At 34.0% G+C, this 60,948-nt stretch overlaps 2 protein-coding genes and 1 long non-coding RNA gene across 3 annotated transcripts; 1 reads left to right on the forward strand and 2 right to left on the reverse strand.

The window, feature by feature from the left end:
- The first annotated feature begins 2,127 nt into the window (after positions 1-2,127).
- On the forward strand, positions 2,128-3,162 carry LOC120199045. Its single transcript, XR_005523416.1, has 3 exons — positions 2,128-2,343; positions 2,430-2,479; positions 3,041-3,162. It is a non-coding gene; the product is annotated as an uncharacterized LOC120199045 (long non-coding RNA).
- A 27,569-nt stretch (positions 3,163-30,731) lies between these two features.
- LOC120199091 lies at positions 30,732-44,758 on the reverse strand. Its single transcript, XM_039200298.1, has 6 exons — positions 44,744-44,758; positions 32,590-32,912; positions 32,384-32,511; positions 32,162-32,274; positions 31,432-31,617; positions 30,732-30,904 (listed from the first exon to the last, which is right to left on the reverse strand). The coding sequence occupies exons 2-6, from the start codon at positions 32,901-32,903 to the stop codon at positions 30,875-30,877; spliced, it is 771 nt and encodes a 256-aa protein (XP_039056229.1). The 5' UTR covers positions 32,904-32,912; positions 44,744-44,758; the 3' UTR covers positions 30,732-30,874.
- Positions 42,407-42,874, reverse strand: LOC120199033. The gene is made up of 2 exons (XM_039200246.1): positions 42,610-42,874; positions 42,407-42,489 (listed from the first exon to the last, which is right to left on the reverse strand). The coding sequence occupies exons 1-2, from the start codon at positions 42,872-42,874 to the stop codon at positions 42,407-42,409; spliced, it is 348 nt and encodes a 115-aa protein (XP_039056177.1).
- Positions 44,759-60,948: the final 16,190 nt, after the last annotated feature.

Raw genomic sequence — 60,948 nt, forward strand, 5'->3', positions numbered from 1 at the left:
TGAGGGGAAACTCATAATCCTTTGCCTCGATCCAAGAAACACAACAAACTAAAGTGAAGGTCAGAAAACTGAAACATATAGATCACACGTTAGTACAACTATTTATTTGCTAACCAAATCACAAATTAAAATGTAAAAAATTTAAAACAAATTAGGGATCAAAACTCAAATTAAAACGAACTTATAACTTTCATTTGCAAAGACAACTAATTAATCGACTATCGGCCTGACTCTCTAAAAAAAGGTCCCCAGCAGAGTCGCCAAGCTGTCGAAACGATTTTTTTTCTTTAAAGGAGCGAGATTTCGAAAACCGCATCATTTTTAATTTCCTCTTAATTGATTGATTTTTTAAAAACAATGTGATTTTAGAAAACCTCTTTTTTCAAAAATTTAGAAATTCCTTTATGATAAAAAAACATACGGTTCGAGGAGTCGCCACCAATCTTTGATTAGGGTGTGATTGGGCACCCAAAAATGTTTTGTCAATTTAAATAAAAAATTAATTTTAATTAAAACGACTACATTACCAAAATCCGGGTTCGGGAGTCGATTACGTGTGGGAAAGGATTAGCACCCCCACAGCGCCCTAAATCGATACCTAATCGATTAATTAATGTCTTTGCAACGAATTTCATAAATTCGAGTTTAATTTAATTTTTGATCCCTTAAAACAACAAAAATGCAAGTTTTATAATATTCAGAAGCTCCAAAATAAATTAAATTAAAATTATCAAACCATTAGAAAGATAAAAAATATTCGATTATTTAAAAATATCGAGACTAGATCTTTAGGTGAGTTTTAACGACCTTTTCTCAACAAATTTAATTAATCGAACATTTCTTTTTCTTTCGTTCCCAAATTTTAAGGTGAAGAATTAATTTTTAGATGTCATTAATGGGATACACTTTTAATTTAAAACCGTCAAAAGCATATCTCTAATCAGTTAAGACAACCCACTTAAAACAATTTTAAATTAAAAAGCTATTACCCTTAATCCAATTATGTAATAATATTGAGTTTGCTCATGAAGTTAACAAGCAAATTAATTCAACTTTAATCCTAAACCTATATGCACCGACTAGACACTTGTATAATACCAAATAATCCAATTTCATAAACAAATAATAATGTAACAAAAGTCAAATGCTAATAACTAACATTCAATTAATATATATATATATATATAGGCTTGCATTATTATATAAAAAATATTATAAAACATAAAGTCCAACGTAGGTTGCCAAATGAGTTATATATAATTATAAATGTAAAAGCACTAATACCTAACACAACTAAAATTACATTTCTTACTAATCTTTATCCCTATAGCATTAATTAACATACATCATGTGTAAATAAATGGAATAAAGAAAAGGTTATGTGTAAATAAATGAAATAAAGAAAATGTTAAGGTAAACAAACGCTCAACATGCTATTCCAATGCATAATCGTCTTAAAATTAAGACAAAACCAGAGACTGCCTATAAAACTAAAATATAAATCTGGAAATGAACATACCAAATGTAAAAACAAAAGAAAATTCACCACAACTGGATTTCGGGACTAAAATACCAATTAACAAAATTACATGCCAACTGTAAAAATAACATACAACTTAGAATCATCATGACACATGACCAGATTAAAAGTCACGCAAAATATACAGGCATAAGTAAAAAAAATCGAAAAGGCTCAACCTGAGGACTAAAACATAACGTGCGTAAAAGTCCAAATCAAATATATAAATAAACAGAAGCTAAATACATTATCATTTAGGACTGAAATTGAATTCACATAAAATAAAGGAACAAAATTCTAAATATGCGAACATTGATTTGATGACCTAAACGAATTGAAAAGAGAACTAAAGCGACCCTGATATCAAATAACCCTAAACATTATAACTAAGACTGGAATTTGAAAAATAACAAAAATCATGACAAATGCAAAAGGGTTAAATTCGAAAACAGTCCTTATTAATGACTAAAATGAAAATATGCTACTAAGGTGGAAAGACCAAAACCTAAATATGCCTCTGAGTTTCGCTGGCTAAGTGGTAATTACCCCTACATATATAATATATAACCTAAACTAAATTGATTTTAACCTAAACCTAAACACAAACATATCTGCTATTCTTTTCAACTCGTCTCCCTCTATGCGGCGCCACCCTCTCATCCATTCATCCTCCGATCATGAACCTCCATCGAAGCCACCGTGAAACAAAGCCCTCTCCCCGTCACTAGCAACGCCACCGTGAAGACTCAGAACCAAGAACTCCAACTATATATTCTAACGCTGCCATAAAACGGCCACTAAAACTCCAATGACTCAACGTAAAGGTAAATATTTTTTACTTCCTCACACTGTTATTCTTAAAATTTAAACAAATGACAAAGGAAATAAAAGAACCTACTTTTACTTACAGAGATGCTAGGAACTCCCCAAATTCTAGTGAAGACCCGAAACATAACCCAGGTAAACCCACTTCTTCCTTTGGTCTGGTTTTGCTTTCGAAATGAGTTTCTCTTGATGGATTTTCTGTTCTGATTATAAAAATGCTTGCTTCCTACCTTTTTTTTAATGAAGTAAAAATAATATAACAGGAAATGGAATTGCTTTGCACTGCTGGGATTCCTTGAAAAAAAGAGAGCTTCGTGTTTATATTAATCTTCGAATAACAGAAGATATACTCTTTTTACATGCGTACACAAAGCGTTTTTCTTGCTTGGTATTTCGTTTCTTTTGCCTGCTCGAATAATTGCCTCCTGTTGCGTTTGTGATCTTTTGCTTGTGACCCCTCTGCTCAAAATGGTTCCCTCTCTATTTTTTTCTTCTTCGAATGGCCTCCCATTTATCTCGTGTTCCTCCTTTTTTTATCAATATTTTCTTCACCGAATATTTTGTCTGCATGTTGATTTTCTTTGCGTTTGGTGATATTTTGTTGAGCAAGTATTGACTTTGATGTAATTTTCGGTGGCTAATTAATTTTTCCTTGATTCGGTGCATTGTTGACTTTGTGCAAATTAACTCGAACAGTGGTGATGGCTTGAGATATTGGCGTGATTGGTTGCTGCTCATACACATGGATGGGAACACCTCTTGTGCTTAAACTGTTTTATTTTTGGGCTGTTGGATTTTTATTGGACTTGCATTGGGCTCCGAGAATTCTTTTGTTATAGTGGGCTTGAACTTTAGGCCTACATAAATAATGTAATTTGTATTAATAATAATAATATAATTAATATTTATAATATTTTTTAAGCCCGGTCAAAAACGGGTGTCTACAGGTCCATTTCAACCAGAAATATAATGTTGGGGCATTTTGAAGGCCCATTTCAGACAAAAAATGATTCTTGTGGGGGCATTTTGAAGGCTCATATCAGCAAGAAACAATTTTGAATACATTTTGAACGTTTATATCAGCAAATGTTGGGGCATGTTGAAGGCCCATATCATCATGTATCAAGATCATTGATTTTAGCAAATATTTCCATTGAGATAAAAAGATATGAAGAATGAAAATGATAAATCAGTGACAGTGGAGCTAACTATACATAATTGCTTTGTTCATCAAGAAGTTGTATTATTCTGGTGATTTGATGCTGGCAGTTAAAGTATCTCACTTGCGGTCTCACTAAGCTTTGTTCTTAAGTGACATCCTACAAAAGCTCCAAACACTATGCAAAGAGCATCACTGATTGAGAAATCTGAGTAGAAGCTACAGGAAATGATGAATGTGTGTCAAATGCTTTACGAACCAGTGATTATGGTGCTGAACGAATGTTGCGATCATATTGTGTTTCTATTTATGAAGTTTGTCTTCTTCAACCCCAAGGTTAGAAGTGAGATATGATGAAGATTTCTTTCCACGAAAGAGGTGATAAAATCTTAACAGCAAGATACTAGTGGTATCAACTAAGGCTGAAAGATGGGTTGTTAAAAACGAGCCTCATTTGATGTGTGACTAGATGTGGTGACATGAAATTTGGATAAGTCTTCCCGATGTCGAGTTTCAAGAGTCAAATCAGAATTGACGTAACTCTCCCTTTGATCTTTACGGAGTTTGGCATAGTCATACGTATAGTCTCTGAAAATAGGGCAACACAGTCATATTTCTGATCGTAGCAAGAAGTTGAGAAAGAAAATTTTTCTTTGAAATGAAGAGTGAAAATGAAGACGACAAGAAGAGAGAAGAAGATTAGATGGATCTTCAAAAATGCAAGTTGGAAATTATGAGTTGCTTCATGAATATTTGAGTAGACTTTGGGAAGAAATGATCAAGTAGAAGAAGACTGAGATAGCCACTTTAAAGTTAAATGAAGATTCCATCAACATTTTTGCATTCATAAGAACATCATTTGCATATAAAAAAGTCATGAATTACACCTACATGAATTTGCATCTTTGCATCAAACATTCATTCATAATAGTTGCATTCAGCTACATTTTTGCAGATTTTCAGGAAAAAATGAGCGTAAAAGACAACAAGACATCCTCAGCAAGAGGGAGAAATCATCTTCAGATTCAACATTTTCAGACAATTTTGTTTCGCTTGAGACAGTATCATTTAATACAGAGGATTCATCTCACTGGAGATTGTTTTTCATAAAACAGACTTTGTCTCACTTGAGACTGCTTTACTTGAAAGAAGACATTTCATTTGACTCAAGTTTGTTTTTCCTTGAAACAAAAGATTTTATCTCACTTAAGATTGTTTTTCCTTGAAACATAAGATTTTATCTCACTCAAGATTGTTTTTCCTTGAAACAAAAGATTTTATCTCACTCAAGATTGTTTTTCCTTGAAACAGAAGATTTTATTTCATTCAAGATTGTTTTTCCTTGAAACAAAAGATTTTATCTCACTCAATATTGTTTTTCCTTGAAACATAAGATTTTATCTCATTCAAGATTGTTTTTCCTTGAAACAAAAGATTTTATCACGCTCAAGATTGTTTTTCCTTGAAACAGAAGATTTTATCTCATTCAAGATTGTTTTCCTTGAAACATAAGATTTTATCTCGCTCAAGATTGGTTTTCCTCGAAACATGAGATTTTATCTCGCTTGAGATAGTTTCCCTTGAAACAAATTTTGTCTCCCTTGAAACAAAATTTTGTCTCCCTTGAGACAGTTTCTCTTGAAACATAAACTTTGAAAATGTTTCCCTTGAAACAAATTTTGTCTCTCTTGAGACATTTTCCCTTGAAACAAATTTTGTCTCCCTTGAGATCGTTTCTCTTGAAACACAAAATTTTGAGAACGTTTCCCTTGAAACGAATTTTGTCTCACTTGAGACAGTTTCTCATGAAACAAGTTTTTGAGACAATTTCTCTTGAAACAAATTTTTGTCTCCCTTAAAATGGTTTTTCTTAAAATCAACTTCGTATCGCTTGAGATAGTTTTCTCTTGAAACAAAGTTTTGTCTCCCTTGAGATGGTTTTTCTTAAAACCTACTTCTTCTTGCTTGAGACAGTCTCCCTTGAGACAGTCTCGCTTGAGACAGTTTTCATTTAAAACAAAATTTATCTCACTTGAGATAGTTTTTCTTAAAACCCTTGAGACAATTTTCCTTCAAAATAAAATTTATCTCACTCGAGAGAGCTTCTCTTAAAACAAGTTTCTTATTAATTTTCATCAAGTGTTAAATTTCTGACAGGAATTCAAAAAGCCAACAAAGATTTTATTTCACGACATCAACAAAGAATCAATCCATATTTTTCACCATCGAAAGAAATGGATCTCAATAAAGATTCGAGAACCTTTAGGTAAATACCTTCATGTATATCAAACACAATTATTACTAACACATGATAATCTTTTACAGGTCTGAAAATTTTCAAAGAGAAGATAAACATATCAACATTTCCTGTACAGAGTTCATAATGAGAAGAACTCATCCGACAGAGGGAGAAAAAGTTCATAATAAGAAGAGCTTGTTCGACCTATCACTCGAATCACGGTATTTTGAATCAGTGATGCCTCGCTTGAGGGGTTGACATTTCCATAAGAGTTCATAATGAGAAGAACTCATCCTAAAGGAGAAAGTTCATAATGAGAAGAACTTGTTCCTTTCGATTCCATCACAGAAAGAGGTGGATCAACATTTTCATTGGAGAGTTCATAATGAGAAGAACTCATCCGACAGAGGGAGAAGAAGTTCATAATGAGAAGAGCTTGTTCGACCTATCACTCGATTCATGACATTTCGAATCAGTGACACCTCGCTTGAGGGATTGACATTTCCAATGGAGAGTTCATAATGAGAAGAACTCATCCGACAGAGGGAGAAGAAGTTCATAATGAGAAAAGTTTGTTCGACCTATCACTCGATTCACAACATTTTGAATCAGTGACACCTCGCTTAAGGGATTGACATTTCCAATGGAGAGTTCATAATGAGAAGAACTCATCCGACAGAGTGAGAAGAAGTTCATAATGAGAAGATCTTGTTCAACCTATCACTCGATTCATGACACTTCGAATCAGCAACGTATCACTTGAGGGATCAACATTCTTGGAAGAAAGGTCACGATAAGAAAATAACCCGCGACTTTAAGAACGGAAGATGAAGACTCAATCAAGAGAACGAAGCAAAGATGACATCATTTGCAGCAATGATTCAACGATTTCATAGAAAGGAAAGAATTGACATTTCCTAGTGAAGAGTTCGCAGGGTGATAAGAAGAGACCAAGATAAAAATGATGCTTTATTATCTTTGCTTCATTCCCGTTTCACAGCAATAAGCAAAGAGGGGCAGCTGTAAGCATCATTTTTTTACTATACCCTACCACTACAATGCCTCCATCAAGCTCCCAAGATCCCAATTCTCTTACCCCACCATACCTACCATGCCATTATCCATTGTTTCATTCCACTAAAAATATAAGTGCATATCTGATGCACACAACTAGTGGTATTTTTATATATGTAAAAATCAATGTAAAATGGCTATAAAAAAGGTCGAATCATAATGTAAAAGGTAAGATCAGGGTACATAGGGGATTTTCCAGATTCAAACAAAATACCAAGCAAATAGAAGGTTTTTTTTTTCATCTTTGTCTTTCATTTTCCAGTAACTAACTTGCTTATTTATTTACTATTTTGGAATCATAAGAGAAGAGAGGAAAATAGTTTACCCTTCATAGGAGATCGAGCGCCAGGCAGGGAGGTCGTCGACGGTCTTCCTTTGACCGGTATGGGTTGTGAACCGAAGCACCGGACTTTAGGCCCGATGGTCGGAGCGTTGTCGGTTTAGGGTCTTGTAGGTTGTCGCCGTTTTAGTTGAGAGGAGGGTGAGTGTAGATGAAAATTTTTAGGTTTTGGTTTTAGTTTTCTCAGGCAAAAACGAAACAAAAGGAGGTTAAACTGTTATAATTTTTGGGGTAATCACGCTAAGGTCCTTATACCTTGAGCGTGATTTCATGTTTGCTCACTAGTTTATGGGTAAATTCATGTTCGGGTCCTTGTTTTTTAGTATAAGTAATATATATATTAAATGATTTGGGTGATTTTAGAGAGATAAGACAAAATAAAAAAAACGTTATGTATCTTTGTGAATCTGTTGTGTAAGTGATGTCCACGTGCTCTTCACAATTAATGGGTAAATCACGGTTTAAATCCCCATAACTTTGCCTTGTTTTTTATTTAGGTCATTGGATTATTTCTGATTTTATAGATTTAATTTTACATTTAATTGAATTTGGTCATTATGTTAAAGTTAATATTTTTGGTTTAAATTAGTCCTTATATTAGGTTGATAATTATAAATAAGTTCATTTATTATTTTATTTATTTTGAAACATTCGTTACCATTTTAGTTTTTTTAGGTTTTATTTTTAAATCATTATTTTATATTCTTTTTAATTTCATTTTAGAGCCTTTAGTTTAAATTAAATACTTAGGTTAAACTACTCTTGACTTAATCCTTATTTAGTATTTTACCTGTAAGTTTAATCTTTAATTGTTAGATTTTTTTTAGATTTAAATTTCAAATATCTTTGTTCTAATTGAAATTATTTTATCTTTTCGATTAAGTCCTTAAATCTAAATTTATTTTAATTTAGTTCATGGTTAGGATTGTTTTCTTTAAATTAGTTAGTATATATTTATTTGCGTATTGATATATATAATGAGTTATGACTATCTTTGTTTAATTTATAGTTTTAGCCTTAGATTTATTTGTTCTTTTATTTCGGTCCTTTAAATTTCCTCCTTGTAAATTATTAATTTGAGGCAAATTAATCAATGTTTCATAAATGGATCATATTTTAACTTTATATTCGACTCATAAATTCCACCATTTACGACAACGTATAAGCGCACAATACCAGTTTTGGGCACTGTGGGGTGCTAATCATTCCCCACGCGTAACCGACTCCCGAACCCATTTTAATCGAATCTTTGGTAAACGCAGACTAACTTTTGTCTTAAAAAATGATTTTTCTTAAAATGATTTTTTTTTAAAAAAAAAGACGTTTTTAGGTATTCGACCTACCTAACCCAAAGGTTGATGGCGACTCTATCCTATTTATACAAATTAATTCAAAATCATCAAATTTTTCAAAATTAAAAGTCATAACTGTTTTTAAAACAATTAAACGATTGTCCAGCCGAAAAACGGTAACGACATAGACTTTAAGATAGATATCTTTTTGGGTATAATGCCTATTTCGATGGCTCCGTACAGGATGGCTCCAACTGAGGTCAGAGAGTTAAATGCGTAACTATAGGAGCTACTTGATCGAGGCTTTATTAGACCGAGTGTATCTCCGTGGGGTGTGCCAATATTTTTTGTTAAAAATAAAGACGAATCAATGCGACTATGTATAGATTACCGTAAGTTGAATAAAGTGAAGGTAAAGAACAAATACCCTCTTCCGAGGATTGATGATCTGTTTGACCAGTTCAAGGGTGCTTCAGTATTTTTGAAGATTGATCTTCGGTCTAGATATCATCAGTTAAATATTAAAGAAGAATATATTCCGAAGACGACTTTTAGAACCCGATATGGTCATTATGAGTTTGTGGTTATACCGTTTGGATTGACTAGTGCTCCAACAATATTAATGGTTTTAATGAATCAGGTGTTTCAGCCGTATTTGGATAAGTTTATGGTTGTGTTCATTAATGATATTTTGGTGTATTCTAAGAATAAAGAGGAGCACGGCGCGCATCTTCACACTTTACTTTAGATGCTGCGGGATAAAAAGTTATATGCTAAGTTATCAAAATGTAAATTTTGGTTATCAGAAGTTACTTTTCTGGGCCTCGTGATTTCTGTTTAGGGAAGCAGAGTAGATCCCAAGAAAGTACAAGCAATAGTGGAGTGGAAAACTCCAAAGAATGTTTATGAGGTTCGAAGCTTCTTGGGATTAGCTAGTTATTATCAAAGATTCATGAAGAATGTTTCCATGATCGCTTCTCCACTTACTAAGCTACTTAGGAAAGATGTGCCATATGTCTGGACTGGAAAGTGCCAAGAAAGCTTCTATACGCTTAAAAAGATTTTAACGGAGGCAGTAATTTTAATGCAACCAGAATCAGGCAAAAATTATGTAATCTATAATGATACATCCCATAATGGTTTGGGATGTGTTTTAATGTAAGAAGGTAAAGTAGTAGCTTATGCTTCAAGGTAGCTAAAGACACACGAACGGAATTACCCGACGCATGATTTGGAGCTAGCAGATGTGGTGTTCGCTTTGAAAATTTGGTGTCACTAGTTATATGGTGAACGATGTGATATTTATACAGATCATAAGAGTTTGAAATATCTACTTACTTATAAGGAATTGAATATAAGACAAAGGAGATGGATCGAGCTTTTAAAAGATTATGATGTGATTATTGACTACCATCCTGGAAAGGCTAATGTGGTAGCTGACGCACATAGCCGAAAGAAATTTGCTGCTTTGAGAGTGTTGAATGTATGAATATCAGTGAAAAATGATGGTGTACTTATTGTAGAATTAAGATTGAGACCCGTCGTACTAGATCAAATTAAATATCTACAAAGCAAAGGTAAAAAATGTTTAGAAAATATTGGACAGATAAGGAAAAATAAAACGAAAGACTTTGAAATCAAGTTAGATGGATGTATATATTATCAGGATTGAGTGTGTATACCCGATGATGAAGAATTGAATAGATATATTCTCTATGAAGCTCATTATAGTCCTTTGACTATGAATCCAGGATGAAATAAAATGTATCAAGATCTGAAAAGTATATATTGGTGGGCAGGTATAAAAAGAACTATAACTGAGTTTGTATCTAAATGTCTAACCTGTCAGCAGGTAAAAAGTAGAACATCAAGTGCCATATGGTTTGCTGCAACCTATTTCCATTCCTCAGTGGAAATAGGAACGAGTTATTATGGATTTTGTAACAGGTTTGCCATTGACACATAATAAGAAAGAATTTATCTGGGTGATTGTTGATAGATTCACTAAGACAACACACTTTATTCTTGTTCGAGAGGATTACTCAATAGACAAGTATTCTAATTTGTATATCAGAGAGATATTACAACTTCATGGAGTACATGTCTCGATAGTTTCTAATAGAGACCTGAGATATACTTCGAGATTTTGGAAGTCTTTGCATGAAGCCTTGAGAACTCGACTGAATTTCAGCACAACTTATCATCCTCAAACAGATGGTCAATTGGAGCGAACCATTCAGATACTTGAAGACATGCTAAGGGCATATGTTATTGATTTGAAAGGATCATTGAAAAAGTATTTACCTTTGGCAGAGTTTGCTTATAATAATAGTTATCAGTCGAGTATCAAGATGGCTCCTTTTGAAGCATTGTACGGAAGGAAATGTTGTACGCTATTGAACTGGTTTGAGCTAAAGGATCTAGACATAATTGGTCCAGATCTGATCAAATAAGTGGAAGAAAAAATCAAGATTATCCAAAATAATCTCAAGATAGCTGTTGATAGACAGAAATACTATGCTGGTCTGAAAAGAATGAAGATTGAATTTCAAGAAAATGATAAAGTATTTCTTAAAGTATCATCGTGGAAAAAGGTTTTGGGATTCAAGCGTAAAGGAAAGTTGAGTCCAAGATTCATTGGCCCGTATGAGATTTTCAAGAGAGTTGGTCTAATAGCTTATCAATTAGCATTACCTTCGAGGAGGAATTCCTTAAGGGGGAGAAATTATAATACCCCAAATTTTTACTAGTAACTAAAATGTAAATTTTGAAAGTTTGGTGGCTAAAGTATAAATATGTAAAAGTTTAGGGGACCAAAAATATAATTTTAAAAAGTTATATATTTTAGTTCGTAAATTAATAGTTTGGCCTAAAACAATAATTTCTGTGGGAATCAGATTTTTGGTGCGGGATTTGTGTTAAAAGCTATAAAGCGATAAAGACGATAATGAAATTGGATAATCGGATCGAACTGAAATTTTATGAAAATTTAAAGGATGTTATAATATGGCTAGAAATATTATTCCCATATTTTAGATTAAAGAAATTTGGCTCAGAACAGTGTAATTTTCAGATTTGGTCGAACAGTGGAAAATTAGTGACTAAAATGCAATTTTCAAAAATTGCACGACCAAAGTGAAACGTCTAAGCTAAGTTGATTCATCTTTGAATAAGGAATATTTTAATGGATAATATGACAATGACATTTGATAATTATTAAGGTTCATTAATTGTAAAAATGGAATTTTTAATAATTGAATTTTAAATTCAATTATATTAGTTAAATGCCAAATGTATTAGCTATTAAATACTAGAATAATCAAGATAAACAACATATTTTTCAGCCAATTCTCTTCCTTTGGCTGAAACATACATAGCTACCAAGGTAAGATTTTATTTTTGATTTTTGAAGTCATACACTTGATTTTTAAATTAAGCTATTAGATAGAGAATTAATCTACATGAAATTCTCTATCATTTGGTATAAATATTGCATGGTAAAGATATTTGTGTGTTGAGATTGAAATTAGGGTTTTATGTAGGGTTTTGTGTAAGGATTTTTATGTTTTTGATGTTGGAGATTAATTTTCAAGCATATTAGTTAATTAAAATCAATTGTAGAGTGATCTAAAGCATTCGACCATACCTAGGGTTTTAAGAGATTGGTTGATTTTTGTTCAATTTGATGTTGTGATGTTTAGTATAACATGAATTTGAAGTAAGGAAGTTGAGTTCATGCTTGGAATTGAACAAAAAGTTTGCCCTAAATGTCGAAACGATTTTTAACGGGGTGAGATTTGGAAAACCGCGTTCATTTTTAATTATTCTCTTTACGATTGAATTTTTAATTAAAAACAATGCGATTTTAGAAAACCTCTCGTTTCGAAAATTTGGGATTTCATTCACGATAAAAACATATGGTTCGAGGAGTCGCCACCAATCTTTGATTAGGGTGTGATTGGGCACCCAAAAACATTGTCATTTTATAAAAAAATAATTTTAATTAAAACGACAAATTTGCGGTCTACATTACCAAAATCCGGGTTCGGGAGTCGGTTACGCGTGGGGAAGGATTAGCACCCCCACAACGCCCTAAATCGGTACCTCATCAATTAATTAATGTCTTTGCAATGAAATTTACAAGTTCAATTTTAATTTGATTTATGATCCCCAATAAAACAATAACATACATATTTACAACATTCATAAACACCAAAACAGATTAAATTAAAATTACCCAACCATTAGAAAGATACAACCTTTAGAAAAATAAAGAATATTCGATTATTTACAAATATCGAGACCAGATCTTAAATACTTATAACAACCTTTTCTCGATAAATTTAAATAGCCAAACATTTCTTTATCTTCCGTTCTAAAATTTTAAAGTGATAAATCAATTTTTAGGTGTCACTAATGGGATACATTTTTAATTTAAAATCGTTAGAAACGGACCTCTAATAGTTAAGACAGCCCACTTAAAACGAATTTAAATTAAAAGGGTATTACCCTTAATTCAATTATGTCGCATGGTCGAGATATGCACATGAGACTGACATGCATAAAATTTACAACTAAATATGTGTGTATGAACAACATGCCTGAAATAATGCATACATTTAAAGTAAGCCTAAATTAACCCTACAAACATGCATAAAATATTAAAGGGACTAAAATATAAAAATAATAAACAACAAACTTTTTTCATAAAAATTCATTTCCATCCAATACAGCCAATGGGATCCAATTAAAAGTTTTGCAAGTCACATATCCAATGTACAAACTGCACGAAAATAAACCTAGCATAATTTGGACTAAAATGAAACGCGCTGAAAACAGAAATGCAAAATTAGAAAGCATGAAATACTCTATTTGTTAACTAAAAACGACTAAGCCAAATAAATGTGTGACTACAAAAGAAATAAACCCACAATTACATATAGCAGTAAATCGCAACTTAACAAAATTTTACATCCAATGCAAAATAAATGAAATTTGAAATAACATCACCTAAGATCAGAAACTTAAAATGCGGAAACAGGGAGCCAAAAACGAGTTCAAAAGTCCTAGAAGAGGACCAAAATGGAATAGGGCAGAAACTAACGTGATCTCATTTAGTTCAATCTTTACAACACCCTTGCTCTCTTCTCTACAATCACTCCGATAACCACTTCTCATGGCTAAAGTAAACTCAACTCTCATCTCTATTTACTCTTTATTTCGATTCAATAACAATAAATAAAAATGGTTGCATGTTGTTGCGTAAAGAAATCCATATCTTTGTTTATTTTGCTCGTTTCAAAACCAAGAGCTCACACATACATCACACTAAAAATGAGTAAGAAAATTACCTTCAACACTTTCTATTATTCTTGGTAAATCAAGGAATGACCTCTACTACACACTATTTTTCCTTTCGGTACAAGAGACCTCCCTTACAAACTCTTTTTTTTGTTCTCTTAAATGGACACCGTTTTCTTCGTTTTGCTTCCCCCTGCTGCTCATGAACCTCCTTCCTCGAATGTCCCTCCTGTTCGTGAGCCTCCTCTCCAATGTCCAGCCCCTCTCGTTTTATCAATACTTTCTTTACCGAATACTTTGTCTGCATGTTGATTTTCTCTGTGTTTGGTGATATTTGGTTGAGCAAGTATTGACTTTGTGCAGAATATGGACACTTAACAAAACATGGGTGGCCAGCAAATATTAGTGGTGGCCAACAAATATTAGTGGTGGCAGTATAATAGGGTTAGTGCTCCATTAATAGACTGCTAGTGCAGAAACAACATGGTGTGGGCTGGCGTTAGGTACTGTGCGGCCACATGTGCTGGTGAGTGCTTGTCTCCTAGCTGAAACATGTTTTTCCAACGTGTATATGTCTCCATGTTCATAAAAAATCTGTTCCCAACGTGTATATTGTGCAAAGTAAAAACAATTTTTTTTGTTGAAATTTGTAAATCCCGTATTCAGCTTGCACAGTCTTTATCTCTCTGAGCGTATCTCGAGCTATCGATATCGGATTGATGCGATTCAAAGTGAGTTAGAAAGCTAAGAGATAATGGAATAATTGTTAAGAAGACTTTAACATCCAAATATGTTTGGAACATGTTCAAAATTGGCGATACATCTGAATGTCGTGATCTGCCCACTGGACAATTTCCAGCCTGCACTGTCTTCATTAATTTAACCATATCTCGAGCTCCAAATATCGGATTGATGCGGTTAAAAGTACGTTGGAAAGCTAAGAGATGATTGAATAACTGTTACGAAGACATTAGAAACCGAAGATGCTTAGAACATGTTCAAAATTGGCAATTTCCATGGCTGTCGTGCACTGTTTGTAATTTGGGACCTGAATTGTGCTTGGCGTACCTTGGCCTGCAAAATGATAACATAAACAACTTTAACATTATTATTAATAATAAAATAATATAATAATAATAATAATGATAGTATCCCGGACAAAACGGGTGTCTACAGCTGCCCCTCTTTGTTCATCCTTGTGTTAACAAGGATAGGGCAAAGATAAAAAGACAACACGTTTTTGTCCAAATTCATCTTCGCTTTGAAACTTGATAAGGGATTTGTCCCATTCCTCCTTCAAGGTAAGTGAGACTTGAAAAATCTTCTGCAAACGGGTTCGCTCTCTTTTTCTTCAGGGAGTATAGAACTCGAACAATCTTCTTTTTACGGGTTCGCTCTCTATTTCTTCAGGGAGTAGAACTCGAACGATAATCTTCCTACGAGACTGCCCAATTTTCTTCAGGGACTAGAACTCGAACAATAATCTTCCTACGGGTCTGTCCAATTTTCTTCAGGGACTAGAACTCGAACAATAATCTTCCTACGAGACTGCCCAATTTTCTTCAGGGACTAGAACTCGAACAATAATCTTCCTACTAGACTGTCCAATTTTCTTCAGGGACTAGAACTCGAAAAATAATCTTCCTACGGGTCTGCCCAATTTTCATCAAGGACTAGAACTCGAACAATAATCTTCCTACGGGTCTGCCCAATTTTCTTCAGGGACTAGAACTCGAACAATAATCTTCCTACGAGACTGCCCAATTTTCTTCAGGGATTAGAACTCGAACAATAATCTTCCTACGGGTCTGCCCAATTTTCTTCAGGGACTAGAACTCGAACAATAATCTTCCTACGGGTCTGTCCAATTTTCTTCAGGGACTAGAACTCGAACAATAATCTTCCTACGAGACTGCCCAATTTTCTTCAGGGACTAGAACTCGAACAATATTCTTCCTACGGGTCTGCCCAATTTTCTTCAGGGACTAGAACTCGAAAAATAATCTTCCTACGGGTCTGCCCAATTTTCTTCAAGGACTAGAACTCGAACAATAATCTTCCTACGGGTCTGCCCAATTTTCTTCAGGGACTAGAACTTGAACAATAATCTTCCTACGAGAATGCCCAATTTTCTTCAGGGACTAGAACTCGAACAATAATCTTCCTACGGGTCTGCCCAATTTTCTTCAGGGACTAGAACTCGAACAATAATCTCCAACGATCGCGTCTGCCCCCTATTTCTTCAGAGAGTATAAGACTCGAACAATCTTCAACAATCGCGTATGCCCCCTATTTATTCAGAGAGTATAAGACTCGAACAATCTTCAACGATCGCGTCTGCCCCCTATTTCTTCAGAGAGTATAAGATCCACAATCTTCATCAATCGCGTCTGCCCCCTATTTCTTCAGAGAGTATAAGACTCGAATAATCTTCAACGATCGCGTCTGCCCCCTATTTCTTCAGAGAGTATAAGACTCGAACAATCTTCTTTTGCTTCACTACTTTTTGTGAAGGCTTTAGTTTGGTTTGTTTCAAAGGTCGAACCTGAAAATCAAACATTATCAATCATTAATGTATGTTTGAAAATGTTATACTCGAACATTCTGAGTTCGAGAAAATTTCTGAAAATTCATCTTCATCGCGAAAACTCGTCAGAAAGCCCTTAGATACATGGATCTATTCTGGCTCAATTGTTGTCACCATTCTTTTTAGGAGTTCAAAACTAGTCATCATCATCTTGATGCTTCAATATTCAATCTTCCACTATCATTGGGAAACCTGTAGACATTTAAGTCACCATGCAATGTCATGATCCTATTCATGCCTAAAATGTATGCGATTACGCAATTCAACACATTTTTTCTTCGAAGGAACATCATCTTCTTTGATTCTGATGAACCTCGATTTCATCTTGGGCACCGACATTTAACCAGTTCACCCCAGTTAACAATCTCAATGTCATATCTCTCGGCTTGACGGGACTTTGACTTCTTTCTTTCTTGAAACCCGCCAGTACCCATGACCATCCTGATGAATGACAATCTCTTTGGGTCATATATTAATGGTTGGAATTTTATATGAATCCCATGATTTCTGCTTCCCGCAGCCATACAAACATACATGCTAAAACCAACGTTAGCTTCAGAATACCTTCCTTTTCAACATCTTTTGCATAACAATACAAATGATCTAATGTACCACAAGCTAAGCTATATGTTTTAACTTTTTCAAAATCAAATGCTTGTAAAAGGGGAATTGGAAAGGAAAAATATCTCTTTATTTATAAATGCAAAGAATTTTTAGCAACTATATGGCAAACTTTTAACTAGAAAAAGAACAAAATGATAGGCATATTCAAATATCAATAACACAAATGCTTTTGAACTGGCACGCCGTTAGAATGACCCGAGCATAGCTTCTGTCAAAAGGAATTCCAAAATTGTGATGACACCTAAGAGTGCAAAGCTACTTCTGAACCCTAAAATCTCCCATTATTGGATGCTGTAAACCAGTGTTGAATCTCATGTGCATTCAATTTCTCCTCTGGTTGCTTTCATAGAGACTCGTTAATCTTTAGTCTCAATCCTGATCACCAACTATCATTGTCACTACTCATGTCATGAGCTCTTTCCACTTCCAAAAATAATTCAGAACCTCCACCATGCACGAATTCTGAATTTAACTCAAGCCGCCCTCTACGGGTTTTCAACTTGATCTCATTTGGTTTCAAAATGCCCTTTTCGAGTTTGCATCTTGAACCCCCCTTTTATTTATTTTTTTTTTTTCTTCTTCTTTTTTTCTTCTTTTTTTTATTTTTTTATTTTTTTCTATTTTTCTATTTTTCTATTTCATTTTTTCATTTTTTTCATTTTTTTCATTTTTCATTTTTTTTATCTTTAAGCAAAACCCCTCTTAGTTGCGTCGGATTTCACTGGATAAGGTAATTCGGACTCATCCATCTTAATCAAGACTAGAGCTCCCCAAAAAAGGCTTTCTTGACAACATAGGATATTTCCCACTTGGGCATTCAATTCCCTCGGAAATCTTTTGGAACGAGCAATATCCTCCTGAGCATCAGATCCCCTTCATGGACTTCTCGAGGGAGAACTTTCTTACCATGTGCTCGTATCATCCGCTTCTGGTATATCTGACCATGACAAATAGCTTTCAATCTATTTTCTTCAATTAAATTCAGTTGGTCATATCTGGCCTGTACCCATTCTGCCTCATTTAGCTTCACCTCTGATAAGATCCGAAGTGAAGGAAATTCACCTCAATAGGTAGGACAATTTTCATCCCATAAACCAAAGAAAACAGTTGCCCCAGTTAACGTCTGCACAGAAGTTCGATAGACAAACAGAGCAAATGGCAACTTCTCGTGCCAATCTTTATAAGTTTCAGTCATCTTCTCAATAAGCCTCTTAATGTTCTCATTAGCTGTCTCTACTGCCTCAATCATCTCCGGGCGATAAGTAAGGGAATTATGATGCTCTCTTTTGAATTGCTCATAGACAGACTTCATCATCTTGACGTTTAAATTCTATGCATTGTCAGAAGTAATCCTCTCCGGTAAGCCATATCTACAGATGATTTCCTTCTTCAAGAACTTACATACCGTTGACTGGGTAACACTCCCATAGGAAGCTGCGTCTACCCACTTGGTGAGGTAATCAATTGCTACCAGAATAAAGCGATGATCATTTGACGCTTTCGGCAAAATAACATCCATGCCCCCACATAGAAAACGGCCACGGGGCTGTCATCGCATGCAACTAATGAGGAGGGGTGTGCATTCTATCTCCGTAATTCCATTAGCATGGGTGCCATATACTCCTTCATGTACTTCAAGAACGGTCTTGGCATCTTCAATGTCCACACACTTTAATAGGACTTGATTCAAGTTTTTCTCGTATAGGGTCTCCTCATTTGGGCACATATCCCGCTGTCATTCTTGGTCGCCTACTCGGGATAACTTTGATACCTTATATATTGCAAGATACCCTAGTACCAAGGCCTTCTATCTTCTTCTTCTTCTTCAATACTAAAGCAGTGGGGTGAACACTCATAAGCTTTTATCTCAATAGGCATCATATTTACATGCTCGTTCATCTTAAAGGCTGCTGCCAGAGGAGCCAATGCATCTGCCACTTGATTTTCTTCTCTGGGGAGGTAATTGAAAGTCACTTCTTCAAATTCTTCAATAAGTTCCAAGACTAATTTACGATATTCCACCAGTTTGGGATCTTTTGTTTCCCATTCTCTTCTGAGTTGGTAGATTACGAGAGCTGAATCGCCATATACCTTGGGCATTTTCACCTTGAGTTCAATAGCAGCTCTAAGACCCATGACACAAGCTTCATACTCGGCCATATTGTTTGTACAATCAAAATTGAGCCGACTGGTAAAATGATAATGCTCTTCATCTGGTGAGACCAAGATTGCCCCAATTTCATGCCCCAAGGCATTTGAAGCGCCATCAAAGTTTATCTTCCAGTATTTCCTAGTGGATGCAATTGTTTCTTCCATCGAGATAGCCATTAAATCATCATCTGGGAAATCAAAATTCAACGGTTCATATTGTTCGAAAGCCCTACTTACAATGAATTCTGCTATGGCACTCCTTTAACCGTTTTCTGGTTTACAAACTGGATATCAAATTCAGGCAACATGATTTGCCAACGGGCTAATCTTCCATACAATGCAGGTGCCCCCATTAGTGACAAACGTCATTTTCTTCATATCTTCAAAGTGCATTTTAATTTGATTGTAGCTAGGGAGACCACCCACAAATGAGAATAAAGATTTCCAGCGGTATCATCCATTAAAGTGTCTTTATGTGGCAAAGGAAAATTACCTTTGGACTCGCTCTGCTGAGATCTCTGTCGTTGATACACATTCAAACTTTCTCATCCCTCCTTGGCACTGGGACAATATTCGCCACCCACTCAGGATATTTGGCCACATTAGGCATTATCGGCAATTTATAGACAACCAGTCTTGTATCCAGACCTGGCATATCTTCGTATGACCAAGCAAATCCATCTTTAAATTCTTGAAGCAACTCCATCAAGCTATGTCTTCCTTCTAGTAGACAGGGTGGTACCAATCTTTACTTCTTTCTTTCCTCATTTGTACCCAGATTCAAGATCTCTGTAAGCTCTTCGTCAGGCAGAATTTGTTTATCTTCCTGTTCCACCATCTTTAGTAATTCCAAAGGTAGTTCACATCCCTCATTTCATCACAACCTTTGACTTCCCCTTGAATATGGGCATCTCGAAATCAATCTCCGGGTCAGAATCATTAGCATTTGTATCATTGATATCTGAGTTCCTGAAAGAATACCGGAAGAGAATATACATACATATATATATATGGGAGAATCTTTTCCCATATAAGTAAGTAGAAGAAAGAATATATACATTATACAACCAAAAATGAAATGCATGGGAGAATGCTTGCCATTTTGGACCAATGGAATGCATCCTTTATTAAAAGCAAGTAAAAACACACATCTTAACCCTTTACATCAGATCACCTATTGCCCCAGGGTATGGACAATAGAAAAAAGTTATAGCGCGCTCCTCTGCAAAAGATTATAAACTACAGGCAGCTTCTTCACAGTCTGATTGTTCAATACAAACTCATCCTTTTCCTTCAACGATTGCGTTAATTCCAGTTCCTGCATGGTTTGGCAATGGATTTTGGGATATACTTGGTTGTCCACTGTCACCAAAATTGATAACATTCCTCCTCAAAGCTTGGACGACCCTTTGAATGCAGTGCAATTTTCAATAGAATGTCCGGGATTCCCACCATGGTAATCACACTTAACATTAGCATCGTACCATTTTGGATAAGGAGGTTGTATGGGTACCACATGATAAGGAGAGACTAGATGTCGATCGTATAAATCACGAAATAACTCCTTATAAGTCATAGGAATTGGATCAAATTGAGGCCTCCCTCTCCTCGGGTCCTTGCCCCTTGTCTATTGTCATTTTGAGGTGGTGCTACCGTTCCCTGAGATTGGGACATTGTGATGTTATTGGAATCGTACTGGCTCACGTTGGTGACTTCATTTTCCTTTTCCCTCTTTAGCGGCTTGTTGCTGGACTCTCCTCCCTCGAGCTTCCCGCTTTTAATTGCCATTTCGATCATTTCTCCTGTCGTAACTACATCAGAAAAACTTCGGGAAGGATTACCGATAAGGTGAGAGAGAAAAGGAGCCTTCAAAGTACTAATGAAAAGCATATCATTTCCTCCTCTTCTAATGGTGGGTGCACTTGCACTGCTACCTCCCTCCATCTCTGAGCATATTGTCTGAAACTTTCACTGTGCTTCTTCTTCATTCCTTGCAACGCCAATCTGTTAGGCCTGACATCTTCACATGTTCATACTGGTCGAGAAAGGATTTAGCAAGGTTTTTCCATGACATAATATCAGATCTTTTTAGTTGGTTATACCATCGTAAAGCTGAGCCTGTCAAGCTTTCTTGGAAACAGTGGATCAAAAGCTGATCGTCCCCTATGTACCCAGTCATTTTTCTGCAGAACATTGTAATATGGGCAGAAGGGCATCTAGTACCGTCGAATTTCTTGAAGTCGGGAGTTTTGAATTTTAGAGGCAGGACCAAATCAGGAACTAAACTAAACTCTTTAGCGTCCAGTCGATACATACTGGTGCCTTCCTTCATAATCTGGACTTCACTTGCTAATTGTTCGAATTGTTCCCGAAATTGTTTGTTTTCATTCTTTTGGCCTCTTCATCAGGTCCGGGACTTGGTGACATGGACTTTCTTCGGGTGCGAACTAGGTTCCGGTTGAAGATTCACAGCAACGCCAACGGGATTGATGCACTTTGGTAGGGACAGACATTCCTTGGACATTTGAGACTGTACTGGGGTAAACCCTGGAGGATAAAGTGGTTCTCCAGTTATTTGCTCAGGGGCCTTTCCATGTTCTGGGTTTCTCCCTTCCGACAAACTTGTCAACTTAGACAGCATATCTTCTTGAGCCTTAAGCATGTCCTCTTGCATTTTCCTTAGATCATCTTGCAACTGCAGTTGAATTTTTCATTTGAGCAATCCTATCTCCATGGCTCTCCCCTTGTATTATAGTGATGCTTGGACTTTCCCAATATTTCTCTGCCACAGTTCCTTCACGAGTTACTCTCATGATTTCATGATTGATGCATGTAAAAATGCTTAAATTAAAGCAATGCAAATGCAAATGTGGATGCCAAATGCAAATGCAAAAGGTGTTAATCCCAACAGTGACCACTATAGAACAACCTTTATTTAGACAACAAGATTTCTTTACACCATGTAATCAAAATACAATTGTGATCTTCATTTACTTGAACGTACTCTTCATAGAATCTAGCATTGCATCTCCAAAATGGTCGGCGTATTTTATCACATTTGATGAATCGGTTGTCCTTGGATTGAATCTTGGGATCTATATTTCCACTTTCAATGGAAAGTGATCTTTTACGTCTTTGTGAAGGGTCTTCTCGTCTTTAGCATTACTACATCATCTCCTGAGGAACATCTTCAGGATGTCTTTCTTTGTGGATCGGTCTTCAACCAGGTTCAAATTTCTTCATTCATCAGATATCCTTCTTCATAAATCATCTGAACGCCTCGGATCTTCGATTTTGATTACATGGTTAAGAATTTCTTGCCTCATTATGACCAGCATTCTTATTAGTCAATCACTTGCGAATTAACACCTTGGATGACATGAATATGCAAATGCAATAAATTAAAATAAAATAGACATAAAACCAAAATGGGTTAGTACACATAATATAAACAACAAAATAATGAGTATCGTAACAAATAAAACCTACCCTCACATGCTGACTACCCAATCATGCTTAGTAAATCCTACCCGACATGATATCTACCTCCATGCTTTGTTATTTGCAAATAATCCTAACGCTGATATCTAATTCGCATGCTTGTTCGAGAAAATAAACCTAACCGCATGATTTCTAGTTTGCATGCATTTATTCACAAAACGAAAATAAATGACCCAAAAAGCTTTTCCTTGTGTACACTCCTCACGGGATTTTAAGGTTCGGGTTAGGCTCGACCTAAGTTCAGGCTCTATGTTTACTATATGCTGGGTTCGGTTCTAAAGTAATAGGTTCTCGAATTGTCCTTGTCGGTGCCCCCTTGGGTGTCGAACCCTCAATCCTGGCCCGTCACAGGCTTTAAGGACGAGTTCAATTTCGAGGGACACACCTCTTATGTCCATGCGGAGGTGAATACCATCACGAGGACCATAAGGCGTGAGCTCCAGGAGCGATCCACTATCCCATGCGGAGGTGAAACCACACGAGGGAGTAGTCTCTCACTCTACTTAAATAGGACAGAGCGGGGTTTTAGCTCATGTTATGCAAATGCAACTGTGCAGTGTGTGAGGAAAAGCGAAAATAAAACAACAGAATTACAAAACACTCCAAATCAATCCTCTTTAAACACATAATAATCTGAAACAAATAGCAAACAGATCAGTACAACTATTTATTTGCTAATCAAATTCCGAACAACACAACATTAAAATCAAACAGGGGATCAAAAACCAAATTAGAACGAATTTATAACTTTCAATTGCAAGACAATTAATTAATCAACTATCCGGCCTGACTCTCTAAAAAAATTCCCCAGCGGAGTCGCCAAGCTGTCGAAACGATTTTTAAAACGTGAGGGGAAGCGAGATTTGGAAAAACCACGTCATTTTTAATTATTCTTTATGTTTGATTTTTAATTAAAAACAATGTGATTTTAGAAAACCTATCGTTTCGAAAATTTGGGAATTCATTCACGATAAAAAACACAGGTTCGAAGAGTCGCCACCAATCCTTGATTAGGGTGTGATTGGACACCCAAAAATGTGTCATTTTAAATAAAAGTTAATTTAATTAAAACAACAATTTAAAGTATGCGTTACCAGAAAATGAGTTCGGGAGTCGGTTACGCGTGGGGAAGGATTAGCACCCCCACAGCGCCCTAAATTGGTACCTAGTCGGTTAATTATGTCTTTGCAATGAAATTTATAAATTCGATTTTTATTTGATTTATGATCCCGACAAAATAACAACACATGGAATTTACAATATTTAAAATCACCAAATAGATTAAATTAAAATTACCTAACCTTTAGAAAGATAAAGAATGTTCGATTATTTAAAAATATCGAGACCAGATCTTAAATAGTATAACACCTTTTCTCGATAAATTTAAATAACCGAACATTTCTTTATCTTCCGTTCCCAAATTTTAAAGTGATAGATCAATTTTTAGGTGTCATTAATGGGATACACTTTTAATTTAAAATCGTTAAAAGCGGAACCTCTAATAGCTAAGAAGCCCACTTAAAACAAATTTAAATTAAAAGGGTATTACCCTTAATCCAATTATGTGGATAGATTAAGTTATGCACGTGAGGATATCATACATATTGAGTGATGGATACTTGCAATATATTTATGTTTTAACAATTAAATAAATTCACATAAATTACATACATTAGATTAGTTAATATAATTAAAAGATGAAAACCTATTTAATATGATAATTATATTTACTATAAGGTTCACGTATGACGTACATATATACCTAGCTATTAATCATGCTGTATGTGTAGAAAATTGAATGAATATGTATTGACTCTCTGAACTTAAATAATACTAGTTAAATATGAAGCAAACAATATGCGCAACATGAATATACATTTACTTTTCATGAACTATTAAATTTCATGTAAACTTGAAGGCATAAGTCATAACAGTAACAATGTAAAGCACTCAAACATAACTCAACAAAATACAAACAATGAAATCACGGAACATGGGTTTAAGGACTACAATGAACTAATATAAAAAAAAAGTGGCTCTTCAGTAATAAACCCATTCGCACACAGTGGACTCCCCTAACTCCTGTTAAACGACATCACTTCATCTAAGTTCAATAAAACTTTAAACTAATATTTAACCTAATAGCTAAACCTAACATATTTACACCAGCGCCGTTTCTTAGCTCTCCAAACTCTCCCCCTTTCTTACCACGACCGAGAAGCTTGAGCTCCTAAGCTAACGAAGAGATCTCCCACAACACGGACGAAATATGCCAAAGACCCTACTCCGGCTACGAGAACTCGCAACACTAAGGTAATAACTTAACCCCCCATCTATTTCTGCTTTGATATTTTGAAAACCCATGAGAACTAAACTAAGTAAATAACATGCAAGGATTGAAAAACTCATGGAACTTTACCCAACTCCGGCGACATTGCAACCTAGACGAATGGACACTAATAATGACGACTCACTTACTTTGACGACATATCTATACCCGAAGGTAAACTTGACTCGTCTTTTTCATTTATTTCAACATGAATCCCATACACACACTACTCACACACTGTAAATCGAAAAAATATGATGAATACCTCAATACTAATTTTTATTGCTTTCAGAAAACGATAGGGAAGACCCCTGCTACACTGTTCGATTCTTGAATACTGTGGGCAAAATATTTTTTCTTATCTGTTGTTGCTGCATAGAAAACGAGCAGGGAAGAGTTTTTTTTTTTTTTGTTCTCCTCTTTTCCAATGGTGCCTTCTCTTCTAATTTTTTTTCCGGTTGTTGAACCCTCCTCCCTCTTTATTTTCGAATCATTCCCCCCCCCCATTTCTTTGTTCTTCAATGCCTCCCCCTGCTGTTCATGAACCTCCTTCCTCGAATGTCCCTGCTGTTCGTCAGCCTCCTCTCCAATGTCCAGCCCCTCTCGTTTTATCAATACTTTCTTTACCGAATACTTTGTCTGCATGTTGATTTTCTCTGTGTTTGGTGATATTTGGTTGAGCAAGTATTGACTTTGTGTAGAATATGGACACTTAACAAAACATGGGTGGCCAGCAAATATTAGTGGTGGCCAGCAAATATTAGTGGTGGCAGTATAATAGAGTTAGTGCTCCATTAATAGACTGCTAGTGCAGAAAAACATGGTGTGGGCTGGCGTGAGGTACTGTGCGGCCACATGTGCTGGTGAGTGCTGTCTCCTAGCTGAAACATGTTTTTCCAACGTGTATATGTCTCCATGTTCATAAAAAATCTGTTCCCAACGTGTATATTGTGCAAAGTAAAAACAATTTTTTTGTTGAAATTCGTAAATCCCGTATTCAGCTTGCACAGTCTTTATCTCTCTGAGCGTATCTCGAGCTATCGATATCGGATTGATGCGATTCAAGTGCGTTGGAAATCTAAGAGATAATGGAATAATTGTTAAGAAGACTTCAACATCCAAATATGTTTGGAACATGTTCAAAATTGGAGATACATCTGAATGTCGTGATCTGCCCACTGGACAATTTCCAGCTTGCACTGTCTTCATTAATTTAACCATATCTCGAGCTCCAAATATCGGATTGATGCGGTTCAAAGTACGTTGGAAAGCTAAGAGATGATTGAATAACTGTTACGAAGACATCAGAAACCGAAGATGCTTAGAACATGTTCAAAATTGGCAATTTCCATGGCTGTCGTGCACTGTTTGTAATTTGGGACCTGAATTGTGCTTGGCGTACCTTGGCCTGCAAAATGATAACATAAACAACTTTAACATTATTATTAATAATAAAATAATAATATAATAATAATAATGATAGTATCCCGGACAAAACGGGTGTCTACAGATTCTTAGGAGAGTGTTGTTATACTTTGAGGTTTTGAGTTTGAACAATTATATTTGTAGGATGTGTATATATCAAAAATTAAGAATTTTTTTGAATATATATTACCTTGTAATCATCTTATATTATTCAAATAAATATATTTTTAAAATTTTAAATAAAAAGTAAATAAACTAATATAAATAACAATGTTAATTTACCATCCAAATTTATTTTAATTCTTACCTTCCATACGTTTTTCTATTTGTCACTAGGTTATCCTCCTTTAAAACAGTGGTAAAATATTAAGATCGAGGGTAAAATATACAAATAATCTCATGAGTATAATGTACTATTTAATTGAGTCACTCGACTACTAAAAATTACAAAATGATCATCGATTATAGGTGTTGTTTTGTTGAGTCCATTGATTATTAAAAGTTATAAAATATTTATTTGACTATTTATATGTTCCAAACTCATCATTTTTCGTTAAAAACCGAAGATCGTCTAAGTTGGATGTTAACCTGTTAATTGAGATATGGTAAAATCTGATCCTAAAACCATTAGAGTTGTATAGTTATTTGAGATTCTAAGATCAGATTTTATCATATCTCAGTAAGCAGATTAATATCTAACTCAAACTTACATCGTTCTTTTAGCAGAAAAAAAAGAATGAATTGGAACATATGAATAGTCAGATGATCAATTCATAATTTTTAATAGTCAGACGACCCAACAAAATAACATTTAATAGTCAATAAATCATTTTATAACTTTTAATAATAATAAAACTCAACAAAATATAATTTGGTAGTCATAAGATTATTTATGTATTTTATCCTAAAATCTTTTACCCTAAAATCTAAATCCAAATGTCATGTCATAATCAACTTAGATTTTCTGTCTCTCTTTCATTGTTTCCTCCTGAGAGGTTTTTGAGATAAGAGACAGCTTAGCATTGATGCACTACAACAGTATTCTTTTGCCAACCTAAGATTTTATCTAAACAAACAAAAAGAGGTCTCATCCTTTAAATCCCCTATCAATGAAACAAACCACATCCTAAGACATCCTTCTATGCTCTATTAATTCACAAAACAATGAGAAAAAAATCAATTACTTTTGGCATGGAAGAATTCAAAGCTAAAAACAAGAGAAATAAAGACTCGTGGATGGGGGTTGTGGGGCTTCCTTTTTCACCAGTAATTTCTGCCTTATGTCACACCATCTCTCCCCCTTTTCAACATACCTTACAAGTCCCACATGCGCCTTAAATGTTCTTTAATTTTTATTAAACGTATACAATTGATTAAAATCTTTGATACGATATAATAATATATGATTCTTAAAACGCGTATAATACTGTCACTCAACACAAGTATGACAAAATATTAAATGGATGTCTTTTTCTCAAGTAATTTAGGCAAAGATGTATTAGTGATAAAAAAGAGTGTTGTTTTCCTTAAAAATCATGAATATAAGCAATTATTTATACAACATGTGTATGTGTTATTAATGATTAAAAAATATTCTAACAAATACTATATTGTAATCACCTAAATATTAAAAAAAAGTAATGAAGCAATCCATATAAAAAAAATTAAAATGTCGCCCAATTTTCTTTAGTCTCTTATGCTTGTTAATGGTAGAAAAGCTATGAAGGGTGTTTCTTTTTGTAGTAATGCTGGATTTTTAAGACCAAACATGTTTTTTGACATGCAAGGAATATGAAGAAAAGGAAAGCATCCATTATTGGTATTTCAGAACTTCTTCACGTGATCATAGTTAATGGTCAATTAAAGCTAAGAGCTCTATCTTTTGTCCATTACTTTCGGTTTTTCACCCCCTTTATATTTTCCAACATTTGTTGCTAATGGATTTTGGATTGACCACCCTTTTATCTCTTTAATCTGGCAAAATTATTTGTTAAAATAAAATAATTACTATAATGTCACTTGAGAGACACGAACGCAATGCGTCTTTAACTTTTTTGAGAGATGCATGGACCATAATGTGTCTTCTCCATACACTCTGCATGCTTTTGCTTTTGACTCATCCATAGGTCTTTCCCGGGAAAATTGAAGACACGTTGTGATCTCTGCATCTTGCCGAAGACAGTGTGTACCCAAAGTCTTCCAAGATTACTGTTCGAAACACCTTAAGAAAATAATTCCATGGATATCATGTGGAAAAAATATTTTTCTCACCTCATTATCCGGGCAATTTTGCCCTTTAACCTGGATTAAGAACAAAACAACTTAAGAACAGTGTAATTAAGTGGATGGCAACTGCAAGAGGGTCATAACACCGAATGCTGACGTGATAAGGTGATGGGTTAACCAGATGAGACATCAAGAAATGAATGATGGTCAAATAGAAAGACCCAAAGAGGGAGTGGGGCTGAGCCACCAGTTGCCTAGTCCTAAACAGAGAGAAGAAAAAAACAAGCTGTTTTGGTTTTGTATAACATAGACTTGAGGCTGATGGGACGCCTCCTGAAGCAAAATACCCAATAAGATGGTCTTTTCAGTGTGACGGCTTATCTATAGATACTATAAATCTACTCACTGGCTCCTCTGTTGTATTTACCACAGCCGATGAATTGAGCTCCATCCAACCCCAAATCGCCTATTTTTGCTGCCTGAAAAGGCCTTGTCAAATCCATCAAGTTGCCAATTTGCTCAAGTATATCCTTTTCAAACACTTTGGTGGATACTTCATCTTTTTCTCATGCAAGCAACGGTAATTTTTTACTCTTAGTTTTCAATCAATTCAGCAGGATTTTATTTATGTTTATCATTGTTATCCTCCAAACATTAAACAAAAGACACAACCCTCCAACAATATCCTTAGAGGCTTAAGGTTTTCAGCCATTAAGAAACAAGACAGTCAAAGTGGTCACGAAAAAAGTCACCTCCATACATCCAGCAATGCAGGCACTAAACTTAGGCCAATACGCAGATTTTCAGTGCATATTCTATAATATAATGCATATAAGCATAAGAATCAGATAAACATTCTTGGACAGCTTTACCAGCATCAGCATTACTAAAAGGTTATTAAAGCCGGAAACCAATTTTAGTATCTCGCTGCAGGGTCGAATGCTCTAAGCCCGTAGGGGAACAAATGCTTCTTCGTTATTTTAGTAAAATTGTAAAAAATAGTTTAATATACTAAAAGGAGGAGAATCATATAAAGAAATTTGCATACCCAATTTTTTTTAAAAAATATATATATATTAAAATTTTAGACTCTTTTTAAATTTATAGATCTGCCACTTTCTCACTGTAAAGCATTTTGCAGTAAAAATAAGGTTCTATTGGAGAAGTATATAGAAAAAAAGAGGATGAAAAACATCTTAACACTTCTAGGGGTTGATACATCAGCATTGCACAAGTAAAATAAGGGGAAAAGAGATTTTTTTTACATTTTACACTTGGGTGCGTTTGGACACCAGAGTGTAACTACATACAAAATGTAATTATTATCCTAGTAATTACAACCGATTATAATCACAAGGAATTCTCTAATTCCATAGACATATTGACTAATAGAATAGGATTAGATTACAATTCTCTATTTTTTTGGCACTGTAAATTGTAATCACACAGTTATATAATAAATTTTAAAATAATATTAATTGTAAAATTGAAGAGTGCAGTTACGCACGTAATTACACCAATTATCACACTTCCCCTATGAATTAAGAATTAAAGAGTCTAATTGAAGGCCTATTGCACCAAAATCAAATTACATGTGGCTTTCCAATCGTGTCATTTGTGGTTCAAAATTGAGCAGAAAGAGGGCACTTGTATTCATCCATGGTTCTCTCTTATAAAAGAAGTAATCTTATTATTCTTAGGATCATTTAGGTAGGAGTTTCAATATAAGTAGTTTTATTATTAGGAGAAGTTAATTGTTTTAGGACTCTTATAATAAAAATGGTTTGATAGGACTTTATTTACTTTCTTTAATTATTGTAATCTCTATTCAAGTAAACTTATGATAAAATAAAGGTTTAGCAGATTATTCATCAAAACCCTAAATGGGATCTGGGTCTCAAGTCTCAGTCTCTCTTTAATGAGCTAAACTATAATGATAAACAGCAATAATATTATCTAATACTCTCATGATAAAGAATAATAGAATTATCATCCTACTTACTACTTAGTTTTACTGCCTGCTAACTGTGGGGTTGGGAAGATTCATTTTAAAAGAAAAAGCAATTCAAAAATGATGATACAAATGCAGTACAGACTACAGCCTCCTTTGATAAAAAGGATCATTATAATTACTAATGCTAATTACCACACAAAGATAATATTCACGAATTGTATCAACATGCTACAACACTGAAGTTTGGAACTACATCGAATTCGTACAGGTATAAATGAAAATTTTAAAAATTGATGACTTACGGGATCGACCTCATGGAAGATGTATATTACCATCTTCGTACCAATGATGTGAGCAACTGCAACAAAAAAAAAAATTAATCACATCTCCATTAAGAATGTGTTTCTCAGTGTATGAGGAGAGGACTACAACCAACTCAAAAGGCACATGCAATAACTTTAACTTATCAAACTATTCCACTCAAGACCATACAGAAAGAGTACATCCTTGAAATTTAGATAACAGGATCTGAAAACATTAAAGACAATGCACAAAATGGTGTAATTTTTTCAGGTCAGTATGAATTTTAAGATTTCTTTTCTTTTCAGGTAAAAGAAATCCTTTGTTTTGGTTCAAAATTTTACTCAAACCCAAAATGAACTAGAAAGTGTGGGTATTCCAAGGTTGCAATTTATAGATGTGCACCAAATCAGATCTCTAAAATGAAGCATGTCCCAGTGTATAGAAGATCATTGCTAATTTTAAAGACTATTTATCAATTTCTGAATCAAAATAGTTAACAAGATGTTTTACAAAATCTTGCATGCATAAGATAAAGCTTAAAATTGTTACATGAACATGTTGAATCACAAAAAGTTCCCGTACCTCAAATAGTTCAAATGGGCTGCCCCGCCGGTATACATCATTCTTCTTTTTTGTTTCATCAGGGAAAATGCTTATTAATAGTGCTCTCCATCCAATAAGTAAAACAGAAGTTGTTCCCATTGTTACTAAAACAAAGGTATATGGCGGAACATGGCCTGATGTAGCAGCTCTTATAATCAATCCCAACTGTCAAAAGAGACAACAGGAACAGAATATAATACACGAAGATAAGTTACCGCTTGTCAGGTAGGCATGTACAAAATGGGAGAAATATAACTTGAAAGTAACAAATAAACTATAACCTGTCAATATGTTGACCGTGTATTTACAAATTAAGCTAACTTGGAATGCAAACAATAAAAAAAAGTTTGATTAGATATACTTTGATGATGGACAATGATTAACAACCCTGGCTAAGACGAAATGTCATAAGGTTCACTAGATCATCAAGATAAAAACAACATGACAAACATATAAATTCTAAGGCTCCCTAAGCAGTAACATGAGATAAGTAAAAGCACAACATTGACCCCTTAACATAAATTATCATGGAAGAGTTCATGTATCCACACCTCTCATAAAAGTAGAGTCACAAGTTAAATATCCCTTTCCCAATGTTAAAATTAAAAATGAACCCAACAAATTATTCTAATTGTTATGAACTTATACTCTTACAGCTCTATGAATGGATGGAAATTGAAAAAAAGAAGAAAGAATTAGGGGAACTTACAGGAATTCCCAAACCCCAAGATTTGGCAGCAGCGAAAAAGGCTTTGGATAGACCATTGGCTCCTCGTCCATCCTCACTATAGCCCCCAAGGAAGTATGCACTCAAAAACCATCCTATCAATCCACAATTCCACTTCTACAAAGTTATATAATGAAAATTTCCTTTTCATTCATTTTTCTCAAATTACAAGGAAATGTGAAATACACTCAAGGAAAGAAATACCAGCCAAGAAAGGGTCAGTTGTACGTAGAGTATCCATTGCAAAAATGGGGAGGCCATGACTGTATCGTCCAATTGCAGAAAACAAGAGCAAAGCTAAGACATCCCCGCCAGAAAGCAAAGCCACTCGACTGTTACGTAACAATTGAAACAATTAAAAGAAGAAAAAAGAATGAGAGATAAAATAATAAATAAAAAGTATTACTTACCCCCATTCGGAAACGCGAGAAGAGGAATTGGGTTTTTCAAACTGGATAACCCCTTCCAAGGGGACATCTTCTTGACCCACGAAAACGGTGTCGTCGTTGCTGAAAGGAGGGGAAGATTGTTTGGGGGCAGAGTCAAGGCCTCCCTCAGCCTTGGCGAGAGTGATATGAAGCGGTTTTCGAGAGTTTCTTGAGGGGACGAATCTGGGCCTTCGATGGATGGAGGAATTGGAAGTGGAAGTTTGAATCGGAACTGCGAATTTGAGTGAACATTTTTTAGCAGACAAAGCTCCGCTTGGACAGCTTATGATAAACATGCTTCTCTTCTTTCGTTTTGCGCTGGGTTTTTCGCTTTTTTTCTATTTCTTTTCCTTGTGGCTCAGCCGCTCCATTTTTTTAAAGGTATTATTCTTGATTTTTTTAACTATTAAAAACGATGTCCTTAAAAATAATAAAAATAAAGGTCTATTTACGTAAATATCACTCATAAAATATTTTATTGCCATTGTAATATCTGTTCAAGCTGGTCCATTAGCAACTGTATAATATGATACGTAATAGGATCTTAAAAGTTGGAAGTCCCACGCTTTAAAAAAATATCTTGATTTTGCTTCGAAAGACATTCGAATGATGACATTTTTATTTATAAAACATCACAATTATAGACTTGTTTTGTGACATTTTATTAGTTTCATAACTAGGTTAGTGGTTTTGTGTGTAAAACCCAAAAAATTGGTTAGTAACTAAAATGATAAAAGTGAAAAGTTGAAGTCTAAAGTAGAATGACCAAAAAGATGAAAGTGAAAATTCGTGGCCAAAGTATACAAATATTTTATTTTGATGTGGACAAAATATATAGAAAAATTTTTGGAAAAATTCATCTGAACGGTTTAAGTTATTCGATATCATCCATGTTTCATTTAAAAAGCTACAATGTTGAAATTGGGTTCAATAAGTGGAAATTCCTAAATTTTACCTTTGAAACATTGGGTGAAAGAGATTTAGGATTTAAGATAATTTTATGGAATTTAAGGTTCGAGTAAAGTATAGGAAGTATTGTGATATTAATCGATCACTGAAATAGTTTTTCTAGGATTTTATCCTAATATACTCATGACTTGATGATGTACTAACATGTACTTTAAATCGTATGTGTTATGTAACTGAAATGTATGTAGCATTCGAGTAAGGTCAAGACCAAACTAAGGACAAAGACAAGCTCAAGATACGAGATTGAAGCTTAATTTTACTACTTCAAGTAGGTTAATAAGGTGACAAAGGTGGGTGTATTGTACGTGTATTTATTATTTATGTGTTAAAAAGAAGGCTTGTGATAAGTTAATCTTGAATAATATGATATTATATTGATAAATTTTTAGTGACATGTTTCTTACATATTTATATAAGGTAAATGGTTAATAATATTTTTATGATATATTTATGTTAAGTTGGAATTGAAATATTTAGGGTATGAACTGTCCACTATGTTATTATATGAAATATTCAATATATTGCGATTATCTACAATTGAAATAATATGTTATAATTATTGAAAAGCCCACGTATGTATATTTTGAGTCTTAAAATATTTGACATGTCATAGAGCATAACATATGCATTTTAGTAAGGTTTTAACGAGACACATTATTTTCATAGACATCAAAAGGGAGTGTTATGAATATTTATTTGTGTAGATATATATCTTTATCTATAAGATAAAATTTTGATATACATTATCATTAGATCTTTAATCTCCATTGGTATTAGAGTTATATATTATACATACTACTTATGGCTATAAGTATAGAGAAACCATTGTACACAACTCATATTGAAATAATCATAGAGCTCTCTCTCTTTATTCTCAAATCGCTTCTTCATGTTGTTCTTAATGCTTCGTTCTTTCTTATTTCATAAACATAAATAATACTTTTTTTAAATCATACATTAATTTAAGTTAATTTTAGAAATCTAACAATATAATGTTTATAGATTTGGGTTGGGTATTATTATATTTTGGTTTTGGGCTTTTATTTAAATAATTTGGGTTTAGACTTTAAATGAATAGTAGTTTTGAGTTTTGGATAATATATTTGGATTTGGGTATAATGTTTTAAATATATATAAAAATTTAAAGGATAGTTTGTTTTAATCGATTTCTCTAACCGGTTCAAATTGAAAATTAACTTAATCTAGTTAATTTCATATATATTTTAATTATTGACAACATTTACACGTTTTACAAATGCAACGGTTTAAACCCAATATCTCAAGAGATAACAATATGTCCTTTAATCATTGAAATTATTCAATGTATTAGTTAAGATTATTGACAACGTACAAATATCCTAAAAATATATCTACTCAAATTTAAAATCTTAAAAAAATACTTTATTTAATCACAGAATAGCTTAGGCTAGTTAGATGTCGTGGGTCGTATAAAAAATAAATTAGGTGAAAATAAAATAATTTTTCAAATTTCTTTTACCAAAAACATTGATAAGAATAAAAGGTAAGAAAATATACGATTATACAGCTCTAGTCCAGAAGGCAGTGATGGTAACTTGCAAAAAGTAGACAAAAAAATCAGTGTTTGTGGTGGACCCTTTTCCCCTTGAAAGAAAGAAAAAATCATTTTCACAAGTCAATGTACCCAAGTGATGCAAGTGTTTTTGATGTATTTTTTTATGAGTTTTCCCTTTATTTAATAGTAAAATATACGAATCAAATGATTTTAATAGTAATTTTTTATTATTATTTAAGGTTCCGGATAAGAGTATTATAAAGGTTAGGAGTATGAATGTTTAATGTCAAATGGTTAAGAGTTATTTTTAAACAAATATTGTCTTATACTTACTCCAGATTAATAAAAAATAATATTTAAAATCAAATTTTAATTATTTTTAAAACAAGTTAAATCTAGACTTATGCATCCGTACATATTACGCTGCTTGAATCTAAATCATCAAGGGAAAACAGAATTTTTTTAACCACGGTTACTACTCTCAAAATTACGTGAATATTATTTTTATTTATAAAATTTAAATAAGATATCATTTTTATCATTCAATTCAATAAGTATTAATATTTTTAATTTAAGCATGATTAATTTAATTTTAATAAATGTTAAAAATAAAATGGAGGAAAGCGATGGTGTCGGCAAAGATGGAGGCCTACCTCTCCAAACCCTACATCATAACATTAATCCACTTGCCGTTCTACTTTAATGTTTTCTTTTTTGTGTAGAGGTATTTCAATTTGTCCTTAAAAGATTAATAAAGTTGTCGGTTTTTCTTCTCAATGATGACATAATATTATTTTATGATAACACGTTAATATCGTCATTATTTTTTTAATAATAAATGTTTAAATGAAACCAAAATATAATTTTATATATAATTTTAAAAAACAAAATTATCAAAAAGAAACCATATGAATAGTTTAATAATTAAATACGTAGTATACCCAAAAAGTTTTTATACAAATATTGTAACATGGCCCCATTCCGATACGATGTTTCAACGTCCTATCTATACAATTTCATTCAAAAAAAAAATTCCAATGTCCGTATTTATTTTTTATATAGTACAACTTTTAAAGTGTACTCCGTTTTCAAAAAAAAATGGTCGGGGCATTAAACTTATATAAGTGTAAATATTGGTAGACATCTCAATCTCGCCCAATCTTGGGGAACTTAATATTTTTCATCCGACAATACATATCCAATGATACACAATATTGTATTTTAAAGGTTAATATATTTAATGAATATTTGAATTTTATCACTTTATATAAGTTGATTGTATAAAAGATCCCTAGGATATGATTCTATTATAAATTGACGAGTAAACTTTAAAGATATTCTATTTTGATCCTCAAATTATCACAACTATTTCAATTAGGTATTGTTGAATTCTGTCGCATATATACCAAATGGATTACATGTGTTTCAGTCAGATGATGCTACATGTCCCAAGATTTTAATCCAAAAGCCACAAAAGCTCACCTGATATATGCTTGGTTTAAATCACTTTATTAAAAACTAAAATAAGAGAACCATGGCTCTTTTCTTTGACCTCCATCGATCCAAGACTCCCTAAGAAGCAACGCTGATGAGACGAAGCTCCACCTGATCCCCCATAGCATCCGACTTCAACCCTCATTTACTAATGTAGTGCGATGACACCTCTTCTACCTCCACCCACCTATCTCTTACAAGGATATGGTGACAAGAAACATTGAAACTCATCCAGATGACAGAAACACACACGTTGATGATGATGAACCAATCTCTTTAAAGATGAAAAAACTCTTGGTGTCTCTAACAATATCTCCAAAATTGAATTCTCCGAAAGTGTTCAAAATCTTGCCATCAAAAGCAAGGATCTCACTCTAGTTGTTAAGGTTCTTGGTTGGTGGGTTGGCTATAACACCCTTCACAATCGGATCTATAACATCTGAAAGCCCTCAATCCTCTTAAGTTAATTGACATCGAAAATGATTATTTCCTGGTTAAATTCAACGATCATATAAATTATCTCAAGGTTCTCTATGAGAGTCCTTGGACCATTTTTGGACACTATCTGTAAGGTATGACTCATAAATATACCGGTAAAGAGGACAGGGATGGAGCGGAGTGAGCGAAGCGAACATCAACTGTCCTTACAAAGAAAGTCTTGTAGAGGGGGTTACGATTATGTGGGTTGGGGGTGCGGGGGCTGTGACCTCGCGGTACGGTACATGGTTAATTTTGTAATTATATACCAGGGTTTTCTATTATAAATAGAGATGTAACCTAAACCTATTATCATTGAATAAAATTTTCTAGCGCCGCCTAGGCACCGAGGACGTAAGCACATTGCCGAACCTCGTTAAAATTCTTGTGTTCTTTCGTTTACTTTGCTCGATTTATCAACACTATCTGACAGTAGAATCATGGTCCACTGATTTTCAACTTTCTCAGTCTCATCTTAGTAAACTTATGGCTTATATTAGGTTACTTGGTCTCTCGGTCACCCTCTACAAATGAAACTTTCTAAAGGCCATTAGAAATCAAAATGGTTCGGTAGTGAAGATTGATTTTCAAAACAATAATAGACGACGTGGAAGGTTTGCTCGTATGGCTGTTAACATCAATCTCTAAAAACCTTTAGTGATATAAGGCACTTGTGCCCTTGATCGTGGATCTAGTGATTAGGAGCAAGCTCCTGCAAGAAGATAGGATCTAAAAGAATGGTTTGGTGGTAAATGAAAGGTGAAATATATAGGTTGTTTTATAATGATAGAGTGGGCTGCAGAAATGATGTTTAATGAGCGTTGGTAGGCTATGTAAACAATGGAAAAGGGTAGGTAATATCTTGAACAATTAAGGAAGAAACTAGAGTATAAGAGAGTCTAACACCAATCCTTATAAAGGGGTGGTAACAAAGGATTTGGCCCCGTTGATTATAATGAGTCAAGAAACACAAGTATCAAGTTGGAAATGAAAGGGTTTACATCACAAGTACACAAGACACTTGATGAGCCGATAAAGTTTAAAAGAACTTAACCAAAGAGGATAACCTCACAAATTATATTGATATGCAAAGAGGGATGCCTAACAAAAGCCTATGCATTGGCTTTATATAGAAATTGAAAAGGAAGACCAAATGATTACATAAGGATTCGACAAGGGCACTTCACATGAAAATACATGATGTTTAATTAATAAATTAAGTCTCTTGAATGTGAAAAGGAATGTGTTGGTTCTGTAAGTATTCAATTGAATGGAATGCTCTCCTTGACCGAAAAGACATCATGGTTCGACCTAAATGAATAGATGGGAAAACTGGGAAAACTTGGTCGAATAGGCTTTTTTCTCTTCATCCTTGGTGCTAAGATGTGTGGTTTTATTGTTTTAGCCGAATGGTGTTGTGCCTCTTGGAGTTGGCGCCTGATTTGAATTCAAATGAGTGCACATGACTTAAGCATGCATATAGCAGCATGTTTTGTGCACATGGCCTCTCTTGTTGATGTTGCACGCATGGAAGGTCCTTAGGAAGCTAGTTAGGTCACTTAGCTAGCTAGGTATCTTAGGTAGCTAGCTAGGTAGTGTATGTAGCTAGCTAGGTACCTAGTGTCACTCCAGCTGCCATAAGTTGTAACACACCCAACCCGTACCCGACCCGGATACGAATATGAGGTGTCATATTAACTTTTCAACACTTTAACTCTTTGAAAATCTGATTAAAAATGGACTTTTTACTTTTATTGTAGTGGCGAAGCCCTAATTAACACTAGTTAACATCAAAATTAATGTTAAACAATGAAAACAAATATTTTATATATTGACATAAACTTTAATTTGTATAGTTACAAAACAAATCAGAGCATTTGCGATTTAAACATTTGTAGTCCATGCCAACAAAACTTCAAAATAACAAAACCACCTACTGTTCAAATCGATCTGATCTTCACCAAAGATATGTTGCACCTAGCTTTACTCTTTTATCTTCTTTGAACCTACGTGTGAAAACACTCACACGCTAAGCCGTTGACTTAGTGAGGCACAAATGAGAGCATAATAAAATATTAAAACACTTGATTAAATAATTCAGAGAAAACATTAAATACGGAAAACATGATACATTTCATATAAATAACATATACTGTTATGCACTTTCAATCCATATCAATTTGTTTAATTAGCCCAATGCATATCACTAAGAACTCAAGGTATGTGAGTACTTTGAGGTTGTGCACTGTAATTGCAGTCGAAATTGCCACGTAGAATTTACACCGAAGTGCCACGTAGAATTGTCCTGAAGGATCGAGTAGAATTGTCCCGAAGGACCATGTAGAACCCTCGACTCTTGGCATGCCAATTATACCTCTAATTCTCATAACACATACTTTGGAATTTAACCATATAAGTATTCACACATCATTCTTAAAATTATCATTCATTCACATAGAACACATATACTCATAGTAACAAAATCAAAGCAATGCTTATGAAATTTTTTTTAAGTAAAACAATAAAATTTAACATAAAAAAATTCAAACAATTTTTGATCGAAAACTTTTGAGGTTGGCTCATCGCAAGCCATCCTCATAACGAATAAAAATAAGTAAGTGCACTCACTTCTGCCTTATTTTAGCCCTAAGCAAAATCCCTTTTTCACTTTCGTTCAATCTCTTTACTACTTCGAGTCGTTCGGTACTTGCTATCGATTGAAATCTACACGTTAACATGACCAAAATGAATATCGGAGCTCAAATAATTGTTAACCAAATCAGCATTTACATAAACTAAATCAAACACCTAATTCAAAATTTCAGGTTGAATAATATCAGTACTCTACACCCAGTACCGATACTTCCCTTCTATGGTACCAATACTTCCCTTCTATGGTACCGATACTTCCCTTCTATGGTACCGATACCTACCTCAGTATCGATACCCATATTGTATTATTGAATTTCCTTTTCAATTATAGTATCAATACCATACTATTGGTATCGATACCCCCAGTATCGATATTACCCTTTCAGTATTGATTCTGTTCATTCGATTCATACAATATCGATACTGTATTTCCAGTACCGATACTATTGCCCAGAATTCACTCATTTCACTTCGAATTTTACTCAAAAATCACCTAAATCTCATACTTCTAACTCTAATCAAACCCTTAAAATCAATAACACTGATTACAAACAATTTAAATCACTTAAATTCCCTTTAATATCCAATTTTTTTTCACTTGAACACTTAAAACTAAAAATCATAACCATTCTTCAAACACGTTTCTAATTTTTCTAATACTTCAAATACTTTATTCAAACCTTTGACAAGTCAAATATGCCCTTAGAATCCAAATACTAATCAAATTTCATCAATTCCCTTAAAAACGTATTTTACCAAATTAACATTAACTTATCAATCCCATAGCTTCTAATCATCTTTAAGTTTTCTTAAGCTTCAATACCAACCAAAGACTCAAAACCAAATCAAAAATAAAAGAAACAACCAACTTCAAATCACTTACCTTAGCAATGGGTGTTTACGGTGGAAGAGAAGAAAATATGAACAAAATTTCTAGGATATTCCTTTTTCCTTTTCTCTATTTCCCCCACATGTTATATAACATGAATTTTAAATTCATTTCATGCCAAAAGACCATTTTACCCTTCAATATTTGATAATATATCCTAAACAAAAATTTTCAAATCAATCATTGAACATTTCAATTTATCAAAACTAAACCGCTTAATTTTAAATCCTTACATTTTAGTCACTGACCCGATGGCTGGGGTATTACAATTATACCCCTTAAGAAAATTCGTCCTCGAATTTTCATTCCACAAAGAGATGAGGAAATTGTCTTCTCATGTTCTCTTCACGCTCCCATGTCACATCTTCCACTTTGTGATTTCTCCAAAGAACTTTAACTAACGGAATCGTCTTGTTCCTTAGTTGTTTGACTTCATGCGCTAAAATATTCACTGGTTCTTCCTCATAGGTTAGATCATATTGCACTTCTATTTCTTCCGGTGCTATGATGTGAGAAGGATTTGATCGATATCTTATGAGCATCGAAACATGAAAAACATTATGGATCTTCTCCATTTCTGGTGGCAATGCTAACTGATATGCTAGTCCAACTATTTTTAAGATCTCATAGGGCCCAAAGAATCGTGGACTTAGTTTTCCTTTGCGTCCAAAACGGAGAATCTTCTTCCAGGGTGATACTTTGAGAAATATTTTATCACCTACTTAATATTCAATTTCCTTTCTCTTCAAGTCTGAGTAAGACTTCTGTCGATCAGCGACTATCTTAAGATTATCTTGAATAATCTTCACTTTCTCTTCGACTTATTTGATAAGATCTGGCCCTACTATGTCTCGATATGGCAATTCAAACCAATTTAATGGTGTTCGACACTTTCTTCCACATAAAGCTTCGTAGGACGCCATCTTGATACTCGATTGATAACTATTATTGTAAGCGAATTATGCCAAAGGTAAATACTTTTCCCAAGATCCCTTGAATTCTATTACACACGCCCTTAGCATATCTTCTAAGACTTGAATAGTCCGCTCGGACTGACCATCGTTCCAAGGGTGAAAATTTGTGCTAAAGTTCAATCGGGTACTCAAGGCTCCATGTAAAGACTTCCAAAATCTCGAAGTGAAACTTGGATCTCTGTCAGATACTATTGAAACCAGTACTCCATGTAGTTGAACTATCTCCTTGATGTATAATTCAACACATTTATCCATTGAATAATCAGTTCGAACAGGAATGAAGTATGTTTTCTTCATTAACCTATCGACAATTACCCAAATTGAATCCTTTTTATTCAGTGTTAATGGTAGCCCCGTTATGAAATCCATCGTAACTCTTTCCCATTTCCATTAAGGAATAGAGATCGGTTGTAAAAGTCCTGAAGACACTTGATGTTCAGCTTTCACTTGTTGACAGGTTAGAAACTTTGCAACAAACTCTGTAATAGCTCTTTTCATACCTGACCACCAGTATCACCCTTTTAAATCTTGATACATCTTGCTTCCTCATGGATGCATAGTCAACAGACTACAACGCACTTCAAAAAGTATTTATTTCTTTAATTCTTCATCACTTGGAACACAAATTTGATCTCTGTAGTATAAACATCCATCAAACTTTACTTCAAAGTCTTTGATTTCACATTTTTCCACTTGTTCCATTCTTGCTAAACACTTTCCATTTCTACTTTGTAACTCCTTTATTCGCTCCAAAAATAAAGGTTTTAGCTTTAATTCAGCCACCAAAGCACCACTGTCCTTTAAAGAAAATCAGACATCTAACATGCGTAAAGCTGCAAAAGTCTTTCTGCTAAGAGCTTCAGCTACAACATTAGCCTTCCCTGGATAATAGTCTATAATTGCATCACAAACTTCAAGTAACTCGATCCATCTCCTCTGCCTCAAGTTTAGCTCATTTTGAGTCAGCAAATATTTTAAACTTTTGTGATCCATATAAATATAACATCGCTCACCATATAAATAGTAGCGCCATATCTTCACTGCAAACACCACTGCTGCTAAATCAAGATATTGTATCGGATAATTCCTTTCCTGTGGCTTAAGCTGTCTCGAAGCATAGGAAACCACCTTTTCATCTTGCATCAAAACAAATCCCAAGCCATTATGGGAAGTGTCACTATAGATTGTATAGTCCTTGTCTGATTCTGATTGTACTAATACTGGAGCCTTCGTTAGAACCTTCTTTAAAGATTCAAAACTCTCTTGGCCTTTATCCATCCAAATAAATGACACATCTTTCCTTAACAACTTTGTCAATGGGGAGGAAATCATCGAAAAGTCCCTTACAAACCTTCGATAATATCCAACTAATCCCAAGAATTTCTGTACTTCAGAAACATTTCTTGGAACTTCCCAATCTATAATAGCCTTAATCTTCTGAGGATTCACCTAAATCCCCTCTGTAAACACTACATGTCTAAGGAATGCCACTCCAGGTAACCAAAACTCACACTTAGACAACTTTGCATAAAGCTTCTTATCTTGAAGTGTATGAAGAATCACTCGAAGATGGGCATCATGTTATTCATTCATCTTTAAATAAACCAAAATATCATCAATGAAGACAACCACGAACTGATCGAGGTATAGTTAAATACCCTATTAATAAGATCCATAAACGCTGCCGATGCATTAGTTAATCCAAACAACATTACCATAAACTCATAATGGCCCTATCGGGTTCTAAAAGCCGTTGTTGGAATATCATATTCTTGTATATTCAGCTGGTGATAACCAGAGCGCAAATCAATTTTGGAGAACACCGAAGCTCCCTTGAGTAAATACATTGCCGCTATTATTTTCAGTTATATATATGTGTTTAGCATAAAATGGAAGATAATAAAGTCCATATAATGACATAATTATTATTATTAAATGACCCCTAGTCAAGTATTATTATGTGTATGGAAAATAATAATACGCTTAAGACTAACATGCTATTGATTGATGACAACGAGTTGTCATTGACATAGAGATGTCATAATTAATACATGATTATATTGTTAGAGAACAATGTATTGGATTGACCCACCATGAGCATATGTCTTGGATTATTATGTGAAAATCATAGCATTGCTCATGGTGATGACTATATGTATGATCCTCATACTTGAGATCAATACTATCCCAACATATATTGTTGTATATTTTGATGCAGTTAAACAAGCTCTGTAACTGGTTGCTCCATAAAGACTGTTATTGAATATATCTCAATATATGTAGTGGATGTGTATGATTAAGATAAGATTTGTCCTTCCTACATAATAGGAAATATATGACATGCCACTTGATTAAGTGAGACTAGAAACGCATGACCATGCTCGAATAAGTTGATATGAGATATCACAAACTATTAGTTAATTAAAGTCTACTCTAGATATCAAGAAACAATAGATGGGCTATACAAGTGTGACTATTCTAAGACTTGTGCCTATTCTAGATATAAAGGACATAAGGATGTAATACATAAAAGAGTTAATCACCAAGATGATATGACGAATCATATTTTCTTGTAACTTAGGTGACAATGATATATTACTAGATGTCACTTATTGTATGTAATATTAGAACTGTTCTAATAATTACTACTAACGTTACAAGAACCTACAGGGTCACACCCTAGGATTGAAATGAGCAAAGATGTATAATTTGTTGTACGTTACTAAAATATATCTAGAGTTAATATATGTATGTTTGATATATATATATATATATATGTTTTAATAATCCCGAATATTTAATTCCAATTAATTAATTAAAGATTTAATTAATTTGAAATAACAAAATCCCTAATATGATTAGGGTAACTTGGATAAAAAGGAGGTGTAAGGTCTAGCAACCATTTTTTAACACACATAATCTTCACTCATTTATCTTAGAAACAGTTTTGGGAAAACAAATATTGCACTGAATTGGGTGAAATGAGTAGAGCTCGAGACGTGATTTCGTGGAGGCTTATGATTCGAACTGATCGACACCATCATTAGCCACTGATGTCCTTGCTATTTTTCAAGGAACCCGCTGTAAGTATTCACATCAATTTCCTCCCGATTTTGATTTATCGTACTTGGATCATTGATGAGACCGTCGAATTTTGTTTTTGTTGTTCCATGGGGTAAGTCGATGGTCCCAATAGGTGATACATTGGGTCTGATGAATCTTTTATCTAATAACTCTTGCAACTGAGCCTTTAATTCCCTCAGTTTCTTAGGGGCCATTATAAGGAGCTATCAAAATTGGTGTCGTTCCAAGCATTACCTAAATTTGAAATTCAACCTCTCTATCTGGCGGTAATCCTGGTAATTCCTTTGGAAACACATCTAGAAATTCTTTGACCGTGAGATTATCCTCCAATCTCATCTCTGTAGCTCGAGTATCAATCACATTGGAAATGAAATCTTGACATCCTTGCAATGTTAGCTTCTTAGTCGAAATTACCGATATCACATTAGATAATGAATTAATTCTCTCACTGACCAATTACCTCTGATCCATCAGAACTTCTCAAACCTACCCACTTCAATCGACAGACAACATTAGCATGGTAACGATACAACCAATCCATTCCCAAAATAACATCGAACTTGTCAAAGGGTAATTCCATTAGATTAGCAGGGAATTCAATTCCCTGAATCCTTATAGGACACCCTTGACAAATTTGATTTACCCGAGTACTATGCCCTAGTGGGTTAATTACAATCACATCACTACGTATAACTTTTAATTGGATTCTCAAATTTCTCACCAGTTTACTACCGATATAGGAATAAGTTGATCTCGGGTTAATCAATACAAAAACAAGTTTATCAATTAATTGAAAAGTACTTGCAATGATCTCAGGATCATCACAATCTTCATTAGTTTTAAGGTTGTATACCCGAGCAGTCGAGCATATTTAAGGTTGATTGGCAGATTTAGATTGATTTCTTCATCTGTCTCGTCCTCTACCTTTATGAGGTACAATAGCAGATCTCTCTGACTGTGTGGACTTTCCGATCATTAATGGATAATCCCAGAATGCTGACATTAACTTGGCCTTCCAGCTCCTGATTCAGTTGATTGCATATGCTTAGCTCTCACAAGATTTGATCATCTACCTGAAGATGCAGCTAACTTAGATCTAGTTTGAGATTAAAAACCTGAACCACAACTTTTTTTTATTACAATACACTCGACGAGGCACCCGCTCTCTTGGTTAACTGGGTCTTTTTCTCCCCAAATCTTTCATTCTGGCTCGCTCTAAGGCTTTAGCTCGATTCACTACTTCTTGAATTATAGTAAGATTCAACGCTATCAACAACTCCTTCAATTTGGGGCGCAAACCCTCCACGAACCAATCACATGAATCATTCTCAATCGGGACCAATTTATCTACAAATCTACTCAATTTATTAAACTCACACTCATACTTATACACAGTGCGACTCCCTTATTTCAAATTCATGAACTCCTGCTTTATTTGTCTAATAAACTTATTACCAATGTATTTGTTCTTGAACTCTTCCAAAAAGAAAGGCCATGTCACTTGATCACTAGGCACTCTCATCTTCACATTAGTCCACCATATACGTGCTTGACCTCGTAGTAATGAGACTACTCCATCCAGCTTCTTTATTTCAGAATAATGGAGACCATCCAACATAGTTTTCACATCATTTAACCAAAGATCCGCAGAAACATGACCTTCCCCAACTTCTCCCTTAAACTCAAGTGCTCCTAAACTTTTTAGCTCCTTAGCAACATTCATCTTAGGAGCCGGGGGAGTAGAAGGTTGGAAATGGTTTAGAATCGCGTCCAACGTCCTAAATCTTGTACAGGCACTCATTGAGGTGCCTATTCTTCACATTGCCTAGTTGGAGCAGGTGAATTGATACTACCCTCATTTACTCCATATCCCGCTTCACTTTGGGAGCTCTCGTAGTCCGATAACTATTAAGATATAATCACTTAACTATTTTAGCAAGGACAACATACTCATTACACTATTAGATTAGAGATTTTTAATATTTCGTTGTCATTTACACTTTTTAAAACGTAAATTACTTCGTTTTGAGCTTAAAATCTGGTAAACCTTAGCTCTTATACCAATAAATATAACACCCCAACCCATACCCAACCCGAATACGAATATGAGGTGTCATATTGACTTTTCTATGTTTTGACTCTTTCAAAATCTGATTAAAATTTGGCTTTTTACTTTTATTGTAGTGGCGAAGCCTTCATTAACACTAGTTAACATCAAAATTAATGTTAAACAATGAAAACAAATATTTTATATATTTACATAATCTTTAATTTGCATAGTTACAAAATAGATAAGAGCATTTGCGATTTAAACATTTGTAGTACATGCCAACAAAACTTCAAAATAACAAAACCACCTACAGTTCAAATCGATATGATCTTAACCAAAGATATGTTGTCCGGACCAAGTTTTACGCTTCTGTCTTCTTTGAACATACATGTGAAAAGACTCACACACTAAGTTTTTGACTTAATGAGGCATAAATGAGCATAATAAAATATTAAAACACTTGATTAAACATTTAAGAGAAAACATTGAATACAGGAAACATGATACATTTCATATAAATAACATATACTCTTATGCACTTTCAATCCATGTCAATTTGTTTAATTAGCCCAATGCATATCACTAAGAACTAAAGGTATATGAGTACTTTGAGGTTGTGCACTGTAATTGCAGTCGAAAATGCCACTCGTAGAATTTGCACCGAAGTGCCATGTAGATTTGTCTCGAAGGATCGCGTTGAATTATCCCTAATGACTGCGTAGAACCCTCAACTCTTGGCATGCCAATTAAACCTCTACTTCTCATAACACATACTTTGGACTTTAACCATATAAGTATTCACAAAACATTTTTCAAATTACCATTCATTCACATAAAACACATATACTCATAGCAACAAAATCAAAACAATGCTTATGAAATACAATTTAAGTAAAACAATAAAATTTAACATAAAATAATTCAAATAGTTTTCGATCGAAAACCATTGAGGTTGGCTATCGTAAGCCATCCTCATATTGAATATAAAATAAGCAAGCTGCACTCACCTTTGCCTCACTTAAGCCCTAAGCAAAATCCCTTTTTCAATTTCGTTCAATCTCTTTACTACTTTGAGTCGTTTCGGTACTTGCTTTCGATTGAAATGTACACAGTAACATGACAAAATGAATACCAGAGCTCAAATAATTGTTAACGAAATCAAAATTTACATAAACTAAATCAAACACCTAATTCAAAATTTCATGTCCCTTCCTCAGTATCGATACCCATATTGCATTCTGGAATTTCCTTTTCAATTACAGTATCGGTACCATACTATTGGAATCGATACCCCCAGTATCGATACTACCCCTTTAGTATCGATTTTGTTCATCCGATTCATATAGTATCGATAATGTTCTTCCAGTACTGATACCCTTTCCCATAATGCACTCATTTCACTTCAAATTTTACTCAAAACTCACCTAAATATCATACTTCTAACTCCAATCAAACCCTTAAACTCAATAACACTTATTACAAATAATTTGCATCACTTAAATTCCCTTTACATCCAAATTTTTCACTAGAACACTTAAAACTAAAAATCATACCCATTTTTCAAACATGTTTCCAATCCTTTCTAATACTTCAAATATCTTATTCAAACCTTTGACAAGTCAAATATGCCTTTAGAATCCAAATACTAATCAAATTTCATCAATTCCGTTAAAAAACACATTTTACCAAATTAACATTAACTTATCAATATCATAGCTTCTAATCATCTTTAAGCTTTCTTAAGTTTCTATACCAACCAATGATTAAAACCAAATCAAAAATGAAAGAAACAACCAACTCAAATCACTTACCTTAGCAATGAGAGTTTATGGTGGAAGAGAAGAAAAGATGAAGAGAGTTTCTAAGATATTCTTTTTTCCTTTTCTCTATTTCCCCAACATGTTATATAACATGAATTTTAAATTCATTTCATGCCAAAAGACCATTTTAAACTTCAATCCTTCAATATTTGATAATAAATCCTAAACAAAAATTTTCAAATCAATCACTGACCATTTCAATTTATCAAAATTAAATTGCTAAATTTTAAATCCTTATATTTTAGTCACTGAACCAATGGTTGGGGTATTATAATTCTCCTTTTTAAGAAAATTTTCCCTCGAATTTTCACTGCACAAAGAGATGAAAAAATTGTCTTCTCATGTCCTATTCACGCTCCCATGTCACCTTTTCCACTTTGTGATTTCTCCAAAGAACTTTAACTAATGAAATCGTCTTGTACCTTAGTTGTTTGACTTCATGTGCTAAAATCTGCACTGGTTCTTCCTCATAGGTTAGATCAGATTGGACTTCTATATCTTCCATTGCTATGATGTGAAAATGATTGGATCGATATCTTTTGAGCATCGAAACATGAAAAATATTGTGGATCTTCTCTATTTCCGGTGGCAATGTTAACTGATATGCTACTGGTCCAACTCTTTTTAAGATGTCATAGGGCCCAATGAATCGTGGACTTTGTTTTCCTTTTCTTTTAAAATGGAAAATATTATTCTAGGGTGATACTTTAAGAAATACTTTATCACCTACTTGGTATTCATTTTCCTTTCTCTTCAAGTCTGAGTAAGACTTCTGTCGATCAACGGCTATCTTAAGATTATCTTGAATAATCTTCACTTTCTCTTCGACTTCTTTGATAAGATCTGGGCCCACTATATCTCGATCTTTCAATTCAAACCAATTTAATGGTGTTCGACACTTTCTTCCATATAAAGCTTCATAGGACACCATCTTGATAGTCGATTGATAACTATTATTGTAAGCAAATTCTGCCAAAGACAAATACTTTTCTCAAGATCCCTTGAATTCTATTACACATGCCCTTAGCATATCTTCTAAGACTTGAATAGTTCACTCGGACTGACCATCTGTCTGAGGGTGAAAAGTTATGCTAAAGTTTAATCGGGTACCCAAGGCTCCATGTAAAGACTTCAAAAATCTTGAAGTGAACCTTGAATCTCTATCAGATACTATTAAAACTGGTACTCTATGTAGTCAAACTATCTCCTTGATGTATAATTCAACATACTTATCAATTGAATAATCAGCTGAACAGGAATTAAGTGCATTGTCTTCGTTAACCTATTGACAATTACCTAAATTGAATCTTTTTTATTCAGTGTTAATGGTAACACGTTATGGAATCCATCGTAACTCTTTCCCATTTCCATTGAGGAATAGAGATCGGTTGTAAAAGTCCTGAAGGCACTTGATGTTCAGCTTTCACTTGTTGACAGGTTAGACACTTTGCAACAAACTCTGTAATAGCTCTTTTCATACCTGGCCACCAATATCACCCTTTTAAATCTTGATACATCTTATTCCCTCTTGGATGCAAAGTCAACAGACTACGATGCGCTTCAAAAAGTATATATTTCTTCAATTCTTTATAATTTGGAACACAAATTTGGTCTCTGTAGTATAAACATCCATAAGACTTTACTTCAAAGTCTTTGATTTCACATTTTCCCACCTGTTCCATTCTTGCTAAATGCTTTCCAACTCTCATTTGCAACTCCTTTATTAGCTCAAACAATAAAGGTTTTAGATTTAATTCAGCCACCAGAGCACCACTGTTCTTTAAAGAAAATTGGGCATCTAACATGCGTAAAGCTGCAAAAGTCTTTCGGCTAAGAACATCAGCTACAATATTAGCCTTCCCTGGATAATAGTCTATAATTGCATCATAATCTTTAAGTAACTCGATCCATCTCCTATGCCTCAAGTTTAGCTCATATTCAGTCAGCAAATACTTTAAACCTTAGTGATCCGTATAAATATAACATCGCTCACCATATAAATAATGGCACCATATCTTCAGTGCAAACACCACTGCTGCTAACTTAAGATCATGTGTCGGATAATTCATTTCATGTGTTTTAAGATGTCTCGAAGCATAGGCTACCACCTTTTCATCTTGCTTCAAAACACATCCCAAACCATTATGGGAAGCGTTATTATAGATTGTATAGTCCTTGCCTGATTCTGGTTGTACTAGCATTGGAGCCTCCGTTAGAACCTTCTTTAAAGATTTAAAACTCTATTGCCTTTTATCTGTTCAAATAAATGGCACATCTTTTCTTAACAACTTTGTCAATAGGGACGCAATCATCGAAAAGTCCCTTACAAAGCTTTGATCATATCCAGCTAATCCCAAGAAACCCCGCACTTCAGAAACATTTCTTGGAATTTCCTAATCTATAATAGCCTTAATCTTATGAGAATCCACCCGAATCCCCTCTGTAGACACTACATGTCCAAGGAATGCCACTCCAGGTAACCAAAACTCACACTTAGAAAACTTAGCATAAAGCTTCTTATCTCAAAGTGTATGAAGAATCACTCGAAGATGGGCGTTATGTTCTTCATTTGTCTTTGAATAAACCAAAATATCATCAATGAAGACAACCACAAAATGATCAAGGTACGGTTAGAATACCCTATTCATAATATCCTAAAACACTATCGGTGCATTATTTAATCCAAACGGCATTACCACAAACCCATAATGGCCATATCAGGTCCTAAAAGTCGTTTTTGGAATATCTTTTTCTTGTATCTTCAGCTGGTGATAACCAAGCGCAAATCAATTTTGGATAATACCGAAGCTCCCTTGAGTTGATCAAATTAATCATCGATTCTCGGGAAAGGATACTTATTCTTTATTTTTCACATTGTTGAGCTGCCTATAATCAATATGTAGACACATCAAACCATCTTTCTTTACAAATAGTACTGGTAGACCCCAAGGTGATACATTAGGTATGATGAATCCTTTATTTAATAACTCTTGCAACTGAGCCTTTATTTCCCTCAGTTCCTTCGCAACCATTCTATAAAGAGCCATCGAAATTGGTGCTGTTCCAGGCATTACCTGAATTTAAAATTCAACCTCTCTATCTGGAGGTAATCCCTATAATTCCTTTGGAAACACGTCTAGAAATTATCATACCGTTGGAATATCCTCTAATCTCATCTCCGTGACTCAAGTATAAATCACATTGGCAATGAAAGCTTGATATCCTTGCAATATTAGCTTCTTAGTCGACACTACCGATATCACATTAGATAATGGATTAATTCTCTCGCTGACCATAATTACCTCTGATCCATCAGAACTCCTCGAAACTACCCGCTTCAATCGACATTCAATATTAGCATGGTAACGATACAACAAATCCATTCCCAAAATAACCTCGAACTCGTCAAAGGGTAATTCCAATAGATTAGTAGGGAATTCAATTCCCTGAATCATTATAAGACACCCTTGACAAATTTGATTCACCCGAGCATTATGCCCTAGCGGGTTAGTCACAATCACATCACTACATATAACTTCTAATTGGATTCTCAAATTTCTCACCAGTTTATACTGATATAGGAATAAGTTGATCCCGGTTAATAAATAACAAAGAAGGTTTATCAATTAATTGGAAAATTCCTGCAATGATATAGGGATCATCACGATCTTCATTAGTCTTAAGGTTGTATACCCGAGCAGTCGAGCGCATTTCAGGTTGAGTAATTGATTTAGATTAATTTATTCCCTTCTTCGTACTCTACCTCTCTGAGGTACATTAGCGGATCTCTCTAACTGTGCGGGCTCTCCAGTCATTAATGGACAATCCCAGATAAATTGTCCAGTGTCCCCATATCTGAAACATGCTCCGGAGACTACTCGACATATGCTACTATGATTTTTGCCACAATGTTGACATTAAATTGGCCTTCCAGCTCCTGATTCAATTGATTGAGTCTGTTTAGCTCTCATAAGATTTGATTCTCTACCTGAGGATGCAACTGACTCAGATTTAGTTTCAGGCCGAAAACCCAAACCTCGACTTTTTTTTATTACGATGCACTTTACGAGGAACCCGCTCTCTTGGTCAATTTGGTCTTTTGCTCCTCAAATCTTTCATTCTGGGCTCACTCCAAGGTTTTAGCTCAATTCACTACCTCTTGAAATATAGAAAGATTTAGCGCTATCAGCATCTCATTCAATCTGGGGTGCAAACCCTCCACGAACCAATCACATGAATCTTTCTCAGTCGGGACCAATTCAGCTGCAAATCTACTCAATTTATTAAACTCACACTCATACTCATACACTGTGTGACTCCCTTATTTTAAATTCATGAACTCCTACTTCATTTGTCTAATAAACTGATCACCAATGTATTTGTTCTTGAACTCTTCCAAAAAGAAAGGTCACGTCACTTGATTTCTAGGCACTCTAATCGTCACATTAGTCCACCATATACATGATTGACCTCGTAGCAATGAGACTACTCCATCCAACTTCTCCATTTTAGAACAATAGAGACCATCCAACATAATTTTCACATCATTTAACCAAAGATCTGTTGAAACAAGACCTTCTTCAGCTTCTCCCTTAAACTCGTGTGCTCTTAAACTTTTTAGCTCCTTAGAAACATTCATCCTAGGACCGGAGGAGTGAACAGTTGGAAACGCTTCAGAATCACATCCAACGTCCTAAAAATACTCCCTAATCTTGCAAAGACACTCCTTGAGGCACCTGTCTTCACCTTTCCTAGCTGGGGCAGGCGAATTACTACTACCCTCATTTACTCCATCTTCCGCTTCACTTAAGGAGCCCTCATAGTCCGACATCTATTAAGATATAATCACTTAACTATATTAGCAAGGACAATATACTCATTACACTATCAAATTAGAGATTTTTAATATTTCGTTGGCATGTACACTTTTTTAAAACATAAATCACTTCATTTTGAGTTTAAAATCAATTAAACCTTAGCTTTGATACCAATAAATGTAACACCCCTAACCTGTACCTGACCCGGATTCGAATCTGAGGTGTCACATTGACTTTTCAACACTTTGACTCTTTGAAAATCTGATTAAAATTTGACTTTTTACTTTTATTGTAGTGGCAAAGCCTTCATTAACACTAGTTAACATCAAAATTAATGTTAAACAATGAAAATAAATATTTATATTTAAATAAACTTTAATTTGTATAGTTACAAAACAGATTAGAGCATTTGCGATTTAAACATTTATAATACATGCCAACAAAACTTCAAAATAACAAAACTTCAAAATAACAAACCACCTACTATTCAAATCGATCTGATCTGATCTTCACCAAAGATACGATGCACCTAGCTTACTCTTCTGCCTTCTTTGAACCTACGTGTGAAAACACTTACACGCTAAGTATTTGACTTAGTGAGGCATAAATGAGCATAATAAAATATTAAAACACTTGATTAAACATTTCAGAGAAACATTGAATATTGAAAACATGATACATTTCTTATAAATAACATATATTGTTATGCACTTTCAATCCATATCAGTTTGTTTAATTAGCCTAATGAATATCACTGAAAACTCAAGGTATGTGAGTATTTTGAGGTTGTACACTGTAATTATGGTAGAAATTGCCACGTAGAATTTGCACCTAAGTGCCACGTAGATTTGTCCCGAAGGATCGCGTAGAATTATCCCCAATGATCGCGTAGAACCCTCGAATCTTGGCATGCCAATTATACATCCAATTCTCATAACACATATATAAGTATTCACTTAGAATTTTTCAAATTATCATTCATTCATATAGAACACATATACTCATAGTAAAAAAATCAAAACAATGCTTATGAAATACAATTTAAGTAAAATAATAAAATTTAACATAAAATAATTCAAATAGTTTTCGATTGAAAACCATTAAGGTTGGCTCATCGCAAGTCCTCATATCTAATATAAAATAAGTAAGTTGCACTCACCTTTGCCTCGCTTAAGCCCTAAGCAAAGTCCCTTTTTCACTTTCGTTCAATCTCTTTACTACTTCGAGTCGTTCGATACTTGCTTTCGATTGAAATCTACTCGTTAACATGACCAAAATGAATAGCGTAGCTCAAATAATTGTTAACCAAATCAGCATTTACATAAACTAAATCAAACACCTAATTCAAAATTTCAGGTTGAACATATCGATACTCTACACCCAGTACTGATACTTCCCTCCTATGGTACCGATACCTACCTCAGTATCGATACCCATACTGCATTCTGGAATTTTATTTTCAATTACAGTATCGGTACCATACTATTGGTATCGATAGCCCCATTATTGATACTACCGCTTTAGTATCAATTATGTTCATCCGATTAAACAATATCGATATTGTTCTTCCAATACCGATACCCTTGCCCAGAATTCACTCATTTCACTTTGAATTTTACTCAAAATTCACCTAAATCCCATACTTATAACTCTAATCAAACCCTTAAACTCAATAACACTTATTACAAGCAATTTACATCGCTTAAATTCCCTTTAACATCCAAATCTTTCACTAGAACACTTAAAACTAAAATCATACGCATTCTTCAAACATGTTTCTAATCCTTTCTAATACTTCAAATACCTTATTCAAACCATTGACAAGTCAAATATGCCTTTAGAATCCAAATACTAATCAAATTTCATCAATTCCTTTAAAAACCCATTTTACCAAATTAACATTAACTTATTAATCTCATAGCTTCTAACATCTTTAAGCTTTCTTAAGCTTCTATACCAACCAAAGATTTAAAACCAAATCAAAAATGAAAGAAACAACCAACTTCAAATCACTTACCTTAGCAATGGGAGTTTACGGTGGAAGAGAAAAAAAGATGAAGAGAGTTTCTAGAATATTCCTTTTTCCTTTTCTCTATTTCCCCCACATGTTATATAACATGAATTTTAAATTCATTTCATGCTAAAAGACCAATTTGCCCTTAAATCTATGATAATATATCATAAACAAAAATTTCCAAATCAATCCTTGAAAATTTTAATTTATTAAAATTAAACCGATAAATTTTAAATCCTTATATTTTAGTCACTGACCCAATGGTTGGGGTATTACATAAGTCCTCAACTCAGCTACTCTCAAATTAATGTCAATTACATTTCAGTTCCTTCAGTTACTCTACTTGTGCTTTAAGCTCCTTTTAGCTATGATGAGTTATCCCTTGATGTATTTTAGCTTCTACAAGCTGTCATAATGATCTTTGGCCTTGATTGCACCTAGATATGTTAAGAAAACAAAAGAATAAGTCTTGAATCATTGGGAAACATGTATAGTATATTCTCCCACTTAAGCAAAGTATATGAATGAGCTATCATAATTATGATATAAGTTATGTATGAATGCATGATCATGAAATAAACTAAGTAAAGATATGGATGAATGAAATATATTAAGCATGGTATATAATGACAATGCCTAATATGATATATCATATAATTTAAGTATAGAATAAGATAATGTATGCTAATCATGCAATGTAACATAAGGCATATAATCATACTAATCATAGTATACAATGCATAATAGATTAAGATGAATATGACATATGCTATATAACATAATGTGCATGCAAAGTAGTGATATGAAATATAAGTAAATATAATTGAATAGTAAAATAATGCTCTTTGGTCCTTCACTTCATTCACGATTGAAGATAGCAAGATGTAGAGAAGTAAGTGCAAAAGTAGGATCACATCATTTAGTCTCTAAACTGGTTATAAATGAACAAATTCAAATAATTGAATATGAATCCTTGCCCATAATTTTCTTCTGTTGTGAAACTTATGGGCATATCAAATATATCTGTCATAAACTCCAACCCCAAGGAAAAACCCATTCCGATAAGGAGCAACCTCCCTATATGGCACCATAATAAAAAAACACTATCTCAGTCGACCCATTTGGACTGTGGATGATTGTTGAAAGGAAAAGATGTAATTTATACTCTCAAACTTCAACTAACCAACTAATTTTGGAATGTTTCACTTGGTAAACCTTCTCCAAATTAAACCTCATTTTTAGGCTTCAAAAATTACCGAAAATCCCTCCCTAAATCCCTTTAATATTTCCTTTATTAATATTCCATTGAATAACACCCATTCAATTTCACCACAAGAATCATTACTAGATGTTACCTCGGATAAGATCCAATTTGGCAAATCCAAATATAAAGATAAAGCAATTGTTGTCCCTAAAAAGCTAGTTATTACCTCTAAGGCGAAAAAATTAAATGTTTTAGTTGTCAAGTTTATAAAAGATCAACTTTCCTTCGATAAAGTTTCCATGCAAGGTTCATTTGGAGTGCTTCAAGCTCTATTCCCACATGTGCCCCAAGCCTTTGAACTTAAATACTACATCACTCGACCCCTCTAGACTCCAGTCAGTCCAACTCTAGATGGTGACCACCCCTCATCCCTAGTGAGGTCATTACATGTGATCAAGCATACAATAACCATTCAAATATATTGAATAATTTTACCGGTTTTAATACCTTTTTTATCCATGATTTTATAACTTTTTATGTGGAACTCTAAAGATTTTGGTTACCGCTCCTTTATCAGAACTAATAAACAATATCTTTGTGATAATTCTTCAAATGTTTTTTTACTTTATGGAGACCCGCATTAGTTGTAGTGATGCAAACAAAGTTATTATCGCCCTCAACGTTTCATATTCCTATAGAGTTGATGTATATGAGTTCTCCAGAGAAAGTAGATATGTGGTATGATAATATCATATTTAAATTTTACTTGCCCATCTTCAATTTATTCTTTGTAGGGTTTACACCAAAACATACAACAACTCTACTCTTTACATGAAGTTCGATCATAAACCTCTCATCTTTACATTTGGTTATCCCACTTTAAGAAACAAATAATACGAATTATGTTTCTTTTCAGGATGGCTTCAACATGAGAATTTTGAAAGACTTGTTATGGATAATTGGGACTCCTCCCTTACTCTTACCAAAATGATTCAAAAATTTAGTTATACGACTTCTAATTGGGACTGTGATGTCTTTGGGTCCATTAATTGGGACTTGTATGGAATTGGATCTAACTCAATGATTTTCTTAGCAGTCCCTTTAAACCTGAAAGAAGGGTGAGACAAGATGATCCAATTTCCCCCTACATATTTGTTCTCACCATAGAAAGACTTGGTCATAACATCAATAAAGCTTTTAATGAAGGTATTTGGGAATCATTCCAGTTAGTCAGAGACCTTCCCATATATCATATTTTCTTTGTAAATGACTTGATTTTATATGCCAGAGCTACTATTGATCAAGCTCTCCCTTTTGACTGTATTCTTCGTGACTTCAATATCTATTCAAGTCATGAAGTCAAGTCTACTTCTAGAAAAATACTGACATTGATATAGCTTATGGAGTCTTTAATTGACTTGGGATGTAAAGGGTTAATAATCTTGTCTTTTACCTTGGTATCTTGGTCATGCACAAAAGGGGTACTTGTGAGCTCTACAACTTCATCCTTGATAAAATATAAAAGAAATTTAGGGTTTGTGTACTCGATCTCTTTCTTTTAGAGGACGAGTCCCTGTAATACCCCAAATATCAGGTCAGTGATCAAAATGTAAGAAATTTAAAATTTAGTAGTTTAATTGGAATAAGTGATAAGTTCAAGGACTAATGTTTGGAAATTTTGTGTAAGGATTTTATTGCAAAGAAGGAAGATAAGAAGGGCAAGATGGTCTTTTTTAGAATATGGATTTTATATCCATATTATATTAAGATATTTTAAATGGATAAGGGAGAGAATAAGAATTATCTGGAATACTTAGTTATTTTCTCTTCTTCTTCTTTGGCCCGTGACTTCCTGGTTTAAGGTGAGTTATTGTAAGTTATGATTATCTTAAATTGTGGGTTTATATTAAAGCTTTAAGAGGTAGAGAAGATTAAGAAAGCTTGGAAATAAAGAAAAACTAAGTTAATAAGGAGTTATTAGGGAATGAATAAGATGAGTTTTAAAGTGAAAATTTATGAATTGGTTGATAAATGGATTCTAAAGGTAGAATTGACTTGTCAAAGACCTAACTAATAGATTTGAAGTGTTAGAAATAACTTATAACATGTTTGATTAAATGATATGATTCTTAGTTTTAAGTATATGGGGAAAATGGATGTTATAAGAGAAGTAGTGGAGATAAGTTGTCTAGTATTAATAGTAATGAGTTTGAGAAGTTTATTAGAGCTAAGAGAAAGGAAAATAGGTGATTATGGGTTAAAATTTGAAATGGACGAGCTAAAATCTGGACAAGGGTATCGGTTCTATAAGAACAGTACCGATACTTCAAGGCTAAATCAATTAAAAATCAAGGATCAGTATCGGTACTGATTATTGGGGTACCGATACTGAAAGGGGAGTATCGATACCAAGAAGAAAGTATCGATACCGTTTTTAACATGAAATTCCAGTATGGTGAAATGGTATCGGTACCGAAGGGGGTAACGATACTATCAAAGGGAAGTATCGGTACTACTAAGCATGAAAGAGATATTAATGTTTCTTACAGATTAAGTTATTATGATTGAAGATAAGTGATTCGAATTCCAATATTTATTTTCGATTGTTTTGTGTAGACGTTGAGCAAATCAATTTTCGGTCAACTCGGCATTATAAGTTTCGAACAAAAGAGTAAAGGACTTTAGTGAGGCAAAGGTGAGTGCAACTAAATTGTTTATATTGGATTTGAGGACGGCTTGCGACAAGCTAACTTCAAAGTTTTCGATCTAAAACTATTTTCAATTCTTTTATGCAATATATTATGATGTTTTATTCAAGTATATTTTCAAGTAAGTTCTATTGTTAATTTTGTTTGGATGTGAACATGTAATATGTGAATATGAAGTGCCCTACGTGTAAATGATCTACGAGAATATTCTATATAAAAAATAAGACACACTTTAAATAGTGAAACTTAAAATAATTATAGGTTAAAGCCAAAGGTGTATATGTGAGAATTAGGGGTATAGTTGGCATGCCAAGAGTCGAGGGTTATACACGGTCCTTCGGGACAACCTATGTGATCCTTAGGGATATTTCTACGTGGTTCCTCAGGAAAAAATTCTACGTGGTCCTTCGGGACAAATTCTATATGACACTTCGGTGTAAATTATATGAGTTGTGGTCATATCAATTATGCACAACCTCAGTGTACTCAGATATCCTGAATTCTCAGTGTTATACATTAGGCTAAAATAATAAGGATGTAAGTTGAATAAAGAGTGATTTAATGCAAGCTTATAAACCATATTTAATTCAAGTATGAAAAGCTTTATATGAATCAATGAAAAATATTTTTGAAATGTTTTTCTTTTATATACTACTTATTGCCTCAATAAGTCAAAGACTTAGCGTGTGGATTGTTTCACACGTAGGTTCAAAGAGATCAGAAGAGTGACGATTAGGAGATGACATCATAAGCAGTGAAGATCAGATCAGAACCATTTGAAAAATTTAGGTTTAGAAGTTTTGTACATTTTGTTGGCATGTATCCCTGGTTTAAATGGAAATGCTCTGATCAGTTTTTGTAAATGTAAATTTTATGGTATTTAGGTAAATGATTAATTATATATGTCAGTTGAATTGGAAAGTTGTACTCTTTATCTTTTATCAAAATGTTCTACTATTTAAAAGAAAAATTTATTGTCAACTATTTGTTAAAGGTCAAAGATTTGAAAATTCAATGTGCCACCTCGAATTCGTATTCGGGTTGGATACGGGTTGGGGTGTTACATTTATTGATATCAGTGCTATGATTTAATTGATTTTATGTTCGAAATGAAGTAGTTTTGTTTTAAACCGTGTACATGCCAACTAAAAGATAATTTTTTTGATCTGATAAGGTAATTATTATGTTGTCCTCACTGATAGAATAATAATTCCCTCTTAATAGATGTCTGATTTTGAGGGCTCTCGAAGTGAAGCGGGATAAGGTCATGAAGGTAGTAGTAATTTGCATGCCCCAGTTAGGCAAGGTGAAGAACATGTGTCTCAAGGGGTGCTTGTGCAAGATCAGGGAGTGTTTTTCAGAACGTTGGACGATATACCGCATTTCCAACCTTCTACTTCTTCAATTCCTAAGATGAACGTTGCCAAATAATTGAAAGGATTAGGAACATCAGAGTTCAAATACTTAAAAACTTCAAGTTCGATAATTGAAACAAAGTTTACGATAATTGAAATAAAGTTTAAAAATAAACTACATTGTCATCTCTTCTTCATCATCTTCGCCTTCTTCGTTTGGAGGGGATATTCCAAGTTCGACTTCTTCAATGTGTAAGTTTGCTTCCAAATCGGCATCAATTGCATCTTCTAGGGTGGTGA

The sequence above is a fragment of the Hibiscus syriacus genome, unplaced genomic scaffold, assembly GCF_006381635.1.
Source record: "Hibiscus syriacus cultivar Baekdansim isolate YM2019G1 unplaced genomic scaffold, ASM638163v2 tig00005294_pilon, whole genome shotgun sequence".
NCBI classification, from domain to species: Eukaryota; Viridiplantae; Streptophyta; class Magnoliopsida; order Malvales; family Malvaceae; genus Hibiscus; species Hibiscus syriacus.

Excerpts from the sequence above, each read along its gene's own strand:
- LOC120199091 (XM_039200298.1), bottom strand. The coding sequence starts at position 32,903 with ATGTTTATCATAAGCTGTCCAAGCGGAGCTTTGTCTGCTAAAAAATGT. Across the intron at positions 32,275-32,383 it reads AACTGACCCTTTCTTGGCTG|GATGGTTTTTGAGTGCATAC; the intron begins GTATTTCTTTCC and ends GTGGATTGATAG. Across the intron at positions 30,905-31,431 it reads GCCCATTTGAACTATTTGAG|TTGCTCACATCATTGGTACG; the intron begins GTACGGGAACTT and ends TTTTTGTTGCAG.
- LOC120199033 (XM_039200246.1), bottom strand. The coding sequence starts at position 42,874 with ATGGATAAAGGCCAAGAGAGTTTTGAATCTTTAAAGAAGGTTCTAACG. Across the intron at positions 42,490-42,609 it reads ATGGCGCTACTATTTATATG|ACTATTATCCAGGGAAGGCT; the intron begins GTGAGCGATGTT and ends ATGCAATTATAG.